The sequence below is a fragment of the Crocuta crocuta genome, unplaced genomic scaffold (assembly GCF_008692635.1).
Source record: "Crocuta crocuta isolate KB4526 unplaced genomic scaffold, BGI_CrCroc_1.0 scaffold288, whole genome shotgun sequence".
In the NCBI taxonomy this organism is placed as follows: Eukaryota; Metazoa; Chordata; class Mammalia; order Carnivora; family Hyaenidae; genus Crocuta; species Crocuta crocuta.
In genome coordinates, this window is record NW_027532607.1 from 2,686,528 (window position 1) to 2,737,931 (window position 51,404).

Here is a 51,404-nt window from a genome sequence, read left to right on the forward strand (position 1 = left end):
TTTTTTTTTTTTTTTTTTTGAGACCTTATGTCCCTTTAAGGCCAAAAGTTCTAACAGGTGGATGCTGTCTCCTGTGAAGAAGCTGGACAAAGAGAGCAGAGGCATAAATCATATACAAATTGTAACAAAGTAGAGCTGGCAGAAAACTTTCTATCATCCAAATCAGCCTTTAAAGATTCACGAAAAGTAAGAAGGACTTGGTGTTGTAGCCCTGTGGCTTACTGTCCGGTTGCATTTCCATTCTTCCGAAATAATAGCAAAAGGGTATTGGCTATCCTTATGAAAGGAACGGTGAAAATGAACTGCATAGATCAATTACAGTGAAAAATTAGCTTTCAGTGAGACTAGACCTCAGTAGCATATGGGGCTTGGGAACAACAGGTGCCAAGAGATAACAATGTTATTTACTGCTCAGAGGTCCGGGATAAACCTGCATCTCAGGTTTTCTCACTGGTAAAATGTTGGTATTATAGAGACTAGTACAGGGGATAATGAGGCTCCAAGCCTTATAATCTATTATGGTCTTGACGCCCTAAAGGGTTTCTTTATACAGTATTGATTAATTCTGGGAAGGATTTTTGAGGGATCTATTTGAATCTTGACCAGAGGTGCGCTGTGGATTCTGCCAATATCAGCCGAGGATGGTAGCTGATCCAATTGGAACAAGTGACATGGCCCCCAGATTCTGCTGTATGAAGTCTGTTTCTGTCAAGCCCAAAGCCAATACACTTCTAACAGCTACAACTGCACCAGGAACAGTCTGGTTCCAAATAGGAGTCAAGCTGAAGGCCAAGCAAACACTAAGGCCTTAAAACATATCCTGAATAAAGTCTGGAAAACTCAAACACAAAGACAGCAGAGCTCAAAATTCAGGAGAAAACTTACCCTCAAACTCCATGGTCCTCCAGAAACCAGCCAAGCCCAAATGGCTCTGTGGGTGCCACCATCTCTCTGCAGCCTCAGAGCTGTTGGGGTCTCTTCTCTGGACTAACGTTAATCTTAAAAATAAAATCCCTTTTATTTTACTGGCAAAAATGGGTTTAGGGGCACCTGGGTGGCTCAGTCGGTTAAGCGTCCCACTTTGGCTCAGGTCATGATCTCACGGTTTGTGGGTTGGAGCCCCGTGTCGTACTCTCCTGACAGCCAGCTCAGAGCCTGGAGCCTGTTTCAGATCCTGCGTGTCTCTCTCTCTCTCTCTCTCTGACCCTCCCCTGCTCACGCGCTCTCTCTCTCTCTCAGAAATAAATAAAACATTAAAAAGAAAAAATGTTTAAGGGTCTATATGGCAACATCAGAGAACCACAACTCATAACAAGCACACTGCAGTAAAGCCTTAGGTAAGTCTGAAGACTAAAGGAGAGATCTCACTCGCCATAAAAGGAGGAAGCTGGGGAGGCGTCTATAAACAAAAAATTTATTGGAGTAAAGTGGGAATTGGAAGTATGGTGGCTTCTCATTGGCTGAGCTGTGACTGTTTCTCATTGGCTGGGCTGTTGCCGGGGCAGGAGGAAAGACCTTCCTACTGCTTGGTTAGTAAAGTACAAGGACCCTTACAAGGTCTCTTCCAGTTAGTTGGGTCTGCAATTGCCAAGTGGTAGGACCTAGAGCTCCCCCTGCTGGCCGTCCAACCCCATTTTAAACTAGGTTTCCTTTTTTAAATTTTCGCAGAAGAAATTCAGGTGAGAGTAAATTTAGGTCATTTTAGATTAGGGTAAATTTAAAAGATTACATGGAATCAGAAAAACATTATTCCTGGACGTTTCTTCTGCAAATCTCATTAATCTTACCTTTGGGAAGAGTTTTCATTAGAAATTTAAAAAAATTTTTTAATTGGGGTAAATTATACATAACATAAAAATTGCCATATTAACCACTTTTTAAAAAGCATTTTATATTTAAGTAATCTCTACATTCAATGTGGGGCTCAAACCAAATCCTGAGATTAAGAGTTGCATGCTTTACCGACTGAGCCAGCCAGGTACCCTCTCTCCCCACCATCTTAACCATTTTAAGGGTACAGTTCGACTATATCCCCATAGTGTTTCTAGGACTCTTCATTTTGCAAAACCGACATTCCACCATTAAACAACAACTCGCCATTCTCTCTTCCCCCAACACTGGTAACCAACATTCCACTTTCTGATCTTTATGAATTTAAGTACTTCACAGAGAGAAATCATACAGTACTTGCCTTTTTGTTACTTGCTTATCAGAAAATTTTTACATGACTAGTTAGAATTAGAGACAGAGAGTGCCGCAACTGACCCAGGTCTTTATCTCCGGTGGACACGGATATCTCATGTTTGTGATTCCTAACTCAGTTGTTCTCAACTTCGTTTGCACATCAGACTCACCTGGGGACCTTTAAAAACCATTCCTTCCTGGATCCCTTCCAGACAAATTAAATCAGAATTGCAGGGAGTAGGGGCGCCTGGGTGGCTCAGTCACTTAAGCGTAGGACTTGGCTCAGGTCATGATCTCACGGTTCATTAGTTCCAGCCCTGCATCGGGCTCTCTGCTCTCAGTACAGAGACCCTTTAGGATCCTCTGTCCCCCTCTATTTCTGCCCTGCAACGTGCACGCACACACTCTCTCAAAAATAGATAGATTAAAAAAAATTTTTTAAAGGATTATAGGAAGTGGAGGCTACTACAAGAGTTGTTTAGAAAACACTTCAGGCATTTTTAATTTGCAGTGGAGGGTGGCATCCACTGCTTAATTAAAAAGCTGAAACGCAGAATAACATTAATAAAATCAAAAAATTTAGGGGAGATGGTCTTTAAGGCCTTTTTAAATTCTAAAATTTTGCACAATCAACTAGCATCTTTGAGTTTCTCAACAAGCGAGCGGTGGTCAAGTTGATTCAGCTAAACCTGGAAGGAGCTGAGCGGAGTGTGACTCCCTCTGCAGTCTAATGCTGTTATGACAACTCCACTCCCGACCCTCTGTAGCTGTAACACTTCTCTGCAGGCTGATTTCGGCTCAGGTCATGTTCTCACAGTTTGTGAGTTTGAACCCCGCATCAGGCTCTGTGCTCACAGCATGGAGCCTGCTTGGGATTCTCTCTCTCCCTCTCTCTCTACCCCTCCCTGGCTTGTGTCCTCTCTCTCTCTTTCTCTCAAAATAAACAAATAAACAAAAATTTTTTTTTAAGAAGAAAAAGTCTGGATGTCCTGTCTGCCTCGAAGAATCAGAAGGTCTGGTAGCCCTTCCTGCAGTCCTGAAATGGCAGCAAGATTCGATATGTCCCACCTTAGCTGGGGCCTGAGTTCCCTTGGCTTCCCTGGTACCCAAACTCTGGGATGTATCCCTAATAAGGAAGTGGAGCGTTGGTTATGATTTATCCCTTCACATCCAGCCTTCGTTACTTTCCTAATTGTCTACCTGGCACCTGCTGGCATTGGATTTGCAACCCCAACTTAGAGTCTTTCTTCCACTTCCCTTGCCACCATCCACATCCCAAACAGTCTGGTTCTGTCTGTCCCAAAGCCATTTTGCACTGTTCCTATTTCCCAAGAGTAGGTGGGTCTAATGTGTATTCGCCTTCAACCTTCTGCACAAAAGTGATTCTATGATTCCTCTCAATGTTTTCTCCCATGTTGGGGTGTTTTGCCTCTGTGCTTAATAGCCTGTCTTGTTTTCCATCCCTCCCCCCTGCTCTTGGGGGCTAGATGTGGTGTTGTGGTGCCTGTGGGGGAGAGAGGAACGCCTCTGCGTACTCTTTGGGGATGCTCCTGACCTATGACTGCCCAGAGAGCTGGGACCTTGGACCTGGGCAGGGACCCGATGTGATGGAGAGGAATGAATGTGTTGGTTTCTTTCTAGCCCGGGAGGAATCAGATCAGGTATCGTTCCCAGTAGAGGCTCCCACAGGATGCAGCTGTCTTCCCAGCCTGGCCCTTGTCCCCACATAATAGAATGACACCTACTCAGATGATACGATGCAACTTAATTTTATTAGGACAGCATGGTGGGTGCTGGAGTGGCACTTTCCAGGGTCAGGAGAGGGGGCACGGGGGAGGGGGCAACTGAGATGCCCAGCGACTAGAAGGCACAGCTGCTTTCCACGAAGCGGCGACACTTCATGACCCGCAGGTACGTCTCAGCCTTGTGCAGGTCCTTCTTGAAGCAGGACAGGAGCCCATAGTTCTTGAGCAGCGCGTCGTCACTGCGCAAGTTAGTGTCAAACTTGTCGTAGGTTTGCTTCAGGATCTGCCCGGCCCGGGGGCTGCCATCTTCCAGCTCCTGCAAAAAGGGGAGGGGAGGAGGGACAGAGAGGCCCAGTCCTTGCCAGCTGCTCCTTCCCGATCCCTCTGTGTGTGGCCCTCCCCTCCAGGCCTCAGAGAAGGACACGGAAGATTCTCCACGGGGAAATGAGTAAGCTTTCTCAGGGGTCAGGGCTGGACTGCTTACTACAAAGAAAGGAGTGGCCTCTCCTAGCCCAGGATAGCCTCTACCCCTCAGGGAAGTCAGTGCGGCTGCCACCAGGCCCCGGGGAGGGGACCCACAGTGCCACGGTGCCCACCCGCATCAGGGCTTGGATGCCTTCCTCCAGGTCCTTGAGCTTCTCGTAGACTCGGTCCGAGGTGCCGAACACCAGGCTGTTGGTGAAGACCCTGCTGAGGAATTGCACGGGCCCGAGCCACGACTGGATGAGCAGCAGGGAGAAGCGGAGCAGCTCTACGTCCTGCAGATGGAGGGGTCGGTGGGCACTCCAGCCTCTGCCTGGGGGCCACCCGCCTGCCTCCCTGCACACCCCTGGCCACAGGAAGAAGGCTGCCCAGGGCCTGACTCTTGCAGAGAGAAGGGGCCACCTTCTCAGAAGGAGGGAGGCCCCTGATCCTTGGCCGGGCGCCCCTGACCACTCACGGATCTCTGCTGGGCCTCATCCTTGCCCGTGGGGGCCGGGATGGTCTCTGAGAAGCAGAAGGCAGTCTGCGCGTTCTGGATGGAATACCTCTGTCCCTCCGGGATATACGCGCGCTCCTGCAGAAAGAACGCCCACCCAGGTCTCAGCTGCACGGTCCTCATCCCTGCTTTATTCGGAAGCTCCCTCAGTTTGTGCTCAGCTGACAGCCTCTTCACTTGGACGAAATAATCTTGAACTCCTCAGTTTCCTCCCATTATGTCCCAGGGGCGAAATTCACCCCTTCCTGCCCCCCCATCCCCCCACCCCCAGCGCCCATTCCTGGGGAGCTTACAAACTCTTTGTAGGTGTCCGCAGCCAGTTGGTGCAGGTGCTGGGCCCGGAGCACGGCATTGGCAAACAGGCTGGACAAGGGCATGGCTGGGAAGGCGCCCACCTCCTGGGGCCAGGGCAGGCAGAGCAGGGCGAATGCCAGGAGCACAGAGTTCCGAGGGCCTACAACAGAGAGGGACCCGGAGGGCGAGGCGGGGGCCCAGACAGCAAGAGGCCTCCGTTCCTGCCAACCCTTCCCCTCCTCCCAGGGACGGAGAACATTTAAAACGTGGCCAAATGTCTGGGCATAGGTGTCTCTGCTCACACTCAGCAGCCCCAAAGCCCAGGGTCAGTGTCCCCATCCATCTGCAGAGCCACCGACTTGCCCCTCAGTACACACTGAACCCAAAGGGATTTTAGGGGCACTTACCTGCAGCCATCATAGCCCGGGGTGAGCTGTTCACAGGGCCCTGAGCGGTTTAGGGAGCTGGGTGCTGGGATCCTGGAATCAGTCCCTGCGGGCCCTTTTTATACCCTGGTCCCTTCTCTCTCCCCCTCCACCCCCACTTATTTTCTCTATACATTTATGCATCAGGCCACTGGCCGGCCTGTGCTAATGGATAATTTAGAGCCTCGTCCTGTTCCCACTCTTCTTGGGGTCATGTCCCCCAGGCTTTCCCTGCCATCTTCCCCTGTCCGCTGTCACCAGCCCCGAGGGTTGGGCACACACGGTCCCAGCTTGAGAGAACATCCGAAGGGAGCAGCCTGAAGGCAGGGTACCATCGTGGGGTTGTCCACTCAGGTGAGGAGGACCCACCCCGGTCCCCAAAAGGGGGCTACGTCAGACTGGATGTGCCGTGAGGGCTGTGCTACCTTCCCTCATTCTCTATTCCTATTCTTCCTCCCTGCATGGCTCCTCTCCATCCACCGGACAGAATGGGTGTCTGGGGAAAGGGAGACACCATGGATTCTGAGGTTTTTGGGCACAATTCAGTCCCAGATTCCCACCTTCGCCACCATCTGATCACCTGGTCCAGCCCAAGGCAGCTGGTGCTGGCCGTGGCCCCACGCCATCCTGTTTCTCTGCTGTGGGGGCTCTCCCACGTGGCCGGGGCAGAGAACCAAAACTGGAGGCATCATCCTGCTCCTTGAACCTGCGACAGAGATGCCAACCAAAAAGCAGAAGTCCCAGGACCAGACGCCAGAGTCANAAATAAATAAAACATTAAAAAAAAAATCAGAAGAGCCCTTGTGGGCTTGGGTCTTATTCCCAGCACAGGAAATCTGGGCACAGCACCCCGAAAGATGATCTCTTTCCAGTCTTTCTTCTACTTAAAAAAAATTAAATGCTTATTTACTTATTTTGAGAAAGAGAGAGAGGCAGAGCGAGAATCCCAAGCAGGCTCCATGCTGTCAGCACACAGCCTGATGCGGGGCTCCAACTCATGAACCGTGAGATCATGACAAGCAGAAATCAAAAGTCAGATGCTTAGGGGCGCCTGGGTGGCTTAGTCGGTTAAGCGTCCGACTTTCGCTTGGGTCATGATCTCGCGGTTTGTGGGTTCGAGCCCCGCGTCGGGCTCTGTGCTGACTGCTAGCTCAGAGCCTGGAGCCTGCTTCAGATTCTGTGTCTCCCTCTCTCTCTGACCCTCCCCTGCTCACGCTGTCTCTCTCTCTCTCTCCTAGAAATAAATAAAACATTAAAAAAAATTAAAAAAAAAAGTCAGATGCTTAACCGACTGAGCCATCCAGGCGCCCCTTTCTTCTCTTTTAATATTCGTATAGAACTCATAAGGGTGCAACAAGATGCCTGTGCATTGTCACGTTTGACCCTCACGACCATTATCACCCCATTTTACAGAGGAGCTGACCAAGGCTTTCTTGCACGAGCTGCCTCAGCCAATGCTGACCTCCAAAACCTTGCTCTCCCCATGTTGCATCATCCCAAACCCTTTCTCCAGAGCAGACTGGGTAGGCCACTCAGTTATTTTAATCTTCTAAACCCCTCTGAACCCAGGGATCCTGTCCCTAATCCCAAGGGTCCCTCTGCCTCATTTTGTCCTTTCCCTAAGAGGCAGATTGTTGCCTCTCATTTCCCAGGTGAGACTGGCCCAGAGACACGGGGTGCATGTTGGGGACCAAGTGGAAGCGCGAGGCTAGGGCTGGGAGGGCTAGGTAGGACTGCTGCCCTCCAGCCTCCTGGTGCCCAGGGTTGGGGTCATTGCAGCATCCACGAGTCACCAGCATCAGATCGCCCCCAGGGGCTAAGAGCGGGGAAAGAACACATTCCCCTCCCTTTAAACCTTTCACTCCTTGAGTCTAAGAACATTTAGCACTTGCCCTGTGGGAAAATAAACAAGTGAATGAGGAAATCCTTCTAGAGGCCGTTGGTTATGGTACTGGCAACCAACATTGAAAAGTCACACCCTCGCAGAATGTGCTTACTTCTTGCCAGCTCCCATTTTTAGGATACAGCTTTCTTTTCTCCCATCGTTCTGGAGCCATTGTCCAGCCATGCCCTGATTCATTATCTACTAGGAAGGCACTAGAACCCATGGCGCTGTTCTCCAGGCAGGACAATGGGAAGATCAGAGTGGGCTGTTATTGAAGATATAGGCCTGGGGCACCTGGGTGGCTCAGTCCTTTAAGCATTAAGTGTCCGACTTCAGCTCAGGTCATGATCTCAGGATTCTAGAGTTCAAGCCCCACATTGGGCTCTCTGCTGTCAGCACAGAGCTTGCTTCAGATCCTCTGCCCCCGCCCCCTGCCTATCCCCAACTCATTCTCTCTCTCTCTCTCAAAAAAAAAGATACAGGCCTAAAGAAGAGAGGGAGCATGGGGAAGACTTTCCTCTCTTCCTTGCAGCTCTACCAAAGAGGAGGGGCCAGGAGGGAAATGGAGGAAGCTCTCTGAGCCCCACACAGCTTTCTGCCTCCCCCCCCCCCCCGATTCCACCCTGTGGAGGGGGACTGATGTGGAACTTTTCTTGACCAGTTTCTAGCTAATGGGACCTGTATGTGAACTGTGGACCATAGGTGAAGCCTCGGACCTCCTCTAGGAGTGAGGGTACAGGAGCCCAAGTTGGGGACTGCTTTAGAACCACGTAAGGTGGGCACAGGTGAGATGCAGCTGAGGCTCGCCATAGGCAGGGTACTGCTGAGAACAGATGGGACTAGCCAGATCCAGGGAGTGTCTCCTCTCACCAAACCCACTTCCTTTGACCCCAGAACTAGGTTGGTTCATAGGACTCTGGGAGTCCCTGGGGATACACCTTTACAGAAAGATTTGCCATGGTGGCGGTCTCTGAACCCAAGAGGCAAGCACTGAAGGCTATGGAGATAGACTTAGTAGTTTCCCTCCAGGGCTGGGGAGTCACCCACCCTTTCCTGGGGGCACCACGGGGTGAATCCCCTGGCTTCTTCAGGTTCAGAGACTGTCCCACCACTGCCTCTGCATGGTGGCCGTTAGGAAGAGGCTGTGATTAACATCTCTGGAGTCAGTCAAAAATGGCTCAAGATGAATTGTCCCTTATCTCGGAATCTATAAAATCCAGTGTGTTTGGAAGCCCTTCCTATTTCTAGATTTGAAATCTGGAGTTTTCCATACCTGTTCTGCTCTTGATTTGAAAGTGGCCTCTTTTAGGCTTCAGGAGCGCCTCTGAGGTTCAATCCGTGGGGTGTGAGGCCAACTTTTGGGGGGTCTTACTTACCCTGGCTGTAGGGATAGTCTCAGAGGGACTGTGGGAGTTTTATCCATTTCCCCCACTCTGGTCACTTGAGGTCCACATTTCCCACCGCTAACTCTGTGCTGCCTTCCTTGAGGCCGGAGGCTGGGATGGCCCCTGGACATACGCCACCTCCCCTTTGCTTCCAGCATGAGTCTGAGCACCATGTCGATCATTCAGCATTGGGCCAAGGTCCCTAGAGAATACTATATGGGGATTCATCCTGAAGGCTTCGTCAGGGGAGGAGGGGAAGGGATCAATATTTCTGAGTGTCCACCATGTGCCAGGCTCTGTACTGGCTGATTGGAGCGGAAGGCCCATTACATATGAGGACACACTCAGACTCAAAGAGACAGAGTGGTCTGCCCACAGTCTCTCGGCTTTAAGTGACAGCTGCCCAAGGCCCCCATCTTCCCACCGCATGGAACTCTTTGGAACCCTCAGCAGGGAGAGACAGTGGGGCTTCTGGGCATGGACAGACTTTCCTCAGCACAAAGTTAGCAGAGTAAGGTCAAGTCCCCATTCAGAAGATGATCAGTGAAACTGGGGGGAATTGAACGGAAGGAACTTCACCCCAGAATGAGGTCCACAGACACCAAGAAAAGCGGCAGAAAAAAACAACCCAATGTAGCCCGATTTAATGAACCAAATCACATCATCCTTCACATGTGTATTGCACGTTTCAGTGTACATCATGTTTTCACTTCCTTTATCTCATTGGACCCTTGGGTTTGCCAGAGGGCCCATGCATGGAGGAAGGGCCTTGGAGGGCTTGGGGGTGGGGGGTAAGACAGCGGTAGACACTCCTGCGGGTTGATAAGTAACCCAGTTGTTTACACTGGTTGAGGATCTCTGAACCATCTAGAAGTGCATAACAGCCTATACAACTGGACCTCTTAAGTCATTTCCACTTTGGGGACTATTCCCCAGGGAGACAGTCCCATTGAAAAAGAAGCGGTAGGTACCCGGCTGTGTCCAGCAGCTGTGGGAAGTCTGGGGTGCTTTTCTGACTGGTGCCCTTCACTGGAAATCACTCTACTCTTTTTACCTTATTCTGTGCTTATTTGTGGGCATCTTAGTTCCCTCATGGGACTGCAAACCCTTTGAGGCTGGATTCATGCTTTTCATCCACTCATTCATTCACTCCTACTCTTCTTTATGCATTAACTGGTTCTAGAAGTAGTTGCTCTTTCTGTATGCCAGATATTGTACCAGGCAGATGGGCATACCCAGATGAATAAAAGACACAATCCTTTCTCGGCTGGAGCTTACAGTGCACAATAGCAAACAAGTAAATACGTAATGGTAAAAATATATAAGGAAATTTCATCTTGTGAAAACGGCCATGAAAGAAATAGCTAAGACATAGAGGCAAGAAAATAGCCCAGGGAGAGGGGGGAAATGAGAGGGGGCAGAGTCCCAGACCCAGGAACTCAACAAGCATGTGCCAGGTGGATTCGAATGAATGTAAATGCAAGACAATGTCAAGGAAAGAACCGAAACCCCCACCCACCCAGAAATGGTAAGGTAGGCATGTTGTAGCTCAATGTCCTTCTCATAGAATGAATTCAAATAACAAGTGCCAAAAATATAAATAAAAAGTACAAGATCTTGCAACACATGGCACTACATCCATGAAAAAATTTAAATGAAAAAAAAAATAGACAAGGCAGTATGCAGATGCTGATCACGAGTACACACAAATATTCTACACGGACTCATGACCTGCAGAGCCTCAGCCCTAAGCGGGACCGCCCCCCACCGCCCCCCTCCCCCTGCTTTTGCCATGCAAGAAAGTGGTATGAGGTCGGAGAGAAAGAGGTCTTTTTTTTTTTTAATTTGAGAAATGCACTAGGGGATCCTTCCAAATGCGTTTTTAACAAGCTGCACTCTATTTTCTGGATTTAATGCGAGCCAATTTTTGTTCTCTGTGGAGTCACCTACGTTTCCAGGTAAAGGCTTTGGAGTTGGAAGAACAGCTGAGGTATCCCAAGTAGAAGGTTTGTTGCTTTTTTTTTTTTTTAATTTTTAATGTTTATTTTTGAGAGAGAGAGACAGACAGACAGAGTACAAAGAGGGAGAGGGGCAGAGAGAGAGGGAGACACAGAATCTAAAGCAGACTCCAGGCTCTGAGCTGTCAGTGCAAAGCCTGATGCAGGGCTTGAACCAGCGAGCCATGAGATCTTGACCTGAGCCGAAGTCAGACGCTTAACCCACTGAGCCACCCAGGCGCCCCTGTTGCTGTTTTGTTTTTGTTGGCAGCTGAGTCCCCAGCAGATTCGGAAGGAGCACTGTGGAGAGCCGGTCACACCTGGGAATTCCACAGGGCGGGGCTCTGAATCCAGCCACTGGGGTCATCTAAAGAGCAGAACACTAGAGGACAGAATCGGGGAACCCCAAGCCCCGTGTGCCAAGATAGCCTTTGAGGCCCTTCGCCAGACACCTGCTAAGGGACAAACACTACCTTCCAGTGACACTCAAACAGTGGCAGCTTTTCACATTTTGTTTTGTTTTTCTCTTATCTCTGATTCTGCTGGAAAAACACCCAAACCCTTGAGTCAGAGCACCCCAGGCCTAGCAGCACCTGCATCGAAGGGGCCGGAAGTCAAGCTAGAGCGAAGAAGGAACCAGCCTATGCTTACACCAGAGCCCCGAGGGACCGGGCTGGATTCCCCCAGTGGGCAGTGGCGCATGTGCCCACCGGGGCACCTCGGGGCTGTATTCCGGGGAGGGGGACGCCTGGAGGAGCTGCCCAGAGCTGGGCCCCTGGAAGGATGGCCCAACAGTGTGATCTCCAGCCCGGCTGGGAAGGGAGTGGATCCTTCAGGGTGTTGGGACTTGTGAACAATGGGAAATATTTAAAGATGGCCAGAGTTGTCCCAGGATCCCTCCTTCCTGGCTCTCCTCCTTCCTTACTTCCTCCTCAGTGTCTCAGTGCTGCAAAGTCCTTGGACGGAGGCAGCTGTGATACAGCGGAAAGAATGCTGGGTTTGGAGTCAGAAGGTCTCTCTGTGATTTTGGTCTATTGTGATCTCCCTGGGCCTTGATTTGCTCATTTATCAAATGGGAATAATGCTGCCTCCTTCCAGGCTTATGCTGGGGCTTAGGCAAGATTACGTACATGCATATGGAGGTGTTCAATATAGTCTTATTGGCATTTTAGAGGTGCTCATTATGTATTTTGGGAACTCAATAAAAGATTTTGGTTCATGTTCTGTATCCTGATTATGGTGGTGGGGTTACACAAATCTGCACATGTGCTAAAATTCATCAAACTGTACCCTGAAAGAAAACATAGTCAATTTTACTATATAGCATAGTTTTGTTAAAAAAGAAAACAAAAACAGCATCTGGTTCAACTTCCTTCCCTCAGACAAGTTTTGATGATTCCCATTCTACAGATGAAGCAACTGAGACCCAGGATTTTTATCATCCCCACTGGGATCATCCAGCTTCACCTCCACTTTCTCAGTCAGTTCTGAGGGCCAGGGACCCATGAGATAGATGTGACGATACCCATAGCATAAGCCCCTAAGACAGAAAAACAGAGCAGGGAGGTCTTCATCATAACCATGAGGGCTTTAGGGATGTCTGGAGAAGGAGGCAGGGCTTGCGGCTCAAATAATTCTCTGCCAACAGTACTGCCAAGCATTAGGGAAACTCAGTTATTCAGAACTATTAGTCTTTTGGTAAAGCCAGTGCCTCCCTAGACTCAGGGCAGCCCCGGGCTGGGGGAGACCCTGCTTGGGGGAGAAGTGAAGACTCCCTCCCACCCCCAGCCCGGCTGCCAGGGTCCCTCGTGGAGGTAGAAGGACAGAATTAGCGCCCCTATGCAAAGTAGCAGGAGAGGAAGGGCTCTGGCTCAGTGGCGGCAGATGCCAAAACAAACCAGTTTCCTCGGGCAGCCCAGAGACCAGGGAGGGAGCCGGCCCTACCTGGCCTGTCCAGCATGGCTTTGAGTGAGCACCACTGAGCAATGCACAAACTGACTGTTGGAAACCGCAGGGGCAGGTACCTTAGCTCTCTGCTCAGTTCCAGGGGGAGGCTGGTAAAAATTGATGGCTGCCCTTCTTGGTTCCCACATGCTGGGCTTGGTTCTCCAGTTAAACTGGCAGTGCCCTGGGGGCAGGGATTTCTACGGCCTGAAGCCAGAACATGAGTGGCAAAGAGGTGTTTCAGGGTCTCCCCACGATCAACAGGAAGTGGAGCGAGGCCTGGCTTCGCACACAGAGGTTAACTGCACCTAAGCTCCTAGCTGGGAGCTGTTCCCAGTCACTCCTACAGCTGGCAGGCCAGGGGCTTAATTCGTAGGGCCCTAGGGATCATTTTGTGGGGAGCTTGGGGCCCTAGGGAACCTCTGATGTGGTGCTGGGAAAGGCTGAGGGAGTCATCTGATGAAGGACTCCCGCAAAGCCTCCCTCTTTAGGAATCTCTCTCTTGCGTGGCTCTGGGTCAACCTTAAAAACAAAATTTCCACGCTTGGTAGGATTAATTTATCTAGAGAACAAGGCCAGCATGGGCAGCAGAAAGCAGTAACAGGGCTTGGGCAGGGCCTGGGGGTATTTGGAAGGGCTTCTTGTAGGTGGAGGGCATTAAAGGGCAGCAGGACTGGCATGGGTGGGTGAGGGAAAGCTCCCCCAGGGCTGAGACCCCTGCCCTACAGAGCACACACTGCTTATGGGCTAAAGAGAATGCAGGAGGGCATGCCCTTCAGGAAGGGCTGTTAGCTTTTCTCCAGTCTGGGCCCAGCTCGGGGAAGACAGAAGGTGTGACCACAGATCCCAGCCAGGCCTTCAGAGAGAAGCCCGTGAGCACGGGAGAGGTCCGTGAGCCCTATGGCAGTCATCCTCTCCTGCACCCCACGGGCCCACAGGGGCCCAAACATTTGTGCCCAGACAGACTCTCACCCACCCCATACCCATAGATGTCACAAGCCTGTGTGTGGGTTTCTCGACACACTGTTTATTCCATAGGAGAATGGGATCAAGGCTAGGAGCCCCCTGGAGCGGAGAGGGTGGGAAAGAGTGGGAGAGGCAGGTGGCTCTCCATGGCCCATCTGTGGGCCCAAGCGCGATGGGCCACCACCTCTCCCAGGCTCTGCAGGAAGCTGGTCTGCTCTGAGTCCATTTGCAGGTTTTGGATAAGCCTCTGTCTTCCTCGTCCTGAACGTGGGGTGGATCCCCACATAGCACCCCCAGAAGGCTGGGTCCAGTCTCTCCCCAGAGAACTCCCCACTCCAAGTCACAACCCTGTGCCCCTTCTACTCTGGTCTCTTTGGTAAGAGCTGGAGACCAGGGGCTGGAGGGGCGGGCAGATCCGGTGGGCCAGCTTTGGAGGCTGACCAAGGTCCAGGGAAGAGATGAGCTGGGAGCTGGCGGTGGCTCTGAAGCAGTCCACGAAGGCCCAGATGGCTGAGCCCAGAGGCATGGGGAGGGCCGGCCCCTCACTCTTGGCCTGGGTGCTCCCCCACTGACCACTTCACCTCTCCTGTCCGTAGAGTCACTATGTCCTCATAGGTGGCCGTCTGGTCAATGTTCAGGCCCTGGAGACATGGAATGGTGCTCAGGCCTTGGCTACTCTCTGACCACGCCAGTGGACGGTGCCACCAACCACCCCACAGCCCTCAGCGCTGCGGGGTCCACCTGTTCCTTACCTCGTAGGTGTGGTCTTCATCCATTCCAGGCTTGCTGTCATCCTGGTGGGGTGAGGGATGGAGAGCAGAGTGTTAGCTTGCCCACCCCATCCACTGCTGGGCCAGGGTATGGAGGGCCAGGGAGACTGGCCTGGGGTGAGAGGCTGGGGGTGAGGGGCGAGGGGTGAGGGGGTGAGGTGCCCGCTGCCAGAACGATGGAGTGAATGAAGGAGAGATTGAATAGGTGTCAATGGGCAGGCTATGGGGCTGGGGAGACGGAGACCCTGCCCATGTCTGGCCTGCCCCATGGCCGCCTCCCTGCCCCCATGGTCACCTTGTCCAACAGCAGGAAGATGGGCACGATGATGAAGAGGATGATGAGCAGGGTCTGGATCATGATGATGCCATCTTTCAGAGTGTTCCTCCTCTTCAACTGTGCTATGGTGCTGAATCCTGCGGGGAGGTGGCAGGGGGTGGTGAGGCTGGGGCTCCCTCTTTGGGCCTGCACTCCTCAGGGCCTCCTCAGCACCTCTCCCGGGTGTTCTATGGCCACGGCCGCCTTCCCAGTGTGGCCCCCCACTGGCGGCAGGCTGGGATGGGGCAGGGTGAGGATGGCTCCATGACGCTCCACGGCCCCAGCGCCCTTTCTCCCTCCCTGGCTGGAGGGCAAGCCCCAGACACACCCATGACTCGCAGCTCAGTGCCACAGCCCATGCTGAGGGACTGCTCCCGGCACTGCTGCTGGCAGAAGTAGATGCCGTTGTCCTGGAACTGGATGCCTTGGATGGTAAGCGTGGCGATGGAGCCGTTCTGGCTCTGGAGGATGCGGGTGTCTTCCGGCAGCGGCTTGGGCTCCAAGTCCATCTCCCGCTTCCGGAGCCAGGTCACCTCTTCCGAGTCCTTTGTGTAGCACCTCATTTCCACTATGGCGCCCCTTTTCCGGCCTATGAAACGTGGGTTCTGCCAGATCCGGGAACAAGAGCTTCCTGTGGGCACCAAGGCCAGGATCAAAATCCCGCTCTGCAGCTTCCTAACTGCCAGCCCAACCACGGGCCCCTACCCTTGTCTGTCCTTGCTTTTGGGTATAGTACGGTCATGAGGCAGAGGTGTGAAGGAGCCGAGCCATGGGAGTGGCCACAGGCCAAACCACCGGGGCCCACCCCTTCCTGACTGTACCTCTACCCCCGACCCCCGTGCCCCAACATTTGATTTTCCTTTAGGACGACTCTGGAACCTCCCAATTCCTTTCCATGCCTATACAGCAGCCTGACCTAGGCCTTTCCTGCTGGGGTCCAGGGGCCCGTAGGACAGCCCCCCACCTGGCCTGGTGCTCTCCCTTCTTTTTTATTCCTAAGTCTTCTTTCTCCCCCACATACCGACTCCAAGAAGCCTCCCCCCTGCCTCATTCCCCGTAAGCGGCCCCTAGGAATCCCTGAGGCCCTATGGCTTGTCAGAGACCCTAGAGTTAGAGGCTCCTTCATGGGCAGAGTCAGACTCCCCCACTAGACAGACCCAGCCTGAGTCCCCAGTGGAATTCCTTCTGGCTTCCCCACTTCCAGCCTGGGTTTAGCCACACCCCTTAGTCTCTGGGACTGGAACGCTTATGTCTAATGAGGGTGACAGCTGGCAGGAGGGGTGCTGGAGGGGCCCTCAGGCCTCTGAGATGGAGACCCTAAGGTATCCTAGAGATGGGTGTCCGGGCTGGGGAACTGCAGGGCACAAGGGGCAGACACAGCACAGGCCCTGGGACAGTGACCAGCACTGGACAGACATACTCGCCCCCAGAAGGGGCAGGGGAAGTGGCTGACCTTTGGGATCCCGGTTCGGGTGTTCTGTTTTGGCTGCTTGCACACCTGCTGGGTGGGAGGAAGTAGGCGGGGCTGGGTCAGGGCTCTCCACTGGAAAGTGGCTGCCCCACCCCTGGGGCCCCCAGCATTCCTTGACCCACTTCCTCCTCTCAGGACATCAGCTTCAAGACCCCTCAGCCCACCCTAGCAGCACTCTGGAGAGACTGGAATGAAGCGAGGTCCCCAGAAATCCACCTCTCCCTCCTCCTTCTGCCTTTGACCTGACCGACAGCCTTGAGCAGGCACGCTGGGTGAGACCAGGAGGGAAGTCAGAGCTGGATGGCCGTGCTGTCTTTCAGGCCAGGGGACCATTTCTGGAACATGCACGTCCCAGGGTCTGGCTGGGGGTAGCCTCTCTCCTGTGTCACCACCACACAATGCCCTCAGGGGACTGGGTGGTGAACCATGTCATAGACACCAACCCCTCACCTCATACCCAGCTCGGCCTGATGCCCTCCAAACAGGAGGAGCTGGGGCCACATACCCTCTGAGCCCCTCAGCATAGGTGATACCCACAGACCCAGGCCCCAGGGCAGTCAGAGGGAGACGAGAGGCCGAAAGTGTGAGAGACAGAAGGGGGAGGTCGGAGAGAGGACACAGAGCAGTGGAAACAAGCAAACAGCCCATGACAGAGAGTGAAACCACAGGCCTCATTTCGGGGGTGCCGTACCTGACAGCAGCAGCAGCAACACCGTCAGCCAGTTGCTGGGCACGGGAGATAGCACCGGCCCGGCCATGGTTACCACTCCGTCTCTGACCCCAAGCTGGTGCCGAGGACAGAGGCTCCTGGGGGGAAAACGTGTAACTGCCTGGGCTGCAGCCGGTCCCCTCCCCGCCTCTTCCCCACCAGGCCCCTTCCTGCCATGCAAATTGGGACCCAGGGGAGGCACCAGCTCTCCGGGGACCCTGGGGGAGGGCGGGCTCTCTAGTCAGCTGTGCTGCTAAGGCTCAAAGGGCATCACAGCTGGGGTCCATCATGGTGGGGTGGGGGGGACCCTGGGAGGCAGGGGCCTCTCAGTCTTCTGAGGGTAGCTTGTGCATCCGTGCCCTTGTCCCTACCCCACTGATGGTCATGTTCTGGGGTCCCCTGGCCCGATATTGCACAGTTCAGATTCCCAGGCACTTAGCTGAGTACACATGGGTCCTGTGGGTGAGTGTGAGCACGGCTCCTCGGCTCTAGACCGGCCTGTGCTCTGCAGGAAGAGAGGCACCAAGGAAGGATGGTGCAGGGGTGTGGGGGGCAGCTATGGGCCAGGCCCGGCACCTGGAGAGGCCCCGAGTGCAGGCTCTTGGCTGGAGTGCAGGCAGCCATGCTGGGGGTTGATGTGGATTTGAGCCTGTGGAGGAAGGGAGCCACAGAGACTCTTGAGCAAGAGCCAGGTGTGGCAGCCACTTGGGAGAAGACATGGCCCAGACCCTGGCAAGAGGCCTCCCTCCCTCACCTGGTGAGAGAATTTGCTCTCATAAAGGGGATGGACTTAGGTAGGTAGAGACGGCTTAGAGAAAACCTACCACTCAGCTAATCAAGGGACTACCAGGGATTTGTCCATGGCTCCCGGGGTCTTGGGAGGGGGGCAGGAGGCTAGTGCTGGGGAGCCTTCAGGTTCTGACTAAAAGGCTCTGTGGCTTTATCTTGCCAGTCAGTAGAGTGGTGGATGGAACCATAGTGTTCTGGAATGAAGTTCAATTTTGTGCCCCAATCCCTGGGCCATACACAACTTTTGCCCCTTGGGGGCCAGGGCTGCCCTCATGCAGTGCACAACCTGCACAGCCACACATAGCAGACTTGCATACCTCAGCCCCTGCAGCTGAGTCCAGTCTGAGTTTTATGTCTCCTCCTTTTTCTCTCCCGACCCCTCACTCCTTCTCTGCTCCCCACCCCCAGGAGAGGAAGAAAGACGCTGAGTTCTATGTGCCCTCTGCCCGCATCTCCTTCTCCCCACTTTCCATTTTTCAAACAGCCTGTGTTTCTGGTGAGTCCGTTTGGGTTTAGAGAGATGTGGACCTGCCGCCCGTGCCAGAGACGGCAATGAGAAAGGCGGGGGTCTGGGTGGTGCCCCCTTAGTCCTGGGGGGCATAGGCCCCTAGTAGGGGCTACCCCCAAGGGGTGCCAGTCAGGACCAGAGCTACAGCAAGTGGGAATAGGAGAGTTAAGTTTTCATCTGAGGAACAGCTCGTTCCTGGCAGGCCCAGATGTTCTTGCTGTTCCCAGATGTTCCAAATGAAAAAAAAAAAAAACATTTCTCTGAAAAGGTGTCAGATGTTCAGTTCACAGAACAAACAGCCCAGGAATATAAACATCATCTGAGGTCAGCATGGGGACCACAGGCCCCTTGTGCTGGTGGGGGTGGTTGGAGACCGTCCAAAAGAATGGCAGGGGAGGGGGGAGATCCAGGGGTCTCTTCATTTAGTAAAAGTACCTCCTCGTGATAGAGGCCTTGGTTAGCTTTGGAGCTAGTGTCCCCCCAAAGTTGGGAAGCTAACGGGGGAAGGCTTAGGGCACACACCTGTGTGCGCGCACAGGTGTATGCTCACACGGGTGTGTTGCCTGGGCTGTGTGGTGCGGGCATCTGCTTAGGAGCTGGTCCTGGGGCCCAGGGTGTCTACAGGGGCAACGGAGGTTGGGGGCAGTTGGGATCTTCCAAACACGTCTACTCACCCACGTCTCTTCGTGGGCAGGGATGCAGATGTGTCCTTTGGACTTCATTCCCATTCATGCCGGGCAGGGATCCGTTTTCAGGAGCACTCCCCCATCCCTGCCCTCCCCCCTGCGCCTTCAGGGTTATTTGTCACTGTTGGGGCTGTGCTGTTCCCTCTCTGGTGACAACAGTACAGAGTTCTGTCTGGGGCTTGTGACGTCTTTTCTTTCCGGGAACAGGAGGCCTTATAAGCCCACTCCTGCCTCTGCCCCCGGCTTCCCTGGGCAGCACACCCCAACATCTGGCAGCCCCACCTCACCTTTCCAGGAAGGCAGCATCAAGACAGGAGATGGGGTGCACGGAGAGGGGATGAGGGGCTTAGGAGTTTGAGGACGTCAGGGAGCCCCCAGCAACCCCGGGAAGGGTGGGAGAGGACACAACCTCAGTTTGGAAGGAGGGGTTCAGACTTCTGCCCCTCCCCTCAATCCACTCTTCCTGGCTCTGTTTGGCTGGCTGTTTTGTGGAGGAAGCCTGCTGGCTAAGGAGGTTTGATTTTGGGCCCCGCAGTGTACCAGGTAGAAAGCCACCCCACATTTCCTGGTGCTTCTCAACAAGGAGCGCTCCTGTCCCCTCCCCCTGCCCCCCCCCCCCCCNTTGGAAAGGCACTGGGACCATTTCAGCGGTCACAATGACCAATGGGCACCACTGGCCTTCAGGGACCAGGGGTGCTGAATTCCCTGCAGTGGGGAGGACGGTGTCTCACAAAGCAGATTCCTTGCTCCACGTGCCAACAGCACCCCAGTTATGCAACACCCATGCTTAACCCCTCATGGTTCCCTCATTTGTGTAAAGCAGAAGTAATCGTTAACAATCCGTTCTCCACTTCAGGGCGGTCATAAGCATGGGAGGGAATCCAGTATATGAGTGTTTGGTGAGGAATCTGGGAGCACAGCTTACCCTCAGGAAGGTGGTGAGTAGCCCTGATAACTGGCTCTCCCAACTGGATGATTCTGAAATGTTAGCTTATGTTTTTCATCCAGTATTTTGCCTCTTTTCCTCCACTATTCAAGGCTCAGGGGAGGGTGGGCCAGGGCACTGCGCAAGCTCTCCTGTCCTTGGAGACAGAGAGAGCCCCAGGCGCGGTTTGCAGAAATTTACAGTGAGGAGGCCCACTCCCACCCCAGGGAGGGAGGTCAGCACCCTGGTGGGGGGCTCAGAACGCTGCAGGGATGCTGGACCCCTCTCCGCAAAGAGAACAGCAAGGTGGGATGGGACCTCAGAAGGTGGCTGAGGGGTGTTAGGGGGGCCTGTGATGCCATGTAAACCTCAGGGCCCAGCAAAACGGGGTGCAGGAATCTTGTGAAGGACTGTTTACTAGTTTGAACAAATACAGCCCTGAGAGTCAGAAATCAAGTTGTAAAAAACAAAATTATATATAAAATTATATTTCACCCACCAGGATTGTGGACTTAGCTCACTACATCATACTACTCACTGTCACAGGTCCAGAGGACCCTGGGCTCTCTGAGGTCAGGGTTCAAAGGCAGGGTCTTTGGCGGGGCTAGTGTCTCTGAAGAGAGGGAGGGGTCACACCATGCATCCCTCAGACATCTCAGGGCCTCTGGGGGGGCAGGGTGCAGAGAAGTGAAGGGCTCAGAAAGGAGGGACTGGCACCACTGGGTCCCAGTGCCATTTCCTGGGCACCATCACGGGTGGGGGGAGAGAGTGTGGAGCTGTCTGTTAGGGGTGGACGGGCAAGTCCCATGATCTCACCTGGCGTCTTGGACTCCAGCTAAGAGGTTGCATTTGTAACTTTCAAAATAAAACTGCCAGGTATTTCAGGAGCAAAAGAGAAGTTGATTCCGGAGTGGCAGAAAATTGCAATGCCAACCATGCAAGGGAGGCAAAACCGTGGGCATGGCCACAAAGGAGAGGACCCGCTCCTTTACGGAGGAAAGGGGGACATTGGGAAGGCTTTGATAAACAGTCTGTTGGCGTGGGAGCTGGAAGCGTGGTGGCTTCTCATTGGCTGAGCTGTGACTGTCTCTCATTGGCTGCGCTGTTGCCGGGCAGGAGGAAAGCCTTTCTTGTCAGGCGCTGGGATGGTAAATTGGCGACCACCTGCAAGGTCATCTCTTCCTCTTGGTTCTCAATTGATGATGAGTGGTGGAACCTGAGCGCTTCCCCTGCTGAACCTCCCGACTCCATTTTAGTGAGGTTCCCCTTTCTTAATTTTCAGAGTCCAAGCCTCCTTTTGGAGGGGGGCAAGAAAGATCACCTTCTCTCGCCCTCTCCCCACCCTGAGGCTCCCCGAGTCTTCCTCATTTGGCTCCAATCCCCGCCAGCCCTCAGACCCTGTCGGTGTCCACACGCGGAGGTGCAGAAGGAAGCAGCCTGCACGTGAGAGGCACCAGGGGGAGGTTTATTGTAAGAACTGTACAAAGGAGCCTGCCTGCCAGCCCGGCGTGGGCCTGTTCCCACCCGGAGCGGCAGTGGGTGTGGGCGTGCGGGGGAGGGGGCCGCGGGCAGAGGAGGCTCTGCAATCTGGATGCAGGCCAGTGGATGCTGAGGCTCTCGGGGCCACCCTCGTTTGGGGTCTGAGGAGGGAGGGGTCGGGGGCAGGGTGCTGGGCAGGGAGGAGGCTGCCCTCTCTAGGACGCACGTTATGAGGGAAGAGAGGGAACTAAACCAGNGGACACGGAGCAGTGGACACGGAGCAGGGCTGGGGCAGTGGGTGTGATAAAGAGATTAGGAAGAAGGGAGAAGCCGGTAGCAAGGAGGCCAGCGAGCGGGGCAGACAGAAGGAAGGCCATAGCCACAGGACCTTGTGAGTGCATGGGCTCGGGCAACACACACACGCACACACACACACATACACACAAAACACACTGTTTTGGAGGTTTTGCTGTTTCCTGAGTTTTAACCAAACTGTTCAAAAGAAACAAGAAGAAAGAGAAGAGGAACTGAAGGTCAATAGGGACTCAACGTGCAAACCTGCCCACACATGTTCACACTCATCCACATACAGTACAAGCACACCATACGGACAGGCCTGCACAGGAGACACACACACACTCACGCACAGTCAGACTCTTACAGGGGCACCTGACACGGTACACACTTGCAGAGACAGGACATAGCACTTCACGTACTTGAACGCACACACACAGCTGTACACACAGGCGTGAGGCAGACACAAGGCACACACAGAAGTGAATAAATCCAGTGATGCCTGCACAGGGGGTCTCCCTGCCTCCTCTGAGCTCCGGGAGCCAGCAGCCACCTGGCTGGCTCCGCCGCGCCCGGATCAGTGGTGCCAACAAAAATGCTGCCTGGCTTTCCAGGCAGTGGGAAGTTGGAAGGTTGGGCCTGAGCCAGGCGAGCTTTGCAGGTGCCAGTGTTGAACTCTAACACGGGCGCAAGGACCACTTTGAGGAGCAGGGAAAGGAGGATGAGGAGGAAACGAGACAGATGTGGTGGGGATGAGGGGGTCTCAGGGCTTGGGGAGGCTACAAAGAGCCCCATGGCACTAACGGAGGAGTGAGGAAGGGAGGTAGGGAACAGAAATCTACCTCCTCAGCTCCAGGGTCCCTGCCCCGCCCAAGGTCCAGGCCAAGAAAGCCTCCAGTGCAGTGATGCGGCGCACCCAACCCGTCCCAGGCAGCCATGCTTCCTAGAAAAAAAAACAATTCTCAAGTGGAATCCTCTGTCCGCTCTTCCCCTAGGGGCCAGCCAGGGGAGCCAGAGGCCTGCACAACGGACAAAGCGGGAAATGGTTTCAGGAGCCACAACCCCAGCCGGACGCATCAGGATCCAGGGGCCAGTCAGACTGGGGAGACATTTCTGGACCAGTGACATTTCCCTTCTCCAGGGAATCCATGAGCTTGAGGGATGAAGCTGTGTGCCGGTCGGGGGACGGGCTGGTAGACCCCTGAGGTCAGGTGTCAGCTCTCACTGAGGTTAAGACATCTTTATCCAGGGGGTGCCTGGCTGGCTCAGTCAGCGGAGCCTGCGACTCTTGATCTCGGAGTTGTGAGTTCGAGCCCCATGTGAGGTGTAGCGATTACTTAAAAATAAAATCTTTAAAATATACCTTTATCCAGGAGGGGTCTTGGGGGGGGCCTGAGCCACTTCCTGGAGAGAGGCCTGTAGCCCTTAAGACTCTGGTGGCAGGAGGGCAGCTAACCCCTCCATCATAGGCTGGCTCCTCCCCCACGTCGGGGGCAGAGATCGGGGCATTCTGACCTCCCCCATAAGGAGAGGCAGCAGGGCCCATGAGGAGGTGAGGACAACTTGAAACGAGAAATCATGGAAGCCGGGGCCTCAGGCCCAGTGTGGAGCCTCTGAGTGCAATTCCCATTTTCCATGGCCTGGGTGTCAGCCCCAGCATGGCCAAATCCTGTCCCCAACAGAGAGCCTATCAGTCGCAGACTCAAAGCCCCGCTCCCTCAGTGAGCAGGCACCACGAGGGAGCTTTTGGGGCTGTGCCAGGCTCAGCTGGCCACCTCACTGCAGCCTAGACAAGAGACTCTTTGACCCCTGGGCGCACTGTCTGCCCTGGGGATGGGGAAGGAGGGAGGGCATCGTCGGAGGGGCTGATGGGCATGAGCCCTATGGCAGGTCCAGAGTCCCCTGTTGGGCCCTTTTCCTCACCCACGCTCTGCACGCTGCTGTTCCCGCTCTCGTGGCCATACATCTTGCTCATGGTGTTGGCAATCAGGCCCTCCTTCTCGGGGCCCCCATCCCCACTGCCATCCTGGCTGTGGCGGTACATGTAGGATGCCTGCTTCACGGTGCGCTGGAGCAGGTGCCGGCGGTAGGCCCTCTGGATCTTGATGGCACACACCTCCTCATGCTTCCTTTTGAGGGTGGTGGTGATGGGCTCATAGGAGACCTTGGAGGGGTTGGCTGCCATGAACTTCTCCTCCATGGTCTCCTTGAGGGCATCCATTTCCCCAGAGTCCCCTAGGACTTCCTTGGTGAGGGCAAAGAGGATGTCCAGGCAGTGGATCTTGTCCCCTGGCACCATGGGCAGGTCCAGCGTGATGAGCTTGATCTTGTTGGGCTTGGCAATTCTCAGTGGCTCCTGGAGGGTGTCCACAAAGTCAGAGAGGCGGCTGTAGGCAATGAACTGCGTGGCGTCGGGGTCAAACTTCTCCCACGTTTCGTAGAACATCTCAAAGTCATCCTCGCCAAGGGGCTCACTGCTCTCCTCAGTGGCCACATTGAAGTTCTCCAGGATGATGGCAATGTACATGTTGACCACGATGAGGAAGGAGATGATGATGTAGCTGCAGAAGAAGCAGATGCCAATGGAGGGGTTGCCACAGTCACCCTTGACGCTGGTGCCTGGGTTTTCAAGTGTAGGGTCACAGTCAGGGGGCCCACTGTTGAGGATGGGGTTGAGGAGCCCATCCCAGCCAGCCGATGTGGTGATCTCGAAGAGGCAGATGATGCTGTTGCCAAAGGTCTCGAAGTTGAACATGTCATCGATGCCTGACTCCTTCTTGACATAGGCAAAGTTGGACATGCCAAAGATGGAGTAGATAAACATGACCAGGAAGAGGAGGAGGCCGATGTTGAAGAGGGCAGGCAGGGACATCATGAGGGCAAAGAGCAGAGTCCGGATGCCCTTGGCCCCGCGGATCAGCCGCAGGACACGCCCAATCCGTGCCAGGCGGATCACTCGGAACAGTGTGGGTGACACGAAGTATTTCTGGATCAGATCGGAGAGCGCGAGTCCTGCAGGGAGGAAGTGGTGAGGACCGCTGCCCTTGGGGTAGGAGGCTGGGTTAGAGAGTGGGAGGCATGCAGGGGTCAAGGGGGCCTAGCCTGCTGTGCTCTTCCTCAGAAGGGAGCAGTAAAAGCACAGCCCGAATGGCCTGACCCATTAGGCTGGGCTCTTCCAGGGTCCTGGGGCCAGGAGCTATCTCTCTGCCCTGACCCTGCTGGACAGGCGTGGGACATGCCCAAGGTGATGGGGTGAGAGTACGGCTGACTCCCAAGGGTATGTGCAGTTGCCATAGATGAGACAGAGAGGGAGGACAGCTCTCTGTGTGACTCTGGGCATGACATTTAACTTGTTTGTGATTCAGTGTCCTCATCTGTAAAACAGAGGTGGTAACAGTACCTGCCTCCTGGGATAGCACAGTGTCGGGCAAATAGTAAATGATCAATAAATGGTAGCTAGCTGCTATCATTGCACACACGTCTGTGCACTTCTCCTGTGTGTACGGATACTGGCACCGTCTTATGTCTTCCACTTAGCATGTGGGCATCTGAGTGCATCTACTGGTCAGGTAACTGTTTCTAGATGTGTATTTGCGTGTGTGCAGGTGACAGGCTGCCTGTGAGCCCACCCTGTGTGCCTTTGTGAATGCCAGGTGCATATGCACATGTGTAAGTGTAAATGTGCGTGTGAGCCTTCCAGGTGCATGAGCAGGTGTCTGTGCACAAGAACGGGAGCACCCGGTCTTCCTGAATGACTCAACCCAGCCTGGCCCCGCTCACCCACAATGGACAGGATGACAACCACAAAGTCGAAGATGTTCCAGCCAACGGTGAAGTAGTACTGGCGCAGGGCGAGCATCTTGAGCACACACTCCCCAGTGAAGATGATGATGAAGACCATATTGATGTTGTACAGGATGTCCACCTTGAGCTGGCTCTGGTCGTCAGTCTCCACCATCATGGTGACCATGTTGAGGCAGATAAGGATCATGATCGTGATGTCAAACGCCTGCTTGGTCACGAAGTCGTACACCATGCCCTGGATCTTGTTCTGCAGCATGGGTAGGGGTAGGAGTGCAGGGGTGCACGCGGGTAGGTGTTGGGGGGCAGTGGTAAGGACCCACAAAGGATGTGGACAGGCGGGAGACACAAGATGACACAACAGAGAGAGAGTGTGTGTGTCAGGGCTTGTGGTAGAGTTGGCCAGGGCAGGGAGGGGAGACCTCTCAGAGCAGGCCATTCTGTGGGGTCTGTGGGCATCTTCCTCACTCTAGGACCGTTCTTCCCATAAAGGCCCCCCAGCAACCTCTCATCCTTCTCCCACAGTCATTGCTCACTCAGGAGTGTCCTCTTCCTCCCACTTCTAGGGGCCCTTGCCCCTGAGGCCACCAGCTGAAGGGGTGGGTGGACACTGGGGGGCTGTGCAGGGCCAGGTGAGGGGTAAAGCAGTGACTGGAGTTTATCAGGCAGCTGCTATTCCAGCACGTGGTGCCTGTGTGCAGTTACAAAGAGGCACATTCCTCCCAGCTGGTGACCCCAGCTTCCCTGCAGGGAGACCCGGCCTCACACCAGCGACACAGCCTGGTGGGCAGAGTGCAGCCTGCATTTTGCCCTCATCAGCCCCCTCGGGCAGGAGGTTCATAGCGGCTGGAGGAGAAGGGGGTCAGAGGGCCGGTACCTGGGGCCGGGGAATTGGCTTCTGAGGCTTCTTGGAGCCAAGCTTCTTCATGGCATTATAGTATTTCTTCTGCTCCTCCGTCATGAAGATGTCTTTCCCTCCAAAGTATAATGGGATGGGGCCAGTAAGGTTGGAGGTCCCTCCTCTCTGCCTCCAGGACCTCCCTACCTCAGGCACCACCCTTAAAGCAGCCCCCACACCAGCAGGGGGACCTGGAGGGGCCAGAGATGGGGGCTGAGGGAAGAAGGGGAAGGGGGACTGAGGAGTCTGGACAAGGAAGGGAGGGGAGGGAGGTGACAGACAGAGGGGAGAGGGTCAGCGCTGCCTCATAGCTTGTTTTGGGCCAGATGCTCTCCCTTAGTATTGTGTCAGGTCCTCTGAATGACCCGGCCAGGCAGGTAGCATCAACCTCATTTTTAAATAAGGTTCTTAAGGGTCAAATCACTTGTTCAAAGTCGCCAGGTAGGATGTGAACCCAGGCTTGCTGCCTCAATCACGCGGCCAGTGACAGCACAGCAAGTGTGAGATGGCATGTGTGAATATATGAAGGGACGGGTGAGTGGAGGGGGGGAGGATGGAGCCCCGGATGGCCGGGATGGATACTCATCTTCTTCTTCTGCTGGTTGAAGTTGTCGATGATGACGCCGATAAAGAGGTTGAGGGTGAAGAAGGAGCCAAAGATGATGAAGATGACAAAATAGAGGTACATGTAGATGTTCACCTCATACTCTGGCTGTTCCTCCTTCTGCAGAGTCCGCAGGACAGGATGGGATGGAATGGGGAGGTTTGGGGGGACATGTTGGCTGTCCCTTGCTCCCCATCTCACTCTGGGCAGGAGGGGGCTGGGGCCCAGAGGTGGACCCTTCCACACCCACCCCCCAGGCTGCTGACTTTGGGGGCTCCTGAGGAGGCAGCATGGAGGCAGAGATGGGCAGAATGTGCCATTGTATGTGTCTGGCCTGAGTCCTCTCCCCTGGCTTGCTCACCAGCCACATCTCAGTAAGCCCTACTCACCTCCCGGGAGTCCACAGCTGCATACATGATGTCCATCCAGCCCTTGAAGGTGGCCTGAGAGAGTGTGGTTGGGTGTGAGGGGAAGGGCTGCTTCCTGTTTCCACCATCCATGAGTCTCCCTCCTCATCCCAGCCTGGTCCTCCCCAGAGCCCCACAGGGCAGGCATTAAATAGCGATCAGAGTGGTTTAGATTATGTCAGGGTCCCATAGCACCAGAAGCAGGTGGGTGGCCTCCCTCCTGCCCAAGGAGCAGTGGGCTTGGGTACAATGAAAATTTAGGAGCACCTCCATGCCAGTTTTGTGCAAGGGCAGCAGGTTACACTCACCACCTGCAAGAGGGAGAGGTAGCCTAGACCCACGTTGTCATAGTTGACCTTGACATTGAGCCAGCGGACCTGGCCCGTGTGCATCAGGCTTTCACACTCAGACTTATTGTTGACTTCGGTGATGTCGAACCTCTCAGAGGTGGTGGTGTTGATGCAGTAGTAGAACTTGCCGGCAAACAAGTTGACGCCCATGATGCTGAAGATGAGCCAGAAGATGAGGCAGACAAGCAGCACATTCATGATGGAAGGGATGGCTCCCAAGAGGGCATTCACCACCACCTGGGGGGCCGGGGGAGGGGGAAGGGGTCAATGCCAGATCTTTACCCAAGCTCCTTTGGGACAGGGCTCTCCACCTACACTAACAAGGGGACCAGACAGGGCTGGGCATTGTTATTTAGGGATGGTTTCCTAGAGGAGGGTCGATCTGAGCCAGGCCTGGGGGAGAAGTCTGCTGGGCTGTATGTTGGGGATGGGTGTAGGTGATGGGGAACTGAAGAGTAGGGCTGGGGGTGCTGCTGGCCTAGTGGTTGAAGAGGGCTCTCTGCTTGGCTGGAGCCATCAGCCCAGAATCGGGGCACTAGGCTTCTCTGGAAGCAGCCTGGCCACGGGTCACTAGGCAGGAGACAAACAGTCCTTCCTCGGCCCCCATAGGAAACTCAGACCCCGTGACCCGGCCCCCTGCTCATCTGCTCACAACATGAGAGACACAGACACAGAGAAGAAGCCACCGGGGTCTTCAAAGCAGGGGGAGACAGAGACTGGAGCCTTGTGCCCCACTCCCCAGCCCTGGCCACACAGACCAACCTCACCATGTCAGGCTGGGCTAAATCTGAGAACTGTCCTCTTTCAAGGAGAAGCTCTTTATGACCTCCAGACCGACAGAGTAGGTGGCACAAACCTGGCGTTGCCTCGGGTAGCTCTATTCTTGGCTACATGGCCATGGCCAGGTCATTTCCCCTCGGTAGGAAAGAGTCCCTGGTTTTTGGCAGGAGTCTGGGGGTGGGGGGGATGTCCAGCACTGGCCAGCCCCTTGCATGAACAGGAGGGAGCCACTCAGGCTTGAGCACACTGCTGGCCTGCGACCAGCTGCTTCACAGGAGTTTGTCCCTCTGAGTGGGTTTTATTCCCAACAGACCTCTCTTGGCTGGGGAAATCCCATTTGTCTTGGCCAAACCCTGTAGTTACTGTCACTTCTATCCTCAAGGGCCTGAGGGAAGGATGGGCAGGCTCAGAGCCCAGAGGCAAGTACCTGCCAGCTCACCCAGGTCTCAGAGCCCAGGCAGACCCCAGTCTGAGGCTGGGGAGGGACACCTGTACACCCCCCAGACCTGCTTTCCTTCCTCTCTCTGGCCTGGGTGCCCTCCTGGCCCCTCCTGAGAGCTGATGCAGCCTCTGCTGCCCCCCAGTGGTAGCAGAGATGAGCTGCAGAGGGGCACTTGGGTGCTGTGGGAGGATGTCTGGGGGCCCTCAAATCTGGCTTCAGTGGGGGTCTAGAGTCCATAGCCTCTCCTTCCTGCGCCCCCTGCACCTTGCCCTGCACTGGCTGCTCCCCCAATCCCTAGCCTATTCAGTGTCCTCCTCAGCACCCACCCTCATGCCCTCAAATCGGGACAGCGCCCTCAGGGGACGCAGAGCTCTCAGCGTCCTCAAGGATTTGATGGGTCCCAGCTCCGAGTAGCCCAGCCAGTTGGCCACCAGGCTGATGATGGAGACCTGCAAAGGGAGGGTGAGGTAGTCAGGGGGTGCAGGGCCTCAGAGCCAGGGCTCCCTAAGGTTCTTGGCCACAAGGATGCTTCTGGATCTGGCCGCGGGGCTGGAGGATGGGGGGCAGACTCACATCCACGATGAGGAAGTCGAGCCAGCACCAGGCATTGGTGAAGTACACCTTGAAGCCGTAGGCCACCCACTTGAGTAGCATTTCCAGGATGAAGATGTAGGTGAAAATCTTGTCCGCGTACTCCAAGATGGTGCGGATGACCCGCCGCTGCTCGATATAGATGTCCTCAAAGGCCTGGGGGTGCCAGCACAGCCAGGGGTGGCCAGGGCCCGGGGGGCTGGGGAAGCAACCACGCCTCCCACCCTGCCCAATGCTTCTGCCTCCCGAAAGCACTGGGGACCAGGCCAGAGGAAGGCTGTTGGCTTCTCCCAGACTCCCTGGGCCCACAGTGGGGGCAAATGAGGTCCCCCCTGGGGAGGATCCCCTCAGCTGCCCTTCCTCAGGGGCGACACTCAGTCATCTGCTCGGGGCCTTAGCAGTGACACATCTTCGACCCTGGCCGCCTCCCCCCACCTCAACACTCCCAGGGCCTTCCTGCCTCTGCCCTGGTTGGCACCCGTCACTGGGGGTGCACCAGAGCTGGACTCATCTATCGCTTTAAGAAAATTAACACATTCTACCTCATATCCCGCAACCACAGGTAAGTCGCTTTAGGATTCTCGGGGTCCAGATTGCCCAGGCCTCGTCCCTCCCACGGCGTGGAAAGGGGGTGCCCCGGGAGGTCCTCTGCCCATGGCCGCCCCCAGGGTGGTGCCTACCAAGGCCCCGCTGCTGAGCAGGATCATGAAGACAATGAAGGTCTCGAACCAGTTATGCTCTACAATCTTGAAGCAGGCCCTGCGGAGGGTCCACCACATCTTCCCGCGGCCCTGAGAGATGTCCACGTAGAGGAAGGGGCAGCGTTGCACACAGGCTGGGGGAGGGAAGGGGGCGAGGGCGCCACGTCACAGGACTGGGGGCAGCCTCTGGACGCACAGTCAGCGTGTTCCCAGCACCTTCCCAGACGCAGCCGGCCTCATCTTCCCCGCCTCTCCCAAGCAGCCTTCACGCTGCCCCGGCCAGGCCCTGTGGGGACCCTGCACGGTAGTCCTCAGGGGCTGCATGCACTTCAGGGGCTCAGGGGCTGGGGGGGTTCCCAGGCTCTGACACCCCTCCCTGGGGTTGCATCCCCTCTGGGGTGTGTCAGAGGAGGGCGGCATCAGGTGGGGGGAAAGGCTCTGCATGCCTTCCGTGACGCACAGGATCCTGAGATGTCCTTGAGGGGGCAATTGGCTGCAGCCGGGCCAGGGTTGTTGCCCGCCACCCCTAGGCCCTGGCATGCACTGTCCCTGGTGGGGACAGCTGGGGGTGAGGTGGGGGTGCATGCACATGGGCTTGCCCTCACCCTCTGTGAAGCACTCCTCGGGCTGCTCCCCTTCGGGGTTCTCTTCAGCCTGCTCCTCGGGGTCTTCCTCGGGGGGCTTATAGTCGGCGGTGCTGCAGACGGAGGAGTTCCCATCGAGGGGCTGCGGTGGCTTCTGCAGGGGCCACAGGGTCACATGACCCCTGGGTCCTCCCACCAGGTGCACAGAGGAGGTCAGGATGGGAGACCAGGAGGGAGAAGAGAAAGGGGGTGGAGCAGATCTACTCATTCATTCATCACTCATTCATTTATTCATTCACCCAACCCTGGATTATGAAGCCAGCACTGTGGCCCTTGCAGAAGAACCACAGGGACAGTGGCATTTAGATGTGGAGCAGGGCAGGGCTGCGGCCTGGGAAGAGATGATGAGGGCACACGGAGGCAGGGGAGAGCCTCAGGTAATGGAGGAGGCTGGAGACAAGCAGGCTGGGGGGTCCTAGGAGGCATGGGGTGGGATAGCAGAGGAGTAAGTGGCCTGAAGGGACTTTTGAGGGAGTCAGAAAGGGGCCAGGCCATGCTCCTGCCCCTAAGCTCCCTCCTCAAGGGGACCCCCTCATGGCTGGAAGTGAGGCCCCTGCAGGCAGCTTAGGGGGCAGCTCTGGATCCAGAATGGTGACCAGAAAATTACAGAGGTCCTTGTGCCCAGTTGACAGAAAGGGAAACTGAGGCAGACATTAGTTCATGCACTAGCCATTTGTCCTGCCTGTCCCACAATACCCCTTGGAGCCACGCTTGCGCCCCTCAGAGTCGCCAGAGCCTTGGCCCTCTAAGCACTCCAGCCCTCCCCCACCCCCGCTCCTCATACCGAGGTCGGTGCCACATTTCCCTGGGTATTTATAGCTTGGCAGGCATACGGCCCCCTGGTAAGTAAGCGTGCCACATATTTAGGGGGAATAAGGAGTCAAGAGCTTTTAGGGCAAAGTTCTTTCAGGCTCCAGTACCCAGCCAGGCCCAAGGCCGATAGGGTGGGGTGGGCAGGGGGCCCTGCCCTAGCTGATGTGCTAGCCCTTCCCCTGCCAGAGTGGGAGGATGGGCTAGGGGGCTCGGAGCCAGCTCCCCGGGGGGAACCAGGCAAGGCCCTAGCCTCAGCCTGAGTGTCTGGGGGGTGGCCACCAGTCCCTCTGTCACCCCTGCAGGGCAGGAGGAGGAGGCATCTCCTGGGTGGGTGGGTCAGGGCTCCTGCTGAGACTGTGCCCAGCTCTCTGCTCTCCTTTTACCCAATCTGGTTGGCCCCCAACCCCCTCTACTCCTCAGAGTCCCCAGCCCAGACCCAGTACTTTGGCCCACCCTGGAGGTTGCAACTAGCCCCAGTGGAGACTAAACAGAAACACAGGATAATAGCAAGGACTTCAAGCCCAGAGGGGGATTGAGAGAGGCCTCTGGAATCCCAGCCCTGAAGCTAAGGTGCCACAGGTAAGAACATCCTGTCCAAGAGCACCACCTGCTGGTGAGACGGGGCCCAGGTGGCGTTGGCCAGCGAAGGGACACTAGGGAAGGGCAGGGCCCATCCGAATCAACAGCAGTAACAGCATCACCCAGCACAGAGAGCGTACTGTGTGCTACACAGTATCTCACCTAATGGTCTGAGTAGGTGCCATCACCCTCATTTTACAGATGGAGAAACTGAGGCTCAGAGAGGATTTGTGACTTGTCCAAGGTCACACAGAGCTTGAAGCCATGTCTATCTGACCCCTGACCCCGTCAAGCCGGGCCCTGTGATGGTCTAACCTTGCCATCCTCAGGCTCTGAGAAAGTGTCAGTGTCCTCCTCCGTTGGCATCTCAAGGTCAGACTCCTCGGAGGCAATGGGCACGTGAATGGTCAGGTAGGGGTTGTTGATGAAGTTGAGGTGGTCCAGCTCAATGCTGGGGGGAGAGCCGTCTACCAGGTCCATGTGGTTCAGGATGTGATTGTCCTTCTTCAGGTCCCTGACCCCCTCATCGGGTGGCGGCTCCTTCTTCTCATCCTCTGGGGCATTCTCCCCAGCCTCCTCGGCCTCCCTGGCCTCCCCAGGCTCCCCGAGGCTGAGCATGATCTCCTTGGGGCTCAGGATCTTGCCGTGCAGCAGCCCCAGGAGAAAGGCTTTGGCAAAGCCGATGCCCCACTTGATGCGCCCAATGGCGATCTGCAGATTGTTCATCTCGCCATCCTCATCCGAGGCTGCCAGGCTGTCGGCGCTGAAGGAGCTCAACAGCAGCGCTAAGAAGAGGTTCAGGACCTGGGGGGTGGAGGTTGGGAGCAGGCTCAGCTCAGCCTCTGGGCCCATGAGGATGCCACCTCCAGCCAGCGTGAGGGGCCGCAGGCCACCGGATCAGACCCACCGCTTGTTGGGCGTTTAAAAGAGTATCACCTAGGGGTGCCTGGGTGGCTCAGTTGGTTAAGTGTCTGACTTCGCTCAGGTCATGATCTCACAGTTCGTGGGTTCAAGCCCCGCATCAGGCTCTGTGCTGACAGCTAGCTCAGAGCCTGGAGCCTGTTTTGGATTCTGTGTCTCCCTCTCTCTCTGACCCTCCCCTGCTCACACTCTCTCTCTCTCTCTCTCTCTCTCAGAAATAAATAAGACATTAAAAAAATTAAAAATAAAATAAGAGTATCACCTAATGCGACTCTCATAGCTGCTTGGGGAGGTGAGGAATGTTCCTATCACTCCACTTTGAAGATAAGGAAACTGAGGCTTAGGCACATGATAGGATTCTGTAAGACCATGGTAGAGGCAGGGTTTGGGGGCGCCCGCTGGGTGGCAGGGACTCTTTCCAAGACCCTGCCCTCCGACTCCACTGCTGGGGAATGCAGAACAAACAGAGCTCATGTCTTCGAGTTTCCAGGACTTACTGGGATCCTGAATCTGTTGAGCCTTCTTTTTCCTGTCTGTGAATAGAGCCTGTGGTCCCTGGTGCTCAGACGCCTGTACTCTATTGCTCTGGAAAGGGCATTTGACCTAATGCTATTCAACCCCTTCTGTTTCCTTGGGATTCCCTGCTCCACCCGGTTTTCTTCCCATATTCCTACTGAAAGCTTTAAGAGACTACTGGTCTACCCCTCGGGTCTCCAGCTTTATTTTCCAGGGACAGGCATGTGCTGAGCCTCTCCCACTGTGGTGTCATGGCGCTCCAACCTAGTAGAGACAGACATTTAATCAGAAAAATACAATGCAGTGGGTTTGCATGGCCGTAGAGGCTGGGTTGCACAGGCTTTGAAATCATGCTGCTTGGTCTTCAACCCCAGTTTACTAGCTATGTGTCCTGAGGCAAATCATATCACTGCTCCATGCCTCAGTTTCCTCATCTGTATAATGGGGATGATTCCAGTGCCTATCTCCCAGGATTGTTGTGAGGATTAAAAGATCAGTACAAGTAGAGCACACAGTAGACACTCAAAACATGTTGGCTGTTATGTGTGAAATGACAGAAGGTACAAGGTACATGGAAGATTATGATTAACTGTGAGGCCAGCTCAGCATTTTATGAGTAAGGAGATGGAGTCCCAGAGTGGTGGAGTGACGTTCCCTATGATGTACAACATAATCAAGACTAGACCCAGGCTTCCAGCCATTGCACATCTTTAGAAGACATCACTCGTTTAGGCTACAGTGTCGATGATAACCTCAGAAGTTGTGCGGTATGGTGGCCCTACCATCCACTGCTCTATCCCTCCGCGCCCAGGGAACCGCTGAGGTGTCAGGGCTGGGTCTTACTGGGAGCCTTGGGACAGGGCTTGGTGTGTGAGTGGACATGAAGGAGTAGGGGAGTCTGTACATGTCCATCTACCAACCTTGACCAACTTCGCTATGTGTCTCTCACTGCCTGGCTTTCACTGGGTCCTCCAAGATCTTTTTATCATTGCCTTAAAAATCAAGTTAGTATAATATGTTTAAAGTGTGTGTGTGTGTGTGTGTGTGTGTGTGTGTGTGTGTGTGTATTCTCTCTTGGGGAGAACATGTTGGAGGGATTGCTCCCCATCTCTATGCTCCCTAGAGACTTTTCTGCTTTTGCCCCCACCCAAAATATATTGGTCTTTCTTTCCCTTTGTCGGGGGGAAGCATCCAGTTGCCAGAAACACATCTGAGATGGGAATTAGCTGCTCTCTGGGTCAGCAGGGTTTGCACACGGCTCCTGCCCGGGACAGAAATAGCTGCCTCGGGCAAGGCGTGGGGAGGAGGGCTGGAGGGAAGGGGGGATGGACACCCTGTTTCCCCCAGGGGCTCTGAGGGGTGCGTTACCTATGACCTCGGTCATTTCCTCTTCTTCACAGTAAACCAGAGGAAGTGCTCAAGTGCCATGATGCAGGGGCCATGGGTCCCCACCCTCTCTGGCAGGATGCCTCAGTGCCCTCTGGCAGACATCAGCTCCCACGAGGCTGGGGCGGGCAGTGGGCGGGGACAGTGCCCAAGGAGCTGACAGTGCCGCCTCCCTGGGCTTCTCCACTCCCTCTGAGCACAGTGAGAAAGCCACAGAGCTGGGCTGGAAAAGGCTATCAGTGGCATGTATGCATGTATGTGTGTGTGTGTGTGGGGGGGTGGAGTGACATGCACGCAGAGGCAGTGCAGTTCAGTGGTTTCAGACTCTGGAGCCACACTGCTTGGGTTCAAACCCTGTGCAGCTTCCTAGCTCACCTCCCTGAGCCTTTGCTTCCCTGTCTACACAACAGAGATAAAACAGCATGTCCCCATGGGGCGGTGGTGAGCATTAAGAGAGAAGGATGCAGAAAATACTCAGAATGCTGGACAAATGTAAATAGAGGTCAGTTGTCACCGTTGTTATTGCTGGTGTTGACACTGTCATTCTTACCACTGCTGCTATCATTGATGTTGTTGTTGGCGTGACATAGACCCAGGTTCCAGTCTGGGCTCAGTTTCATGCTAGCTGTGTGGTTCCGGGCAGTGCCTCCTCAGAGCGCAGCGCCAACATTACCTACCTCCCAGGGTTGTGGAGAGCAGTAGGGATAATGCATGTAAAGCCCTTTGCGCAGGGACCGGCACAAGGCAGGAGCCCCATACTTGGTGGTGTAACACCAACGGTGGGTACCTAAACCACCACTTCCCCTTCCCCCAGAGGCCTGTAATGCTTGGACTCCCCTGGCCTTGTAGACCATGTGCTTTGCTGAGCACTCAGACCACCCTGTGAAATAGGTCATCACCACCATCGTCCCCATTTTCCAGATGAGAAAAACTGAGGCCAGGGAGAGGTTAAATAACTTGCTCAGGGTCTCCCAGTCAGTAAGTGGCAAAGCAGGGGCTTGAAATGTTTTTGAGTTTATCCACATTCAGAAAGAAACCCACAGCAGACCCTTTTGGTCACCCCTTTCTTCTTAAATTTATCTTCGCAAACTTCTGTTCAGACCCAGCTACCCGCCTCCCCCAGTCCTGCCTCAAGGTTCTGATGGGGCATCTTCTGTCTCTGCAAGCCCTCGACAGCCAGCCTGGGTTCTCCTGCCTCGCTGTTCCTGGGGGCTCAGGACCTCGTCCCGTGGTCTCTTCCCCAGTGGAGGTGACATCCCTCCCCACCGGTCCACCCCTGCCCCCAGCCAGAGCTCAGCGATATCTGAGAAGCGCTGAGCCAGCAGCCCAAGGATTCCTCAGGACTTTGCGGAACGTGGGGACTTGCGTCTTCCCACCCCGGTTGCCCAGGGCAGTGTCAGCCACTGCAGGGGGCAGCCGGGCACAGCAGTCCCGGCAGGAACACCACCCACCCCGACCAGGGGAGGAGTCATGGGTGTCCGGAAGAGGAGACAGGCCTCCCCGGGCCCTACCACAGAAACGCCGCTCACGGCCTGCACCCTCGCTCCTCATGGCTTCCTGCAGCCCCTCCCCTGCACCGGCCCCACAGGCCGAGCCCTGAGCCACAGAAAGTGGCAGGATGGGGGCAGTTTATGCCATCCCTGGATTCTCCCCGCTCCCGGGGCCTGATTCCAGGAACAGAGAGGGGTGAGCTCGTGGGAGAAGGACAGGAGGCCCAGAAGACCCTACGTGACCCCTTGCCGCACTCTGTCACAGCCAAGCCTCTCAGCCACCCCGTGAGGTGCCCACCATTTTTCTCCCATGGGAAGTCAGAGAACCCAGCTGATCAGAGAGCAGTAACTTGTTCAAGGTCACACAGATGACAATGGAGTGGAGCGTGGGTCTGACTCTAGTTATCAGGTTACTTTGTCCCCAAACACTACGTTTCAACAGTACTATTCATGGTGTGGTCTCTGCACCAGCAGCAGCCACATTTGTTAGAAATGCAGATTCCCAGGCCCTGGCCCTGAGCTGCTGAATCAGACTCTGCAGGAGAGGGACCAGGCATCTGGGTTTTAAGAAACTCCCAGGTGATTCTTAAGCAGGTTAAAGTTGGAGAGCCACTGGGTTGAACCATATAAAATTGTCTTCTTGGGTGGGAGAGGTACGATACAATCAAACATTAGTGATTTCATACAGGGCGACCACATGGGGAAAAGGCCATTGAAGGACAGCCCGATTTAAAGGAAATAAAGCACGTGTGTGTGTGTGTGTGTGTGTGTGTGTGTGTGTGTTAAGACTCTGACTCTTGATTTCGGCTCAGGCCATGATCTCACGGTTCATGAGTTAGAGCCCCACGTGAGGCTTTGTGCTACCAGTGTAGAGCCTGCTTGGGATTTTCTTTCCTTCTCTCTCTGCCTTTCCCCTGTTTTCTCTCTCTCTCTCTCTCTCTCGCTCTCAAAAATAAATTAAAAAAAAAAAAAGAAATAAAGGGAAGGGACATGCTTGGGTTTCCCAGGTGGGGGCGGAGGAGCCACCCAGCCAGCCTAACTCACCACTAGGTTGCCGATGACCATGACCATGAGGAAGACGGTGAGGCACATGGCCTGGCCTGCCACCTCCATGCAGTCCCACATGGTCTCGATCCACTCTCCGCAGAGGATGCGGAAGACGATGAGGAAGGAGTGGAAGAAGTCGTGCATGTGCCAGCGGGGCAGGTTGCAGTCGGCGGCGATCTTGCACACACACTCCTTGTAGCTCTTGCCGAACAGCTGCATGCCCACGACGGCGAAGATGAACACGATGATGGCCAGCACCAGCGTCAGGTTGCCCAGCGCGCCCACCGAGTTGCCGATGATCTTGATGAGCATGTTTAGCGTCGGCCACGACTTGGCCAGCTTGAAGACACGCAGCTGCCGGGCAGGGGGAGAACAGGGGACAATGAGGCCCAGGGACCCCCGGCCCAACCCGAGGGAGCCCCACCTTTAGGAGAAAGAGCTCTCCCGGACAACTCAAACCCCCACCGCATGAGTGATCTGAGGCCTCAGTCTGCCTCTCTATTAAATAGGAATACTCCTATCCGACCGCCTCATCCTCTTTATGTGTTCAAAAGAGAGTCCTTATCTCTTAAAGATACAGACTGAAGTATTTACAAGTGACATTGTGTCAGGAGTTGCTTTCACATACTCTCCCCCCCCACCCCACACACACAAAGTGGGGGCAGAAGGAACAAGAATGACAGAAGGTTGGAGTAGGTGATAGGTACACAGAGGTTCATTATACTCTATACGTTTGTGGATGAACAAAAGGCCCCATAATGAAGTTAAAAAAAAATACAGCAGTGCTCCTACAGGGTGGTGGACTTGATACTAAATTGGACCCCTGATTCCTCTACTGATGCTTCCTGAGTCCCAGGCTTCAGGTCTGCAGTATGGCCCCTGCTCCACTGTCAACCAAGGTCACTAAAGGGTCAAGCCCAGAGGCTGTCATTTTGGCCCCCAGCAGCCATTTGTGATGAGGGGGGCGCTCTCTTTCTCCCCGTTTCCAGTAAGACAGGTTCCTAGGGTTCTGAGAAGCACAAGCGGCTTCTTGGGGCTCTCTCCTCCTACCCTCCTGGCACCCCCCCACCCCACCCCTCCTTAGCTCGGCCCCGGGGCTTCACGCACCAGGCGGAAGGAGCGGAGCACGGACAGTCCCTGCACGTTGGCCAGGCCCAGCTCCACTAGGCTGAGGGTGACGATGATACTGTCGAAGATGTTCCAGCCCTGCTGGAAGTACTCGTAGGGGTCCAGGGCGATGAGCTTCAGTACCATCTCTGCCGTGAAGATGCCTGTGAAAACCTGTGGGGTGGGGTGCCGCCCGCGTCACAGAGCCTCAGGGAGCCCAGGGCCCTGGGAGTCTCCCCCCGTGACTTCCACCGCCTGGCAGAGCCCACGGGGCCTGAGTTGGGGAGGGGGGGTCCAGAGCCCTGAGCGGGCACAGGCAGCAGGACCCACCACCCACACACGTGCCGGCGTGAGTGAAGAGTGGAAACGCGGCACCACAGAGCAGAGAGACCCGAACCCACCCGCTTCTGGCTTTGTGACCGTGGGCCAGCCACTTAACTTCCTGGGCCCTCACTCCCATCATAATATTGAGCACTCACAGAGCACTCTGTGCTTCACATCATGACCTCACTGGTATGCCGATCCCTATGTAGTTGGGAGTGACTGTCACTTGTCCCAGAGATTAGAACATTGAGGCTCAGAGAGAGAAACGGCAAGTGCTTGCTCACGCCACCCATCTGGGAATGAGTCAGATCTCAAACCCAGGTGTTGGGGTGCTTAGTTCAGTCTTCCTGTCTCTACACCCTACCCCCTCTACCCTGACTGGCAGGGGTCTCAGAACTCAGCAAATCTCGGTGGGCTCAGAAGTCTATGGTAGGGGCCAAAAGAAGGCAATGCCAGGGATCCACGAGAAGACCGCAGCTGCACCCCGCATACCTGGCATAGGGGTGCCCAGGCCGCCTAGCCTCTGAAAGCGCCCTGGGCATGGCCCCCTCCTGCCCAGCACCAGCTGCCTCGGTCCACAGCCTGCCTGGGCACATGCTGAGCCCCGCCCAGTAGCTGTCCCTGGCCATAGCAGGTGCCCAGACGGCAGCGGGGTGTAGGCAAGGGGTGGGCAGGCAGCGGGCGAGGTCCATCACGCACACCCCAGCAGCTGCACGGTGGGTCCAGGGCACACTCTTGCCCCTCCAGCCCAGCCTGGCATGGTTGCCGTAGGCATCTCCATGGGATAGAAGTGCCCGCCTCGCACAGGCTGGGGAGTCCAGGGTCTGATGCCCATGCCGCTCCCACTGCTGCAGGCCCCCAAATCTTATTCTCCCTGAACTCTCCTCACCCTCAGGGTGGGGAGAACATCTTGCCCATTTGCCATCTGGAAAAATTTCTAAGGGAATTGGGAAGGGCGGGGCAGGGCTGGAGGATGAGGCGGCTTTTTCCCTTTGTCAGGCTCCACCGAGGCTGGAAACGAGGTGATAATGCTCCTAATGGGCAGGGATAAGCGGGCGGATCAGTGTGTGTCAACAATAGCAGGGCAGGAAAGGCCGGAGGGGAGCTGGCCTGGCCATGCTGGAGAAATGGTAGTGAGCAGGGGGCTAGGGTTGGGGTACTATGCCCTGGGGCCTTATGGGCCTGGGTGCCCATGGCTCACACCCCCATGTTCAGGTCCCTTGGTCCCTCTTAGGCCCACAACAACCTCTCAAAGTGGAGATCTGTCACCCATGCCCCTAGTTCCCCACCTCTGCCTCCAGGGCACGGCCTAGACCCCAGATTTCCCTGAGTCTTGATCTTAAAATGTCCAGCACTTCATCCCTACTTTCTCTGCCTCCGAATACCCTAGAATCCAAATTCCACATCCCATGGATCATCCCCTATACCTGCCTTGTACATCAACTCATGCCCCCCATATGCTGGGGAAATGACCCAGGGAGGCCTCCCAATAGTGCCCTGTATTTCCACACAGCCCAGCTGGCCCCAGAGGTCCCTGTGGCCTCTCTTCTGTCCTGCATGGGAGAGACACCTCTCCCTGTCCCCTCCCTACCAGGTTGCCCACGGTGAGCACATTGTCAAACTCCTCTGTCATGGGGTAATGCTCCATGGCCATGAAGAGGGTGTTGAGCACGATACAGATGGTGATGCCCAGGTCCACAAAGGGGTCCATGACGATCAGGTGGATGATGTGTTTGAACTTCACCCATGGGGTGCAGCAGTTCCATATGAGCACTTTGTGGGAACACTTGTACCACCACGGTGGGCACTTCTGGTGGGCCTCTTCCAGCTCTGGGAATGGGGTAGAAACACATCTGATGAGGATCCCCGCCATGTCCTCCTTCCCAGACCTATATCTTAGGTCCCACCTTCTAGGCCTGCCCCCTGAACTCCACATCTCCAACCCATACCCTTCAGCCAGGCCTACTTCAAGCCCCTCTCAGCAGCCAGTCACCCTCAAGGCCGGCCCCTGTAGGTCCCTCCCACACGGCCCAACCCCTCAATGTCCTGCCCCAAAAGCCCCGCCCATTTCCTCTGACCCTCAAAACTCCACCCCTCCAGCCAGCCTTATCTGAAGCCCCTTCTCTTAACCCTCCACCTGCAGCTGCTGTACCCCACAAAGCTTGCCCCTCAGTGACTCTTACTCCCTGCCCGGGGTCCAGCGCTGCGATCCTGGCAGGGGAGACACCTGATCTCTAGCTGGGAGCGAGGGTCCCCGGGGAGTGGCTGGAGCCCACTGCAGGGGATTGGGTCCCATTCCTCCTGCTGCTGGCCAGGGCCACTCAGGGGCAGACCGAGGTTCCCCCTGAGGGCTCTCCCCATTCCCAGTAAAGCTGACTCCAGACAGTCTGCCCTTTCCCACCAGAGTGGCTTTCTGGAATCACTGCCTGTTTTTGCCACATTAGCACTAGAACGCCGTCAGGCCCATGGATAAAGCTGCCCTTCCTCCTGGCCTTCAAGGCCTCTGCTGCCTATGGGTGTCCTCAGCCTAGGCACGATCTCACTTCATTACCACCAGAAGTATATGAGACAATACTATTAATGCTCACCATCTTGTAGATGAGGAAGGGGGACTGGAGTGGGGGGGGGGCAGTCCTATGGGGGCCTGGGTTTGAGCGCATGATTGGGACACCCCAGGGAATTAGCAAGTTGGACCTCTCAAAGGCTGCAGATTCTAGTCAAGCTGGGTGCTAGGGCAGGTGCCTCAAACAGTTTCTGACACCCAAAACTTTTCATAAGCGTCCCAGCAAAGGCAGTGTTGAGTGACTTCCTCAGTCAGTGACACTGAGCATCCCCTGGGGCATTCTCTGACAGAGCACAGATGCCTGGATGCCTGTCACACAAGATCAGGTGAGACGGTGCCCTCCAGAGGTCTGCAAAGTCCTTGGCCCTCCAAGTCCTTCTTTGCATCAGGAAGGGGAAAGGGACCTGGGAAGGGGACCAGATCTCTTCTATGTCAGATTTCCTTTATTCTTCCTTCTCTTGCTTCATGCTTCCCTTCTCTTCACTCCCTCCTTTTTTCCCCTCCCTCCCCCCTTTCCTCTCATCTATCCATACGCTTATGCCTCTTCCCATTCATTGATCTTTCAGCCCATCCATACATATATTCATCCATCCATCCATCTGCCCACCCACCTATCCATCCATCCATCCATCTATCCATCCATCCATGTTTGTGTCTGTCCACCCTACCCTTGTTACCTTATCCTGTTCTCTCCCTGAGACTTATAGGGCAGTATAGGGATTTAATACGGAGAATCTGTGACTCTACCTGGGAAGAGTTTGGTCTTTGACCTTTAACTTTCACCCAGAAGACACTGAGGAGCAGGATTTCCAGTGAGCAGAACACTGGGCCTTCTTAGTTAGTTTTATTACTCTGTTATTCCCCATTGCCTTGGCAGCCCCCGGGCTCTCCTGGAAAGCCCCAGTTCCCACAGCAGCCTGGCCTTGCAGTCACAACTGGGTCAAGCCAAGCCAGGACTATATTTATCACAGCCATTTCTTCCACACCTTTATTAAGTACTGTCCTCCCAATGCTGGGCCCAGCCAGGTCTCCATGTGCACCCCCCCCCAACCAGAAGCCTGAGTGGCCTAATGGGCACGACAAGCAGAACGGGATGCCTATCGGGGTGTTGAGCACTCACCTTCCATAGCATCAGAGATACCGCTGTCTGCACTGCAGCTCTGCCTTGGGCGCCCCTTCTCTCCTGGCGATGTGTCCAGGCTGCCATTGCAATCTTTACCGTGGGCTGGGTCCCCATCTGCCTCTCCGCCTTCCAGAGCCTGAGCAGCCTTGGCCTGCGGGTCAGCAAGGGTGGTGAGCATAGAGTCCATTTCTGAGCCTCGTGGGTCGACTGACTGACTCTCAGGGTTTCTTTCCAAGTGCTGGATGGGGGCCCCTCTCCGTATGCTGCACTGAGCCTGGTGCAGGTTGGGGGGCAACCTCAGTGGTTGTGAGGCTGATAAGGTAGGGGCAAAAGTGACTGAAGACCTTTATCTCCTTTATCCCATTCTCTGAAGCCTTGACTGACCCTATACTTCATGAGATGGTAAGGAAATGGGCAGCTCCTCCCTGGGGCCTCATCAGAACCCACCTCTCCCTCAGCATGGACCCATTTCCTGTCCCGAAAGAATCACAAAACCATAGATATTTGAGCTGGAAGACTACTTTAGGTTTAACTACTCCAGATCCCTTGTTGTTTATGGGGAAACAGGCACAAAGCTACAAAGTACTCTTTCTACTGCCTAGATGCCTCCCATCCCACCAAACCCCCCAGTCTGGGGCCTTGCTCTCGCCCTGCTTTGCAGCCTCTACCCCATGCTGCTCCCTCACCCTCAGCCTGCCCAGTTGAACCCAGGCTGAGGGGCAGGGAGAGCCCTGGATCCTCAGCCTCCTCTCCCTGAGTCCAGACCTTCTCCAGCTCCTCTTGCTGCTTTTTGAATTTCTCCAGCATCTGCTGAAACTCTTCTTCTTTCTCCTTATCCTCAGCCAGGGTGGCCTCGTTCTGCTCTGCATACGCCATGGCCACCACTGCGAGGATCAGATTGATGAGGTAGAAGGAGCCCAGGAAAATGATGACCACGAAGAAGATCATGTAGGTCTTTCCAGCTGCTCGAAGGGTCTGGGAGGGAGGTGGGGGGAGACGGAGAGGAGGCGTCACATGGCACCCTGCCGGCTTTCACCCATTACCCCTCTCCACATACCCATTGCCTAGATAGGTAAATAGGGAGGGTCCCTCACAGAGACTGGTGATTTGAGGACCTTGAAGCAGGGTATGGTCATGTTTGGCAGGCTAAGCCACATTCTGGGACCTTCAAAATTATATACTTGGGATCCAGACTTTCCTGGTCTCCTGGCTCAGAGATCCCTGAGGACCTGAGATAGACATCTTGAGATCAGAGAGCCAGGATTTCAAAAATGGTGAACATGAGCTTTGGGGTCATCTTGAATCCTACAGATGCTACAGTGCCTGGCATCTAATAAGAGCTCCAAAAACAGTGGTTGCCGTTATTATTATCATTAATATCATCAGTGTTAAAAACAGTATCAGTGACCAGAAGGCATTGTTGCTCTAGACTCAACCTGCCTGCCATGCAAACAGTAGAAGCTAAATAATTGTGTAAGGACATAGTTGAAGTTCTAAGCCGCCCTACTGCTTCCTGTAAGGCCTGGGGGTCTGTGCCAGGCCCAGATCTCAGTACTTAAGGCAAAACTGGTAAAGGAAGAAAAGGCTGTGGATCAGATGTGGGTGGGTCCCCAGTGTCAGAGGGACTCCGGACCTGTGTGTAGGGGCACTGAGGGGGGGGAGGTCTCATGGAGGAGGTGGCCTTGCTATGGGTCTTGCCAAGAAGACTGTAGGGATGGGAGAGGTGGCTGTAGAGCTGAGAGGCAGGGTAGTGGCAGTTGTACCAGCTGGAAGAGGTTCTCCCAATAATCCTGTGTCATGAGGCGGAAGAGAGCCAGGAAGGCCCAGCTGAAGGTGTCATAGCTGGTGTAGCCATAGTTGGGGTTCCGCCCAGCCTTCATACACTCGTAACCCTCCGGGCAGTGCCTGGGGATAAAATGGGGTGCTGGCTTTAGGGAGGGAAGAGAATACCAGCTGGGGGACAGGTGGGGGAGCCCAAGGGAGAAAAAAATCCTATAGTTCTATCTGTGTCTCCCAAACAGGGAAGTGTTTTATCCACGTCCATGGGTTTTCCTTACATTCCCATCCACCCCCACATTCTTGTCCCTAATCAGCTCCTATCTTCCAACACCCCTGGGACAGCTTTTCCCACCCCCAGTATCACTCACCCAGCATCACTGCTGTTCCCACAAAGCAGGGCATCATTGGAACCCTCCAGGAAATAGAAGTTGCCTTTGGGAGTCAGAGGCCACAAAGGAAACATGTCACCCACGGTGGACACATGGTGGACACATGCACCCATGACACACCTGCGGACACAGCTGTGTGGACCACATATACCAAATGGATGCTCTCTGGATGCCCTTCCCCCTCCTTTAAGGTCTCTGGGGAGATGTACTACAGGGCGCTCGGCCGGAAGCAGAGTCAGCTCAGTGCCTGCTGTGGTGGTTGGGCAGTCGGGATGCGGCAGGGGCACAGAGAGGGGGCAGGATCGCACCCGCAGTGTGCATGCCTGGGGCTACCACGTACCTGCGCAGGACCCCTGGCTGAGGGGTGAGCAGGTCGGGGGGGGGGGCAGAATGAAGAAGGGGTACCTTTCTCTAATTTGCTAGAAGGCATTATGTGGACTAAGTTGAGCTGGTGAGACTGTGTGGCTAGTGTGTGTGTGCCGGTGAAGTATGGGAAGTGAATAGGCGAGTGTGTGGGTGTCTGGTGGTGGCCCTGCCAGGGGGCCAGCACGTAGTTATGGAGGAAAACAAGGAATGTTCAGGTTAGGGAAGGACTATGGGCTGTTGCTTTCATAGCAAAAGCTTTAGGATTTTCAAAGCAGTTGGGCATTTATTGTCACGCTCACCCTTAGAGAAAGGTATTGCTGTCTCAATTTTATAGGTGAGGGTTCTGAGGGTTAGGGAGACTGAGTGACTTGTCAGCAGATACTCAAGCTGGCAAGTGATGGATTTAGGCTCAGGTCCCCCCTGCGGCTTATCTCACAAGAGGCTACCCTAAGGGCTGGGGCAGATCCCACTGGCCTCCTGGCCGTGCATTCTTACCTTCATCATTGATGTAGGCATCCCAGTCAAAGGTATGATTGCTGGCCCAGCTCTCGTGGCCGTCCCACGTATCATTGCCGATCCACGTCTCATTACCATACCATGTGTCATTACCATACCACGTATCATTGCCGTACCACGTGGCATTGGTGTCGTTGAAGGGTGGGGGCCAGCGCACGCACTTGTGCCGCAGGTTTCCCATGAAGAGCTGCAGCCCCACCAGGGCAAACACACTCAGGCAGAAGACGGTGAGGATCATCACATCCGACAGCTTTTTCACCGACTGGATCAGGGCCCCCACAATTGTCTTCAGCCCTGACCACAGGGAGGAGGGTAAGAGTAGGGGGTGGGTGGGGTGATAATCACTCCCCGATCCCCTCAAGCCTCTGCCTACTGCATCTCTCCTTCAAGGCTTGACGCAGTAGGAGCACCACTTCCTTGAAGGCTTCCCAAATTAGCCCCACCCTTCTCCGATCACAGCCTTGATGTGGAATCTTTGGCTGTAGAGCCTCAGCCACCAGAAGAATGCACTTTATATAAGGACTTTCCAGGCTACTGCCTGACTCATAGAGCAACATACGGGCACACGGTGGAGTTGCTTATGTCACCAGGTCAACACTCCCAAAGTGTGTTCTACATAACCCTGATCTCCCACGCTGTGCCCTTAAAAGAAGGGGTTCAATCATGTTTGGGAAGGGCTCAGCTCTAGATTCTGCTCTTGGAGAGTCACTGTAAATTATCCTATAAAAGGCTCTGACAAGTCCTACAGAAACAAGCAAAAACTTTAATACCATGTTTCCTTAACTTGACAATAGAACCCCTTTTCTTCTTTCATTTTTTTAAATGTTTATTTTTGAGAGTGACCAAGAGTGAGCGGGGAAGGGGCAGAGAGAAGAGACAGAGAACCTGAAGAAGTGGAGAGTACTGAGAGTAGAGAGCACGATGTGGGGCTCGAACTCACGACCTGTGAGATCATGACCTGAGCTGAAGTCAGACTCTTAACCGACTGAGCCACACAGGTGTCCCAGAACCCCTTTCATTATAATGGCCATTAACATCCAAGGAACAGCAGAGTTCACTCTGAGAAGCTCTAGACTGAGTTGGAGATATTATTGCAACCTGCCCCTTTGGACAGACAAAGGCATAAAACGTCTTACAGAATTCCAGGGACAGAGTCCCATATTTACGGAAAGGCCATAACTTATTTGGGCCTAATCAGTGTGTCCCTCACTTCCATATTAGTTCGTTTCCTTTTCTTAACCTGATGTGGAAAACAGGTGCTCAACAGCCCTCTTAGCAAAACCCTCGGAGCTCTGAGGATGGTGGAGGTGGGTGTGGCATCGAGGACAGGTATGGGGGCTTCACTCGGTGGCCAGTGAGCAGTATGGCCTTTGGAAAGCACTTCCCTCCGAGGGTCTCTCAGGGTCTCACTTTCCTCAGCCACGGTTTGAGGGTGTTGGATTGGGGGAGAACTACAGTACTTTCCAGCTTTCAGACCTAATCCCCCTCCCAGGGTCTGTTCTCCATCTCTTTTCAGGCCATCTTTCTCTCCTTCAGTGAACCTTGTCCAGTTTCTCCACGTGCTTTTCTGAGGGTCTGAATGATCTGGAATCTATTTGTTTCATGCCTCTTGATGCATCACTTTGGAATTGACCTGGTCTCGTTGCCAGTGGGCATGTGGCATGTTCCTCAGCGAGCCCTCGGGGCTGGGACTCTCCATCACTGGTTCCCTTTGTCTCTCTCTGCTCTTTCCCACCTGCTTATTTTATTTAACACACACACCATGCACGTTTAATGCAACACAATGAGTGGTACCATTATTATTCATATTTTACAGAGGAGGAAACTGAGGCATGGACAGGTGAAACCACTTGCCTGAAGTCCAACTTAGCTAGTGGTGGAGGGGAGAATTGAGCTCAGACAGTCTGGCTCAGAGTCTGTGCTGGGCTTCCTCTCAAGCGCCCATCCTCCAGCCTCCAGCCCCTTCTCTTCCCTGGCAGTGGGGGTCCCCACTCTGTGTCCAGGTTTTGGTGTGAGAGTTTTATGACCTTGGGTCAGGCTCCTGGAGCTGAGTGTCAGGATCCAGGCCTGGGCATAGGGGGAGGCCCGTTGGCCCAGGCAGGGGGTCCCCACACCTCCCCAGTACCTGGGATGACCGTGATGGTTTTCAGGGCCCGCAGCACCCGGAAGGTTCTCAGGGCTGAGATATTGCCCAAGTCCACAAACTCTGTCAGGTACCTGGGCAGGGGGGATGAGGTGAAGGCTGTGTCAGAGTAAGGAGTGGGTGTTAGGGTAGAAATCACAGCTTCTCCAGACCCAGAATGAGGATCCCCAAGGAATCTTTGTGGTTGGGTTAGCAAAGGGTTTGGGGGAATGGCCAGGTCAGACACCTCAAGGTTCCTATTGGGGCCCAAGAGTTGGGAAAGACAGTGTAGGAGCTTTGCTGGGCAACGGTAGCCTAGCTGTCTAGGCTAGGGTCTGTGGGACTGGGGTCCACAGCTGCCACGTGTGTTTGCACATGCACTGGGAGCACCTCCAAGCCAGATCCCAGAAATAGCAGCTCCTGGAATTGGACAGCTCACTACACACTTGCCCGTGACCCCCATGGTTCACCCCTCCCAGAGGGTCGGCCCACTCAGCTGCCCTCTTTGAAGCCTGGCCCCCACCCCTCACCCTCCTCAGCCTCTGGACGCCCTCTGGGCCCCGCTCACGCCATCATGATGACACTGAAGTCCAGCCAGTTCCAGGGGTCCCGGAGGAATGTGAAGTCGTCAATGCAGAAACCTCGGGCCAGCATCTTGATGAGGGACTCAAAGGTATAGATCCCTGTGAATGTGTACCTGGTGGGGAGAGGGCAGCCAGGGCCAGGTGTGGCAATGATGGATCTCCCAGGAGGGAGGTCACAAAAATGAAATACGCCACCCAGGGGGCTGAGGATATTGGTCAGAGTGACAGTGTGCACCATCCTGGAGGGCTTACAGTGTTGATGGGGGTGACAGTTACTGTGTGTGTCTTCCTGGAAGACAAGAGCGGTATCCTCCAAAGTACAGCCCCTTGGGGTGGGCTGTGTCCCAAGCCTGGGGTTGGGTGTGCGCGGGGGGTGCTCTGAGGAGGGGGAGACTTACTCCACATGCTTGGACCAGGAAGGCGGGTCGCTCATGGTCATGAATACACAGTTGGTCAGGATGGTGATCATGATGAACATGCTGAACAGCGTCGGGGGAGGGTCAAGGAAAGTGAGGGGACAGGTGGGGAGAGCAGGTGGACGGAGGGCCCCCTCACCCACAGCATCTGGCTTGGCCTGCCCCCAACCCCTCCCTGCCCTGGCACTCGCTCCACTTGGGCAGGATATGAGTGAATGAGCACCTTGATGGCACAGCGTCTGACGATGCTGAAGGGGCTCAGCATGTAGAGAGCGGGCGTAGCGGAGAAGCGGAAGATGGCCTTGCCCTTGTTAAGCACGATGAAGGTCTGAGGCAGAGAGAGAGCTGTGAGCTCTACGGACAGGCAGACAGACAGATGGATAGACGGTAGAGAGAACCCTCCTAGGCCCAGACCTTCTTGTCGCTGTAGTAGGGGTCCAGGTCCTCCAGGGGGATGCCGATGACCTCTGGTGGGGGGTCCCCATAAATAAGAGGCAGGTTTTTGCCAGCCTCCAGGTCACTGCGTGGCTTCCTTTCAGGATCCTCAATCTCCATCTGCTTGTTCCGCTGCTGCCGGGCCTCTTCCTCCGCTGCCCGGCGTTCTATGGCTGCCAGGGACTCCCGGGTGAAGGGGCGCAGGCTCTCAGGGCCCAGAGGCACCAGAGTGGGCAGAGATGTGCTGGCCATCCTCGCATCCTGGGCTCAGCGGCCAGGAGGGTGGCAGGTATCTGGGAAAGCTGCTGCGTGCAGCCCCCACCCCCCGGGCACTGGGCGGCTACCCCGCCCTGGGCCTGCCGTCCACTACTCACCTCCTGCCTGCCCTGGGGGCCAGGCTGGAGAGGTTGGCGTGCAAGCCTTGTCTGGACTGGGAGATGTGCCTGTAAGGCTTGGGTGCTGCTGCTGCACAGGTGCTGGACGTAAGCACATCACCCCCAGCCCTGCCCTGCACTCTCCCCAACAGGGGGTTGGCTGCCTTCAGGACAGACAGCAGACCAACCTCTTCAGTCTTGAGGACTTGGGGCCAATGCCCCAGTGCCCTCAACCACCTCCTGGGTCCACGCTCTGGAATTGGGTGGCTTCAGCCTATGGGAACAGAGAGAACAACAGCTGGCCATGCTTAAGAATGACCTGTATCCTGCAGGGAGGTAGAAAGGAGTCAGATGTGAATGTGCAGGTGGGCCCAGAGGATGCACCAAGATGAAGGGCCTAGTTGGGAGCAGCCTAAAGCAGGAATGGCAAATGAATTTCATCTTGAGGGCTGACCTGGATCAGCTGCTATTGGCTGCCTGGAGATGCGGGCAGATACCATCGAGCTTGCCGCCAGACTTGGTGCAAAAAGACTGCTGTGATTGATTAGTGATGTCTGCCAGGGCACCAGAAAGGAGAATGTAGTGAATCTGCCTGTGTTTGCCATTCCTGGCCTGGAGGGAAGGGGAAAGAAAGATGTAGGGTGTGGACTACGCTGTCCTGAGGTCTGGGGGAGCATCATGTCGGGCTGGGAGAGGGAGGCAGGAAGGGATCCCGGCTCCGCAGTGGGCTCCACCAGCCCCCTCCCATGGAATGTGTGGGATCTAACCCATGGGCAAGCAGGGGACTGGAACAGGAATATTTAAGTCTGTGTGTGGGGTCACGTCAGGAGAGCCTGCAGATACTAACGTGGAAGAGGAGGACACAAAGGAAAGGTCATGGGGACAAAGTCAAGGACAGTTTCAATGGTGGGGGCAGGGCTAGAGCTCCCAGCGGCTGTTTTTGGCTGGTGGACCCTGTATGGACCGGGTGGATACAGGGGCACCCATCCGGAGCTTTAGAGGCCTGTGGAAACTGTGTGCAGTGTCCTTTGGCCTCTCCAGCCAGCCCCACTCCTGCCCAGCCCTCCTGAGCCCAGTCCCTGTGGAAGGGAGGTAGTAGGCCACCTATCCAAAAGGCCCTGGGGAATGACCCTCATCCAAAGGCAGGCACAGGGAGACCTCTGCAGTCTGGTCACACAAACCATGCAAGGTCTGCACAGATAGACACCCCAGAGCCACCTTTCCACCAAAAGGGTTTGGACAGACCCCACCAGAGACACCCAGTGCCACACTGGAGGGCAGCCCCTTTTCAGAGGGCGCAGATGCTGGTGCGGTGCCCCTGCTGTGGCCGGCGGCACTTCCTTGGACTTGGTCAACAGGTGGGGAGGGTGGCCCAGGGAGAGGCCAGAGCCATTGGGCAGAGCCGGCCACGCCCCCGTGCCTGGCTGCCCAGCTGCTCCCTACCATCACCCGAGGAGTCGTGTTTCCACGGGGATGACTTGCTCATCCCTGCTGACCCTGTCCCTCAGCTGCTCATCGGCCCCATCATGTGCATGGGAGTGCGTGTGTGAGCACACACGCACACCCACACCCCCCCCCCCCCACT

At 55.2% G+C, this 51,404-nt stretch overlaps 3 protein-coding genes across 5 annotated transcripts; all 3 read right to left on the bottom strand.

Moving 5' to 3' along the window:
• Nucleotides 1–4,044: 4,044 nt before the first annotated feature.
• LOC144244994 (somatotropin) lies at nucleotides 4,045–5,285 on the bottom strand. Its single transcript, XM_077780380.1, has 4 exons — nucleotides 5,202–5,285; nucleotides 4,870–4,986; nucleotides 4,526–4,687; nucleotides 4,045–4,245 (listed from the first exon to the last, which is right to left on the bottom strand). Exons 1-4 carry the CDS (start codon nucleotides 5,283–5,285, stop codon nucleotides 4,045–4,047), a joined length of 564 nt encoding a protein of 187 aa, XP_077636506.1.
• Nucleotides 5,286–13,845: 8,560 nt separating this feature from the next.
• CD79B (CD79b molecule) lies at nucleotides 13,846–21,003 on the bottom strand. Of its 3 annotated transcripts, XM_077780348.1 has the most exons (8): nucleotides 20,795–21,003; nucleotides 20,517–20,642; nucleotides 17,053–17,168; nucleotides 16,344–16,391; nucleotides 15,219–15,521; nucleotides 14,870–14,988; nucleotides 14,557–14,598; nucleotides 13,846–14,445 (listed from the first exon to the last, which is right to left on the bottom strand). In XM_077780348.1, the coding sequence occupies exons 3-8, from the start codon at nucleotides 17,117–17,119 to the stop codon at nucleotides 14,347–14,349; spliced, it is 678 nt and encodes a 225-aa protein (XP_077636474.1). In that variant the 5' UTR covers nucleotides 17,120–17,168; nucleotides 20,517–20,642; nucleotides 20,795–21,003; the 3' UTR covers nucleotides 13,846–14,346. The 3 variants fall into 3 exon arrangements, with proteins under 3 accessions (XP_077636474.1, XP_077636475.1, XP_077636473.1); XM_077780349.1 differs by lacking the exon at nucleotides 20,517–20,642 and having other exon boundaries at nucleotides 16,344–16,388; XM_077780347.1 differs by lacking the exon at nucleotides 20,517–20,642.
• Nucleotides 21,004–23,537: 2,534 nt separating this feature from the next.
• Nucleotides 23,538–49,697, bottom strand: SCN4A (sodium voltage-gated channel alpha subunit 4). Its single transcript, XM_077780283.1, has 24 exons — nucleotides 49,425–49,697; nucleotides 49,220–49,338; nucleotides 48,993–49,082; nucleotides 48,579–48,707; nucleotides 48,014–48,105; nucleotides 45,868–46,182; nucleotides 44,986–45,049; nucleotides 44,602–44,743; nucleotides 43,604–43,813; nucleotides 42,836–42,989; nucleotides 40,744–40,982; nucleotides 38,829–39,002; nucleotides 37,719–38,075; nucleotides 32,677–33,165; nucleotides 30,931–31,063; nucleotides 30,305–30,459; nucleotides 29,607–29,780; nucleotides 29,360–29,482; nucleotides 27,770–28,048; nucleotides 27,444–27,497; nucleotides 27,037–27,174; nucleotides 26,430–26,534; nucleotides 25,532–25,802; nucleotides 23,538–24,763 (listed from the first exon to the last, which is right to left on the bottom strand). Exons 1-24 carry the CDS (start codon nucleotides 49,695–49,697, stop codon nucleotides 23,538–23,540), a joined length of 5,505 nt encoding a protein of 1,834 aa, XP_077636409.1.
• Between the last annotated feature and the right edge of the window lie 1,707 nt (nucleotides 49,698–51,404).

Excerpts from the sequence above, each read along its gene's own strand:
- LOC144244994 (XM_077780380.1), bottom strand. The coding sequence starts at position 5,285 with ATGCCCTTGTCCAGCCTGTTTGCCAATGCCGTGCTCCGGGCCCAGCAC. Across the intron at positions 4,987-5,201 it reads CGGACACCTACAAAGAGTTT|GAGCGCGCGTATATCCCGGA; the intron begins GTAAGCTCCCCA and ends TTCTTTCTGCAG. Across the intron at positions 4,246-4,525 it reads GCATCCAAGCCCTGATGCGG|GAGCTGGAAGATGGCAGCCC; the intron begins GTGGGCACCGTG and ends CCCTTTTTGCAG.
- CD79B (XM_077780347.1), bottom strand. The coding sequence starts at position 17,119 with ATGGCCGGGCCGGTGCTATCTCCCGTGCCCAGCAACTGGCTGACGGTG. Across the intron at positions 16,392-17,052 it reads GTTGCTGCTGCTGCTGTCAG|CAGGTGTGCAAGCAGCCAAA; the intron begins GTACGGCACCCC and ends CCTCCCACCCAG. Across the intron at positions 14,446-14,556 it reads ATGAAGACCACACCTACGAG|GGCCTGAACATTGACCAGAC; the intron begins GTAAGGAACAGG and ends CCATGTCTCCAG.
- SCN4A (XM_077780283.1), bottom strand. The coding sequence starts at position 49,697 with ATGGCCAGCACATCTCTGCCCACTCTGGTGCCTCTGGGCCCTGAGAGC. Across the intron at positions 49,339-49,424 it reads CCTACTACAGCGACAAGAAG|ACCTTCATCGTGCTTAACAA; the intron begins GTCTGGGCCTAG and ends TCTCTGCCTCAG. Across the intron at positions 33,166-37,718 it reads TGGTCATCGGCAACCTAGTG|GTCCTGAACCTCTTCTTAGC; the intron begins GTGAGTTAGGCT and ends TCCACCCCCCAG.